The sequence below is a fragment of the Conger conger genome, chromosome 8 (genome assembly GCF_963514075.1).
Source record: "Conger conger chromosome 8, fConCon1.1, whole genome shotgun sequence".
NCBI classification, from domain to species: domain Eukaryota; kingdom Metazoa; phylum Chordata; class Actinopteri; order Anguilliformes; family Congridae; genus Conger; species Conger conger.
The window spans coordinates 4299474-4371562 of record NC_083767.1 but is presented as its reverse complement, the minus strand read 5'-3'; the positions used below and the strand labels follow the sequence as shown (position 1 = coordinate 4371562).

The window sequence follows — 72089 nt, the reverse complement described above, 5'->3', positions numbered from 1 at the left end:
CTTAGCCATGTCTCCATAGCTGATTCAATTACAGGCAGGGTCAAGTTTTGGGTTATTAGAGGTTGTAACAGGCTAACGTGATATCATTACAGGAGAGAGTATTATGCCCATGTCATTTCTTCTCCCATTGGAAAACAAAGCACTTTGTACAAAATTCCATTGTGTTGTGTGGTTAAATATGCATGAGGCTAAAGGAAAGCTAATACATTCTGAATATGTAAGTAATTAAATATTCATTCTCATCAAGTGTATTATATCAGTGGATTTCAAATTCAGTCTCGGGGACTCGCTGTGTATGCTGTGTTTTCTTACTACAGAAAAAAGTTGCATTCATTTTTTCCATTTATCTTAACATAATGTTTGGTTTGGTTTTCATTTTCCTTCAGACATTTTAAATTTTTTGTCATTTGGCAGACGTTTTTATTCCAAAGTGATCGGTGAAGTGCATCGTTTCTTCCACAAGTTAAAAGCATAAAATCTATCTAGCCAGGCACGCAGAAGAGCTGTTATAAACATTTCAGAGAACAGTGTACTCGATCACTATTGCTTTAAACTCGTAGAACTCTCAGTTAAATTGGTCATTATAAATGCTGCCCCTCTGCCTTTATATATTTATTTTAATATGTCAGTACACCAAAAGTAAAGGCATTTGACATTTTATATTTATATGTGAGGCTTTGTACTTGTTGTTAATCAAATAACTGATGCCCCTGTGTGTATGTGCATTTATCCAGAATTGCGAAAAATGTTTCCATAAATCTCATGGCTTGTATCTAAAGGAAATGTTACTTGCATTGACAGTGGAAACATTTTCAGCGAATTTAGGGCATTGGTCCGCTATGCTATGAGGCTCAAACCACATTCCTGGACGGCCGCACGGCCTCATTCCTTATCCACAAAAACTGAATATAACAGCAGACACTAAGGTCGTAGACCCCACTGAACAGATTTGTGGACAAATGGCTTCAGTGGCTACAAGTCCTAACTGTTAACTCCACATCTTCCTGTGCTGCTTTGTTTACCGAATTGTTTTTCACCCGTCCTGAAGCAACTATGCGTTACCAGGGCAACCGAATTTATCTGCACCCGGTCGTCGCGTTACAGCTATGACGCTGGCGTGCCAATTAAACCATTTCATGAAGAGAGAGAGAGCAAGATAAACACAAAATAGCCACTTGCAATGAACGAGGTTAATAGTTGCGTAGCTCAACTTTAGTTTAACGCGATCATATTCCACAGCTAATGGCTGGCATCTGCGGCTTTTTATTGCTCTCGTCAGTGCATAACGATGGGCGGAACCGCTTTCAGTTTCTCCCCACGGGGAGTAAACGTGCCGCCCGAGGGACCTTTACACTCCCTCAATAGCGGGATAGCTATATCCTATTTAACAGGCAACGAAAATTAGTGAAACTGGTTGTTGGAAACGTGTCCCTGGCCAAATTTAGCGGCGAGAAGCGATGGAAGAGCGCGTCTAACAACATATTTGGGAATTGGCATTGTGCTTGAATTTTTTATGCCGTAAAAGTTCTCGATAGTGCTGGACATCAAGTGTAAAAAAAATGTTGATCAAATCACAATTTTTAGACCTATAGGTTATCGATGAAAAGACAAGCATGTAGCAAGCTAAAGCATAGGCTACTTAGACCTACACATTGACTCCGGTCCGTTACTGTAGCCTACTGTAACTAAGGCTAAGTTCCCATCTGCGATGTATGGACACAGGTGGTAGTGGGAGATAATACCCCAGGTTTGTGGCATGCCCATTCCCATGTCCTCATATAGGGGTTACCGTACACTTCTAGCGCACTATAACACAGTGCATTTCCTCTGGAAGTGCTCCACATTCCCGAGTAGTTACCGGCTGTTAGCTGCTCAGGCGTTAACGCAGTCTTATCACAGTGCATGGGGGAGTTGTTCGATGCTCTTGTGTGACCGAGGGAGGCTTATTCCAGGTCTGAAACCCACGACCCGCGCCATCTGGAAGTGGTTCTGAGTGCGAGTGAGAGATTTGATTAGCTCACCAGGTCCCAGGCTTTTCGGTAAGATAACCAATCGGATTGATGTTCTGTAGAATCACTCGCTTGCTTCATCCAGCTCATAAGCGTTTGCTCCTTTCATGAGAGTTCAGTGTGTGCAGTTTTAATCTCTGCCGCTACTAACTGTACATACTAGAAATCAGCAAATGGACAACTCATCTTAATTCCCTAATGTTTTGACTTTTGAATCATTGACTCTTTATACACATATATTCAACTTTATACACATGGCAGCTGAATCAGCAGAAAGATTTTCCAAGCCACAAGTTACAGACTGGAGCAATGGGCTTGTCACTTATTTTTGAGGAGATGTTACGTAAGACCAGAGGAAGGTGTTGGATCCTAGATATAAGAAAACACAGTAGCCTCTGACGCTGCAACATGGGAACCCCTGTAGCAGATCCTCTGCTCAGCATAAGCCATGTAAGCAGACCTGGATGGGGAAAGAGGCAGGGTTTGCAGTATCATGTACAAAGAGCAGAGCTGAGCATTAGTAAAAGGGTGTAGTACCTCCGTCACACCCGACTTTTATGTTTATAATAATCATAATTACAAGGATGGAATGTGTTTATATAGCACCTTTTTATCCCCAGTTTGGATCAGTTTGTTTTGGATTCAAGTGCCTTTCTGTGCTCTATTCGGTCTTGATTGGGTGGGGCTTACACTTTTGGGATCGTATCATCTGTTCCAGTACTCCGGGCAAGCTCAGTCAAATATCAGAAAAGCATTGAATCCAACACGAACGCTGTTTGAACCCAGGTCACGTTTGGAATGGCACATAACGCTCTGTTGTTGATTTGCCAGAGTGCAGAGAAGCTTGTGTTTCACACCAGAGCATGTAGTGTTGGCCTCTGTTTCTGCGCAGGCCACAGAGGGCGAGGCAGGCTTGCACAGACATGAGTCAGAGGAGGACCCTGAGGAGACGTGCCCTGTGGGGCTACCAGCCCTGGCACCGGCACGATTCTGATTCAGTCCCACACCATGCCATCGCATTTATTAGGAGTGCTACAAAAAGGTGCATTTTATTCTTCAAGGATTACATTTCCCAAATGTACCATGAAAGTACAGTACTCTTTGGATGAAAATGAGTATGTTTTCCAAGCAAAAAAGGTAGAAATTAATAATATATTGCTGACTGGCGGTACAGTTTTATGTAACTAGAGGCTACTGCCCCAGCATTTGTACCTTTTTAGGCACTTTTTTTTTTTTACCTTTATTTGTGCAAGTGTGATCCGTTTATGTCAAAACATCTCTCAACCTAGATTTGCACCCCTCTTGACATCTTGAGTCCGGCGTTTGCTCACTGGGACTGAAGACACCAAAATGCTAGAGAGGAATCAAGAGCATCTTCTTTTAAGTGTAGCGGAGCGACAAACGGCCTCTGACAGTCCCCCGACGCCTGACGTCCCGACGGCTTCTCCGGCGAGTCCTCTGGCCTCCGACAGCCCTGGCAGACCCGCGGTGACTCATCCTTCCTCCCTCGTTCGCGCGGCCTCCCTCCCTCCTCTTTCTCTCTCCTCCCTTTCTCTTTTGTGCCCAGCGTGTGTGCAGCTGTGAATTATTGAAGGCGGTTGGCTCCCCTCAGGGTCCTCCCCGGCGTTATGAGAGGCTTTCAGATGCCGCGCTCCCTCGTTCCGACGCCGCGTATCTCCGCAGTGTCTGTGCGGAGAGTACAGCGAGTGCCCAGAGCGTTACCCCGACAACACAGGCATCGCATACCCTCTCAGAAACACAGGTACATAAGGTGCCAAGAGGTACAATGTACAATGGCTGTACGGCATTAGCGGTTCATTGTTGTTCCTATACAAGTGTATATCACTCTTTTTCATGTGTGGCGTATAAAAAATGTTTTTCATAGATATAATACATTGTCAGATTAATCTGCAAGGCCCAAGTCCGTATTCTTAGCACTTGAAACTGTACCTCCCTCCAGGGTCTTTCTGCGCACTTGTCCCTGGTTATGGGTACGCACTTTGCACTTCGTTGTACATTGCTCTGGACAAGAGTGTCTGCCAAATGCCTATAACGTATTGTAATGATTGTCACTGGGGTGCTTGAAATTGTGCCCCTCACCATTGGTTTTATCGTTAATTTGTAATTTTTGTGCTTGTAAAATGTAGTCAATAGCACCCAAAGAACATTATTGTACCACTCTGTGTTCGTTTGGGAAATGTGTTCCTTAAAGAACATCTCCACTGTACTTTTATTTCTGAGAGCGTAGCTCTGTTAACTCAAAGGAATGAACCACCAAGAACAAATGTGATGGCAGGTCCATATCGCTGGAGAGTATCTTTAATTACAGCGCACTTTCAAAGCGGCTCGATTTGCTCCTTTCCGGCACTTAATCAGACACGGGAAGCGATAATTTAGCCCCAGACTACTTCAAAGCATGGCTTCTCCCCTTAATTGCACAGCATGACCCTGTCTGTAATGTTGTTTTGTTTTTCTCTTCGATCTCCCCCTGTCGGTCTATAATCATAAGATCTATAGACCTTATCAGTTGTGAAACTTCTGTATCGACAGCTGACTCGAGAGGTTTTATTGTGTCTAATTCTCAGAAATATTGCAAGTGGTTAACACCTGCCCGAGAGATTAAATGCTCTTTGCAGGATACAACAAGCATACACAAGTTTTAGGATTGAATACATTTATAAACTCTTGAAACACATCACAATTAAATAAGCATATGATGTAACACATTTAAATTTATTTAAATTTATTTTAATTAACTTTTTTGACAAACACAGCCATTGAAAAGACTCAAACTCAGTCATTTTCTTCTATCCTATCCAGTACTCGGAAGAAACATTCTGAAGAGAATTTGACTTTAGTCAATTTAGTGCTTTTTCTGTGGCTGGATTAACTGGTTATACTGTGGGTGAATTTGGAAGAGAACAGAGTCTTGTTTCAAGACCGTGGCTGCAATGAAGTGCTTCAACTTTAAAAGGTCTGAGAAAGGATTTCCTGTCGGCCATTTTGAGTTCCTCTAAGGTGAAGCTCACATATTCTCCTGGCTAAGTCTTGCCATCGACGAGCAGAATGAAAACTATTTACGAAGTAGTGCCGAGGGCCAGCTGCAGTCTGCCCAAGTACCGTTACAGTATATTCTCAAAATGGAGGTGGAAAGGGAGCGTTGGCCCCAGTCTCCCCGCCACAGTAGTGCAGGCAGAGTTTAACATAACATGGCCGCCGGTTTGTTGAGTTTGGACTCCTCAGGGAGGGGTCACACCCATGCGTCTCTGATTTTTACGTTTAGCCTTTCTGATTTTAATTCAGATTTAGTGACCATGTGATTTTCTTGGATAAACACAGCTGCGTACCTGAAATAATTATTTGAACTGGGTACAAGCCCAAGAACGTCTTCTAGCCAGATTCGGTCACTATTTATATTTGCATTCATTTTACTGTATTTCTTTATCCTACAATAAACCACACACTGCCGGTGAGGGCGTGGAGAATTTGTGTCTGTGACCCTGGGTGTTGTGCCCGTGAGAGAAAAAGGTTGAAAATAAATGTATTATTGGTTAAAGCTATACTACAGCTGCTTCCCTCATCCATAAGTGATGATGTTGGCTACAGGTGCTGCACTGCAGGGCTGGGGAGTTTATGGAGCTCACGCCAGCGCGTTTAAACACAGCCCACGGGCAGGGGCAGGAACTGTCTCATTTCACCGCCAATTTTCAGAAACAAACCTCCCAGAATACCAGCTGCAGAAAGTAAACCCGAACACACACCTGAATGTACTGCCAGCACAGCGTACTGCAGGTACACAGCACACCTGAACATACTGCAGGTACACAGCACACCTGAACATGCTGCAGGTACACAGCACACCTATACGTGCTGCAGGTACACAGCACACCTGAGCATGCTGAAGGTACAGAGCACACCTGAACGTGCTGCAGGTACACAGCACACCTGAACGTGCTGCAGGTACACAGCACACCTGAACGTGCTGCAGGTACAGAGCACACCTGGACGTGCTGCAGGTACACAGCACACCTGAACATGCTGCAGGTACAGAGCACCTGAACGTGCTGCAGGTACACAGCACACCTGAACGTGCTGCAGGTACACAGCACACCTGAGCATGCTGAAGGTACAGAGCACACCTGAACGTGCTGCAGGTACAGAGCACACCTGAGTATGCTGCAGGTACACAGCACACCTGAACATGCTGCAGGTACACAGCACACCTTAGCATGCTGCAGGTACAGAGCACCTGAACATGCTGCAGGTACACAGCACACCTGAGCATGCTGCAGGTACAGAGCACACCTGAACGTGCTGAAGGTACACAGCACACCTGAGCATGCTGCAGGTACACAGCACACCTGAGCATGCTGCAGGTACACAGCACACCTATACGTGCTGCAGGTACACAGCACACCTGAGCATGCTGAAGGTACAGAGCACACCTGAACGTGCTGCAGGTACACAGCACACCTGAACGTGCTGCAGGTACAGAGCACACCTGGACGTGCTGCAGGTACACAGCACACCTGAACATGCTGCAGGTACACAGCACACCTTAGCATGCTGAAGGTACAGAGCACACCTGAACGTGCTGCAGGTACACAGCACACCTGAGCATGCTGAAGGTACAGAGCACACCTGAACGTGCTGCAGGTACACAGCACACCTGAACGTGCTGCAGGTACAGAGCACACCTGGACGTGCTGCAGGTACACAGCACACCTGAACATGCTGCAGGTACAGAGCACCTGAACGTGCTGCAGGTACACAGCACACCTGAACGTGCTGCAGGTACACAGCACACCTGAGCATGCTGAAGGTACAGAGCACACCTGAACGTGCTGCAGGTACACAGCACACCTGAGCATGCTGAAGGTACAGAGCACACCTGAACGTGCTGCAGGTACACAGCACACCTGAACATGCTGCAGGTACAGAGCACCTGAACGTGCTGCAGGTACACAGCACACCTGAACGTGCTGCAGGTACACAGCACACCTGAACGTGCTGCAGGTACAGAGCACACCTGAACGTGCTGCAGGTACAGAGCACACCTGAGTATGCTGCAGGTACACAGCACACCTGAACATGCTGCAGGTACAGAGCACCTGAACGTGCTGCAGGTACACAGCACACCTGAACGTGCTGCAGGTACACAGCACACCTGAGCATGCTGAAGGTACAGAGCACACCTGAACGTGCTGCAGGTACAGAGCACACCTGAGTATGCTGCAGGTACACAGCACACCTATATGTGCTGCAGGTACACAGCACACCTGGACGTGCTGCAGGTACACAGCACACCTGAACATGCTGCAGGTACAGAGCGTCCTGGCTCTCTGAGCTCTGCAGGTACAGAGCACACCTGCAATCCCTCACCGGTGCTGATCACAGGGGACCAGGCCCACCTGCCGCTAATGAGAAGACTGATGTCCTGGCTTCAGATGTACTCTTTCCTGGTTCCACGTCCTCTTACCCTGACTGGTCCTCTGGGTCTGTGACATCACCACGGATGCAGAATAAGTGCCTATGTACTGCAAAAGCTTGTCACTGGGGTGGTGCATGAAATTGTACCCCTCGCCGTTGGATTCGTAATGAATTAGTACCTTCTTTGTTTAAGGCACTTATTTCGACCCAAAAGAAGAGAATTGTACCTCCCAGGGCACATTTGGGCAACGTGTTCGTTAAAGAACAGAAACGTGCCTCCACTGTACCCTTATCTCTCAGAGTGTGTGAGCATAACACGTCCTGTTCCTTAACGACGTGGACGTGCAGCTACCTCCACAGCGCGCTGCGGTGTATTAATACCTCCATTCAGCGGGTGTGATCCAGTGTTCCACAGCCTGTTGTGCCCGGGATCAGGCGCTGTAGCTTAGCTCTGCGACGGGAGTTCGGCTGGAGGAGCGCTCTGCGATGAATCATTTAGAGACTCATACCTGTGTGATTTACGCATGCGGCTCAACGCAAATCCTATGCTTCAGGCAACCTCCGGCATACACATACCTTTATACAGTTCCTCTAATGTACCGTGTGTGCGTGAACAGGGATTTAAGGTGACAGTGTTCAATTAGTGCGCGCGTTTCTGAAGGTTAACATCTAATGTTTGTTAAGACAGTAGCTTTTTGCAGTGTGGTACTCTGGGTAATTTGGCACACTTTGAAAGAGAGACATTAGAGCTGAGAGCTCACGATGGGGGCGAGATGGTGGAAACATCTCTCACTTCCATCTGCACACACAGACAGCACACGCCGTCACACCGTCAGGGCTGTGCGACTCACACACACCTCCTTCAGCACTCATCTGCCCTGACACCGACCTTCCCCTGAGTGCCACGTGCCATCACTCTCTCTGTCTGTCTCTCTTTCTGTCTCCATCTGCTCTCGCAGGAACAACGGTCCGAAAAGTGCCTATGAAAGTAATGTAAAAAAGTACAAATGCTTGTCACTTGGGTGGTACCCTATAGGTACATAAAATTGTACCCATAGCCAGCAATATATGATTAATTTGTTTGGAAAAGGTAAAAGGTACTCATTAGGACCCAAAGAGCCATTTGGGAAATGTGTTTCATAAAGCACAAAAATTCACCTACACTGTACCTTTATTTAGACTGTCTGTCTCTCTCTCTCTAGACATTTTCTATGTCTCGCTGTCTCCTTTCTCTTTCTGTATCTCTCTGTCACTCTTCATTTCTTTCTCTCTCCCTATCTGTCACTATAGCCCAGCTCTCTGAACTCCCTCCCCCTTCCTCCCCCCTCACCTCTCCCTCCCTCTCTGTACATTCTCTCTCTTTGTTCTCGCTCTGTCTCTATACCTCTACCTCTTTCATCTCTCTCTCTCTCTCTCTCTCTCTCTCTCTCTCTCTGTACCTCTGTGGCACTCCCAGACCACAGGCGGAGAGAGAGACAGAATGGGGCCAGGCACTGATTCAGCAGTCATTTACCGGGGCGCCATGGGAATACTGTGCTTCATATATAATCCAGCACAACGTATATATCCACAGAGAAGGTGCCGGAATGTGGAGTAGTGACAGTGGTGGTGATAACGGTAAACTTAAGGGACTGGGGGGTGGAGGTGCGCCACGGTGAGGTGTGAAAAACGGAGACGGGTTTGAGACACACGTGAAGTAGCTCCTCAACTCTCCAGAGCTGTGGCCCTGGGGGGGGGTGGCCGCCAACAATCACAACTGCCAGACTGTCAGGAGATGGGGATACAGGTCATAACTGTGACTTCAGCCAAGACTCAAAACAGTAACCCTAACAATCATAACAGTCACAGGAAACTGTTGGGAAAATAACCGTGAATCAGATGTATACAAACAGAGAAGCACATTTTTGTTTCTCATTTTGCTCCAGATGTGATGCTTACAGTTATGTCCATACATGACCATATGCAATTTGGCATTGTCCTTGTCTCAGCCTGGTCTGATTTGAATTGTGCCAAGTAATAAAGACACGCAGGTATGAGATGTTTTCTTTTTCTCTAGCCCTTTGTTCATCCATGTCAGAGGTGACCTGAGATCCCGTGGTTTTGTTCATACCAGTAGGTCTATTCTGCCCGGCACTGTGCAGTTTGGCAGTAGTTTTTTTGTTGCTTTTTAGGCACTTTTCCTTCCATTATTTCTGAGAGTGTGCAGACCTCTCCTTTATGAGGCTGCTTGAAAGCTGCCAGGCTACACACCTGGCTGTGTGTGTGTGTGTGTGTGTGCGTGTGTGAGGGGCTGGGCTGTGTGTGTGTGTGAGGGGCTGGGCTGTGTGTGTGAGGGGTGGGCTGTGTGTGTGTGTGTGTGAGGGGTGGGTGCAATCAGAGGGCTGGGCTCTGTGTGTGGCGGGCTGGGCTGTGTGTGTGTGTGTGTGTGTGTGTGTGTGTGTGTGTGTGTGTGTGTGTGTGTGTGAGGGGTGGGCTGTGTGTGTGTGTGTGTGTGTGTGTGAGGGGTGGGCGCAATCAGAGGGCTGGGCTGTGTGTGTGAGACGCTGGGCTCTGTGTGTGGCGGGCTGGGCTGTGTGTGTGTGTGTGTGTGAGGGGTGGGCTGTGTGTGTGTGTGTGTGTGTGTGTGAGGGGTGGGCACAGTCAGAGTGGCGGGGTACACACCTGCACCTGCTCTTTCATCTCCGCCCGACTCGGTCTGTCCGCTGGAGCGGCCGGGGGAGCGGAGGGGACCTTCCACTGCGAGCCTGACCTTTCACCCCTGATTACCCAGGAGGCCGCAGAAACGCGTGTCAGCTGGGCTTTTAAATCACACCTGCACCATTAGTGCCCCGTGCCCACCTCTGGCACAAATGAAATAAAACAATCCTCGTGTCAGATCGACTCTAATGGTGTCTATATGGGGTTCAATAAGGGGCAGTACTGCATGCACTCCGTGAGAGCGAGGCTGAAGGTATTCCAGAGCACTGAACGTTTTACTGTGTCATTGTTTCATGCATATTCTGCAACAAGGTCCGTAAGTATTTGCACAGTGACACAATTTTGATGTAAACATGGTCATTCCTACAGGGTTCACTTCGTAGATATGCTGAAGTTAAAGCCGACAGTCTGCCCATGACATTTGGAGGGAATTATATCCATATGGATTTACAGCGTGTAGGAATTACAGCACTTTAAAATGGTGTCAATGTCAACCTTACAGACCTCACTGTATGTGAACTCATATAATCGACTATATTAGTGCTGTATGTTTAATTTGGCAGCTGAATGTTTGCTTTACCCCTTACATCCACAGGGGCCTGCTGGCTTGAATCCGTCAGCGCTTGCCAAACGGCAGACCCCATAAAGGTCAATCCGGAACAACAGAGATAAGAGCCAAACAATGAAATCACTGCAAGGACAGTACGGTGCGTAGTATGTATTCAGTCTGCGGGTCATTCCTCTCCGTCCAAAATAAAACATTGTGCTTTCATTTCAGAAGGTCAACAACCTCTTTCTGAGAAGACTGCAAGGCAAATAAAAACTGAACACAGACAGAACGACAATTTTTAAGAAATGTATGTTCTGAAAAAAAAAAAGAAGGTATTCTTGGATGTTTTTGAGCAGACGTCTTTTTTTGTACATAGAAAGTACTGGAAAAAACTGGATTTCTAAGGAGATGAAAGGGGTTTTGGCACCTGCGCATTTTGCTCGTGTTGGCTTTCATCTCAGCCCACAGACCGGCCTGTTCACCAGGCAGCTTTCTCTGTCTCCACAGTTAGTCTGTCTTCTCATTTTAAAATCATAAACTTTCTGAATTCAAGGGCTTACACTAAAAACAGGAGGTTAGCTGCTACCAATTGTTTTTAAACATTTTTATATTCAATACATTGTCATATTTGATAGATATTCTCATCCAGAGAAATGTACGCGACATACTTCTCTCTTTTTTTATACAGTACATGCACTAGACATTTTACAAGCCATGTCAGGTCAAACATCTTGCTCAAGGGAGCACTACTAGTGTCCAGACTCTAAATCAAACCTGCAACTGTTTAACTGTTAAAAACATATGTAATGGCCGACATGCTGGCTGGTGCCAAAATGTGCTCGCAATATAATACAACATGATACGTGGAAACACTTTGCAGTTCACAATTTATTTACAATTTATAAAACCGGAGTTTAAAATAATAAAATGTGAATATTGAGCAAGTTTAAATGAGCATAGCAGGGTGAGGGAAATAAGGCACAGTGTTAAGATTCAGGAGGTTGTTGACGGGGTGAATTTAACTAAACCACCAAGTGTAATTCGCTATTATGGGTAGTAAATCAAATATTAAAATAGATTAGGCGTTTTGTTTATTTTATTAATAATTTTGGCTCGCTCTTAACAAGCCAAGATTTTTTTCCATGGAGGGGTATTTTTAAGCTGCATTTACATTTAAATAGCATCTGTCTCCAGCAGGAGTGTGTTCAGGATGTGTTCAGCTCAGAATAGCTCTCGCCAAGAACGAATGAATCAACTCGGCACCTCGCAGTTAATTAAAGATTAAAGACGCGCCAGGCAGGGTGTCCAGGTCCGGGGAAGTGTGCGGGCCTGATTAGAGTTACGTAACCTCAGTTCATACTGAATGCCTACTGAAAAAGTCAGGAAATCTGAAGACAAGTCGACGGTGAAATCTCTTCTGTGCCACGGACAGTGTGCAGAATGAAGCGCGGGGCCCGAAGAGGGAGGAGATAGAGGTGCGTTGCGTTGGATAAGAGACGCGCTGGGCTGGAAGAGGGAGGAGATAGAGGTGCGTTGCGTTGGATAAGAGACGCGCTGGGCTGGAAGAGGGAGGAGATAGAGGTGCGTTGCGTTGGATAAGAGACGCGCTGGGCTGGAAGAGGCTCTGAAACAGGGCCGGGGAGGCTCCATGCAGGGTGGAGAACGAGCAGAAAAACCCTTACGGCAGGACGCGGCACAGGGGTCACCGGCTTCTGCTCTTCATGAAGCGGTCCGCCCGGGTAAACGAAGCGATGCTTTAAACCGCTGACTCATCAGAGGGGTTTTTGTTTGGTCTGGGAGGGTCTGAAGGTCATGGGGGAGGGCAAACACTGCCTGAACCTGTAAATGACTGTCCCCAAAGGTCACCCAAGCCAGGCTAGCAGGCGGCCTTCACAATGCCAAGCCCACATAATATAATCTGTCAGCCACAGAGGCTGCAGCCATGATGGTACACGGCCAACGTGAAAGCCAGGTCCACAGCCTTGTGTGTTTTGGACAACATCTCCAAAACAATAACAACGGCAAAGAAAAACTGCCAGTTGGCTTGTCACACAAAACCCCAGACACAAACTGCAACAGTATATCTTGGCGCCTAAACTAAAAAAAATACATGTTTTCTGTCTTCTTTTATTTATTCATAATTCTTTAAACATAATGCCAAGTGAGCTGTTCCTCGTGCTGCAGTAGATGACCTGACAGTTTATCCAATGTCATCAATCTGAAATATAGCCCTCTGTGTTCTTCACATTTAACTCCTGCCCTGAAAAAGTATTTGCCCCCTTCCTGATTTCCTCTATTATTGCATATTATAAACATATAATGACCCACTTAAATACCTACTGGGCTAACAGCAATCTGAAGGATGAATATCAAATTATAGGAAGTGTTTGATTGTAGTTATTGCTCCGAACAATGGTGCCAACAGTTTTTAAGATTAAGGGGGCAATTTGTTTTTCTCGGGTGATTTGGGCATTTGGTAACTATTCTTGTTAAAGACATTAAATTGTCATTTTAAAATGTGTTTTGTGTTTACTCAAGTTACCCTTTTCCAATAATACATTTTGTCTAAAGATCTGAAACCATTCTGTGTGGAAAAATACAAAATAATAGAGGAAATCCGGAATAGGGTGGGTACTTTTTCATGGCGCTGTGGAAGGTGCCATTATCACTCTACACCGCCCTGGCCGCTGTCCCTGCTCTTAAGTGCTGCTGCAGTCCACTGGGATCTTACATAATGCTCTCCTGGGTCTCCAGCCGTATGGGCTCCCTCTCCGTCGAGTTTCATGGCGTTGCAAAAGCAGAACGTACTGCCTGCTTCAGCCATGAAATGAGCACAGGCTGTTTACAGGCTATTCAGGGAATACAAGCTCTCTTTCTACCCGGCAACTCATTTAGCTGGGCTTCCCAATTCAAATTCAAGCACTGAGTGACAAATGTAGCTGAAGGATTCCTCCAGAATACAGAACAACTGAGAAGAAAAGCTTGGCTTTTAAAGTAAAATGTCAAATATTATTAGAAGGTTTGTATAAGTCGTTGATAATTCTAACGGGTCAAAATGATAAATTGTTTGGCTTTCTGCATTTCCCTTGGGAGCCAAGCTCCCGGGTGCATGATGATTATTAGACCGGACATTTCAAAGTGGATGACTGTCACCCCTGCGCAAAGTCACAGTGGAAGTTAAGTAGTGGAGAAAACGGCTGAAAACATCTGACACTTGTGGGAACCTGTGAAAATGCTGTCATCGAGAGCATGGTGTCGTAGGATTGGGAGTGTGCAGTATTGCTCCAGGGGGGATTGGCCCCTGCTTAGTCTAATCAACTGTACATTGCTTTGGATAATTGTGTCAGCTAAATAACTAATATAATAATATTATGAAGCTGTCCTTGCCATATTGCACAGCTCTTTTAATAACATGTTAACAGTCTGCTCAGCCCAGAAGCTGACCACGTTTGGAAACGTCAACCAAAACTCAACCGCTTATGTGAATTAGCAAGTTGAATGCACACAATTCATATAAAATGTGCGGTCAGTTAAAAAGAAAGTAAAAAAGTGTTCTGTTCCAGAGAAGTAGAGAAAGTGCTGAGAATAGCAGCTTCTTCCTCCGACTCTTCTTTGTTTCTCGTGTCTTGTTCTTGCTAATAACGGTGTCTGAATAACAGCATATGCTGCATCGTGTGGCATAAGAAAGTTCTTGGCAGAGCTTTCTGTGGTTAAATGAAGGTTCCTCCTATTGTGCAAAGAGCTTCAAGGGAGGTGAGCTGCACTGAACACTGCAGTCTGATAAATGAGTCTTCTGCACTGCAGCATTGGGTGTGTTTTTGTTCAAAAACCTGCCAGGAGAAGAGAAGGACTTTATTTTTATACCAAACACACCGCAAAGACCCATGACTCTGAGCAAGATGCGCACAGCAAGCTCATACATCCCAGTAAACACGTATGACATCACTCCTCTGTCGTTGAACAGTGGTGAATGATTGAGTGCACGTCTCAGATTTGTTCATGTAGAATTCGTGTCTCCGTCCTTCTATAGCCCAGATATGCCCTGATGCCAGCAGGTCTTCAGTAGGCCGTTTAAAGGGTCAAAAGAGTCACAGAAGATCTCCTCACACGTTTTCTGTGTGTGATGTTGGAAAATGGAAAGGCTAATTCAGATTTGCACTGGTAAATTAAGCCAAGCCAAGGCACAGATATATTAAAGTATGTGGGATGCCAGACCATATTATATTATCAGGATATAGGGTAGGGTTAGAAGGTTGGCGATTCAATAGTCCTGAAAATATTTATATACAGTATAGCATGAACATGCACATATCCACAGATGTACAGAACATACTGTAAACACATGCATAGGCGTATATACTGTATATTACATAATGTATTGGGAGTACAATTGAGACCTGTGATCCCACCCCCAATGCAAAATATAATTTGTACATGTAAAAATAACTTGGTTGACTTATTTAATTGGTCCCTCTGGCTCAATATTTTCCTGTTAGTTTTAATGATCTAGTGCAGTGTTAAACCTGCTTCCCACGGCCAAAGACTTGTCTTTGAAGACAACCCCATAGCCACTGAATAATTCAAGAGCGCTGTTAAGTTGCGATACCTGTTAACATAATAGTATGAGATTGGCTCACCAGTTGTCTTGCATTGTGCTGGTAATTAGTCTGGGGAAATGCAGGACATCATTCTACCAATAACAGCCTGCAGTTGGCCGATTACAAGACTGTGTGTGAATATTGTGTTGCGGTTGTGCTGTTGTGGTTGTGCTGTTGCAATTGTGCTGTTGTGGTTGTGCTGTTGCGGTTGTGCTGTTGCAGTTGTGCTGGCAGTGGTTGTGCTGTTGTGGCTGTGCTGTTGTGGCTGTGCTGGTAGTGTGACGTGGGCTGCTGCACACAGCCGTTCATTTGCAGAACACGACCACCTCTGGGGTCCCACCCTCCTGCTATTTCAGTCGCTGTGAAAACTGGGTGTCATAACACGCATTTTATTCTTGTAATGAGACTGAAAAGCTCTTTAAAGTGGAAAATATTTGCTTGTTTTAAGTTACTACATGCTTGACAAGGGAAATATTCTCACTCCATTGGTAAATCTTTAAAGAAGTCAAAATATCTCACAAAAAATTAATTTACAAGACAACATTTTTACAACAAGAAAAAGTACTGATCAACTGTAATTCCCATAGCAGAAAATCTCCAATTGTATTATAATGGAGTCAGGGTTTTTCATTTATTTATTTATTTTTGTAAAGGCCTTTCTAACGATATGAAATATGAACAGTTTGGTGCTGGAAGTACACCTGCTCTTACGACCCCAGAAGCCAGATACTAAAACAAATGAAAACAATCTCTCTTGTTTTGTGTCCACTGTTGATTTTGTGCGACCAACTGATGAACTTTCCCTGCAATACTGCACGCAGTGAAAAACGAACGTCCCACTGTGAAGAGCTAGCATAGCCACTCTCTGTGCATCTCATGGATTCATCTCGTAACGGTAAATACTCGCTTCATTCTCCACAGGTTCATCATGTCATCTTTTTTCCCCTGGTGTTGTGTTGATTGTCAATTTCTTTTTCAACGAATGAGGCATTCTTTAATGTAATGAACATGTTGGTTTCCAGGTGTGCAATAGATTAAAATTTGAAACACAATACTCAAACATTAAGCAAATATAGCCTACTTTAGTCACAGCGTATACAGATACAGACAAATATAGATCATAGAAATTTTTTTTTTAATTAATATTATTTTATTCTCTGGAACAGGCTCCTTTCTCCTTTATCCTTTCTAATAAGCAAAAATATATATTTATATTTCCACACTTTTACCCAAGCTAAATACCTTTAACTGTAAATGTTTTCATTTCTTCATTTGCAGTTCTCTATTCTTTGACTTTAATAGACTTTACTTATATTTCATTGCATTTAGATCAGGGGTGTCGCAAACTCCAGTCCTGGAGGGCCGCAGTGTCTGCTGGTTATTTGTGGTTTCCTTTCAATCAGCAGCCAATTAAGGCCTTGAGAACAAGGTGTGTGGACTCTTTAGCCAGTGAAAGAAATTAATCTCTCACGCTGAAACACACCAAAAACCAGCAGACACTGCGGCCCTCCACGACTGGAGTTTGACTCCCCTGATCTAGATGATGACAGAAGCAGCTAGCTGTGAGGCTCCTGTCTGGTCCGTGTGATTCCACTGCTACACTGTCGAGTCCGTCTGCCATCGCCATGACAGCGGCTCCCCGAGCGGTTTGATCCGGAGACGCGTCACTCGAATCTGATTGGCTGCGGCGGCACTGCAGAGTCACATGATCACAGTCAGACTAACGACGCGTTCGAAGAGGAGAAGGTCAAACGTAAACGTACCGAAGCGTCCCTTTTAAACAGTGATATATACATTTTAACCGATGAACGCGCAAGTTATTGCTTAGAGATTCGTGCAGAAATGAACACGAATCAATCGTCTTGATAGATTAAAAATCAAGTAATGGTGACGGAAAATGGGCAGCGCTGAGAGTGCATATATGAGTATTGATCTTTCAGTAGAAAACAGGCACCATTAGGTAACATGGTCATTGAAACTCTTTATTAGACTCATTACACTGAAACAGATTATCCGGCCCAGACCCATCTCCCCTAGCAGAGGGGACGTGTAGACCTTCTGATGGGGGATTAAATATAGGAAATCTAATATACGCCGATTGTTAGGCCGCAGCACAGACGCTCAAATGTCAAGAGCTGCGACTGGCTCCTGTCCGCGCGGCTCTCTTCAAAGACGTGCGCCGGTTTGATGTGCGTCGAGGACACGGAGCGCTAATGGGAAGAGCGCGTTCCGCTTTTGTGAAAAGGAAAAAAAGGTGGGCCTCTCCACACAGCCTCTACAGCTTGACTTTTTGATGCTTAGAAGCGGCAGCTCTGCTCAGAAAAGACGCCTCCAGGCTCATCAGGAATCAAGCTCAATCCCGATGCTCAAAACCTACTGCTGAATTCAGAATATACGTAACAGGCCTTTTATTCTATTACACACACACACACACACACTTACATGCACACACACACCCGTGAACACAGACACACACATACACACATGAAGACACACACATACATACATGAAGACACACACATACATACATGTACACAGGTAGGCACACAGACACACACACATACACACGTGAACACACACAGCCACGCAGGCAGGCAGGCACACACACACACACACACACACACACACATCCAGCAGAAACACTCCCTGTGGAGCTCAGCACTGTGTAGGCTTCAAAGGGCTGCTACCTGCAGCGTACGGTACACGCCCTTATTAGGTCAAACAGGAACCAGAGTCATTTCGCCCCGACTCATGTGTTCTGATCCGGGGACCGGGGGGAAAAGGATTAAAAATATGTAAACAGAGAGACAGAACGGCATGCCAGGGAACAGGTCCCACCCTTCCCCAACCAGAGCACAGTCACACTCAAGAAGTAAATAAAGCAGCGCCGCATGAATAAAAGAACAAGAGGACTGCTGAGATGACAGCTTTGTCACCAGATCAAACCCATTTTCCTCCTCCCGTGAGAAAGCACGGGGAATGGCACCTCTCGCCCCTGGCCCACGGACACCGTGTCCTGTTCTTATCGTCTCTGTGTCCTGTCCTTATCCCAGAAAACATAGCATTATGTTTATTGCACGTTTAGTATTTAATCCCACCAAAATATGGTTTTATAGAGATGTCAAACACACATTGACCCCAAGCATAATAGGCTAAAGGATTTAAAAAAAACCGAGAAGTGTCCAGAACTATGACAAACTATGATAGTTTGGGACAGGGGTGACAGAGTCAGGCCCTGGAGGGCCCCTGCTGTGCCTGCTAGTTTTGGTGCTTTTCAGTGCTTTAAATTAAACTAGGCAAGTTTCACCTCTGGTTGAAAGGAACCATAAAGTCCCACGGACACCACAGCGCTCTGAGGAATCGGGTTCGACTCCCCCGCTTTAGAACTACATCTGGACAGACGTGGTTTATGAGTCTGTCTGCGGGGGTGTCTTGAGAGGACAACAGAAAACAGAAAACTCTGAATTTAACTGTGGCAGGAGGTCCAAGGCCACTGTCTGTTTCCCACTTCTCTGACATGTCTCAATCCCAAAGCTGGAATGCTATTCTCTTACCGTCTCCACAATAGGTGTTGAGGCTACACATCAATAATCTAAATTATTAAACATTTGTTGTTTTTTTTTTTTATTTACTTGGAAAAGCAATTCTTCTTGCAACAACACTCTTGTCTATTGTTCCTCAGACTGGCCTTGGACGTGCTTGCTTTGGCTGCAGGCTTTCTGATGAATCGAAGCATGTTTAAGTGCAGTCAGTTGAGGCATTTCAACATTCCCAGTATTTATTCCAATAACAGCGACAAGCCTGTCAGGAACTGAACTGGGCTGCTTTCCTTGGCTTCATCCGATACGTATCCGTGGAAAAACTGAGGAAAAGGAATGCTGAAGTCTGACGACACTTGCATCAGCTTGCATATCTTGGCAACAAGTTGTGAGACTTCAACAGAATTTTGGGAACACTAATTTATTTATCATGTCCCCTGAAAAACTTTCAATTCCCTGCACTCATTGTTGCCAACAGTAGCAAGGCTTTCAAATGAAAATGGATTTTGTTCAGTGTCATCTCTTACCAAATGTATTGCTCTTTCTTAAATTGATTTTGTGCCTGGACCGTATCTTAAATGCACTTTAAAAGGGTATCAGGTTTAGACTGTTACATTTGAGCGAAAGAATGAAACGTATCCAGCGAACACAGTTATTGTGAAAACACGCACGCACGTGTGAACAGTGCAGATCAGGTCAGCGCAGGAGAGCGCTCCGTCTTGGCAGCCATTTCAGGTGAGATTTCGGGCGTCGCTTCAATCTGCTTCAGCTTGACAGGCAGGCTGTGGAGGTGTGACTAGGAAAGCCTTTTTGGAGAATGGCCCGTCAATCAAAGCTTTCTCTGCAAACACCTCCTGAAAAAAAAAAAAAACACTCTCCGTGAATTTACCCCAGTTTTGCTGCCTTCCTTGGCAGGTGGGGACTTGGATACAACTGGTTTTTCTCTGGTTCTGGTTTTAATGCAGGCCACAATGAGGGGGTCCTTTATGATGATATTTGCAACCGATCAATCTTTATCGCAGGAGATTGCAAATGAGACCCTACTCTTGAACGCAACGTTAATTTCCCCTAATGATATACACAGTTGAAGGGGCGGGGTCCAGTCGCTTGTCAATTTCACCCAATCATAGGCTTTTACCTCCAGAGCTTTTTCCACGTTTCTTGTCAAGTCCCCTTCTTCAACTTAAAAGGTATGAAAAAAAGACTCAGACAGCTTATGTCTCAGAGCCAGAGCACATCAGTCGGCAGGTTGCCTTGGTGACGCATATAAACCGGCTGACTTGGCAGCACGTTATAGGTGTGAGAGCATCTCGCTCTACGCAGTACCATAGGTGTGATCGTGTACGTGGCGCGCAGCCAGTCATGCAGGCGGTGACGAGGACGGCCTCTGAAGTTTTGCTTTGTTTATTTCTGGGACCCGAAACCCCCAAGGATTTTGTTTCGCTAAATCTTGTTCTGCCACGCGGTCTCAGAACAATTAATCTCAAGCGCGCGTATGTCAACGCGAGGCGAACTTGCGATTTCGGTGCCAGATAACTTGGTGAGTTCCCACCCTCGGCAGTATCCTTAACGCGGACCCGTTCCGTGTTTAAAGTTCGGTAAAAAGTTGCCTGTTTCCAAATCCGCCCTGTGCCCCGTCATGTTTGACGGGCGGCATTATATTGGCCTTCCTGGGGGAGCGAGGCTTAGCGGCGCATACTTCAGGTGAAATTGCTCTAAACTCATGGGTCCAAAGCACTTTAACGGCTGACGGCGTGCAGATGTGCGTTCACAAACTCATTTTACAGGCTTCCGTTTAGGTATTATCTAAATCAAAACGTTCAAAACACTTCGGTTGTACAATAGCTATAGGTACATAAAATTGTACCCCAGACCAGCAATACATAATTCATTTGTACCTTTTTTGCTTGTAAAATCACCTACACCTATTGGATCCGAAAAATAACATTCGGGGAACATTTTCTGAGAGTGTAATGTCCAAGCATACAATGCAGTTTGCTAAACTCTCAAAACAGTAATCAATCTGAAAGGCCTGAAACATGTAATATCCACAGTACAGTAAGCAGCCACATAAGCTTTAAGCTACACTCTTGATTAATCATGACATAAGCTTTTAGCTTGGATGTGAAGGCAAAGCTATAAAAGTTCTATGATACCATACCCATCAAAATTAAATGCTGAGCACTGATCAAGATGATTGCATTTTGTTGTACAACAATGTTTGGTACATTCCCAAACTAAATTATGCATATCGTCTGTGCATTTGCAGCTCCATATGTAGCCTTTATCTGAACCAATGGATTTTCAGCAGTGACTGTGGTCTTCACATAACGATTGTGTTATAGCCTTTTCAAGGCTTTGCCAAGGAACTTCTACCTCACTGAGAAAAGAACATTAGACCAACAACATGTTTGCACTGGCCAGTAACACCCGTTTACACAACTTGTTTGACGTGAGACGTGACTGGCATTGTAAGAATACGATGCAAAGCATAACTGTAAAAAATGACTCGGGGTAGCCATGTTGTGTCTCACCCTCACTTTCACATGTTTGTCATTATAGTGGTTTCTCAGCCTGCAGCTGCTTCCTTCTACAGTGTTATTCCAAAAACCTTCTTTGGCCCTCGACCAATGCGCTTCGGTATTCATCCTGAATGAGCACTTGAGGTATTTCCCAACGCTTTATATCAGGGTTTGGTCATGACACTGCAGGGAGTCACAGGGTCTGAAGGGGTTTGGATGTTACTCAACTCTTAGTCTGTCATTACGAAAGGCCTGAAGACACATCAGGCTTATTGACTCAGAAGTAACGGCCGAAATACAGAAATCAGAAGAACTCCCATGTAAAATGTGCTATCATAAGTTATAGCACACGGATTATACAGTCAGGTCCATAAATATTGGGACATCGACACAATTCTCATCTTATTGGCTCTATACACCACCACAATGGATTTGAAATGAAACGAACAAGATGTGCTTTAACTGCAGACTTTCAGCTTTAATTTGAGGGTATTTACATCCAAATCAGGTGAACGGTGTAGGAATTACAACAGTTTCTATATGTGCCTCCCACTTTTTAAGGGACCAAAGGTAATGGGACAATTGGCTGCTCAGCTGTTCCATGGCCAGGTGTGTGTTATTCCCTCATTATCTCATTTACAAGGACCAGATAAAAGGTCTAGAGTTCATTTCAAGTGTGCTATTTGCATTTGGAATCTGTTGCTGTCAACTCTCAATATGAGATCCAAAGAGCTGTCACTATCAGTGAAGCAAGCCATCATTAGGCTGAAAAATCAAAACAAACGCATCAGAGAGATAGCAAAACACTAGGTGTGGCCAAATCAACTGTTTGGAACATTCTTAAAAAGAAAGAACGCACCGGTGAGCTCAGTAACACCAAAAGACCTGGAAGACCATGGAAAACAACTGTGGTGGATGACAGAAGAATTCTTTCCCTGGTGAAGAATAACCCCTTCACAACAATTGGCCAGATCAAGAACACTCTCCAGGAGGTAGGTGTATGAGTGTCAAAGTCAACAATCAAGAGAAGACTTCACCAGAGTGAATACAGAGGGTTCATCACAAGATGTAAACCATTGGTGAACCTCAAAAACAGGAAGACCAGATTAGACTTTGCCAAACAACATCTAAAAAAGCCTTTACAGTTCTGGAACAACATCCGATGGACAGATGAGACAAAGATCAACTTGTACCAGAATGATGGGAAGAGAAGAGTATGGAGAAGGAAAGGAACTGCTCATGATCCAAAACATACCACCTCATCAGTGAAGCATGGTGGTGGTAGTGTCATGGCGTGGGCATGTATGGCTGCCAATGGAACTGGTTCCCTTGTATTTATTGATGATGTGACTGCTGATGAGGATGAATTCTGAAGTGTTTCGGGCAAAATTATCTGCTCATATTCAGCCAAATGCTTCAGAACTCATTGGATGGCGCTTCACAGTGCAGATGGACAATGACCCGAAGCATACTGCGAAAGCAACCAAAGAGTTTTTTAAGGCAAAGAAGTGGAATGGTATGCCATGGCCAAGTCAATCCCCTGACCTGAATCCGATTGAACATGCATTTCACTTGCTGAAGACAAAACTGAAGGGAAAATGCCCCAAGAACAAGCAGGAACTGAAGACAGTTGCAGTAGAGGCCTGGCAGAGCATCACCAGGGATGAAACCCAGCGTCTGGTGATGTCTATACATTCCAGACTTCAGGCTGTAATTGACTGCAAAGGATTTGCAACCAAGTATTAAAAAGTGAAAGTTTGATTTATGATTGTTAGTTTGTCCCATTACTTTTGGTCCCTTAAAAAGTGGGAGCCACATATACAAACTGTTGTAATTTCTACACCGTTCACCTGATTTGGATGTAAATACCGTCAAATTAAAGCTGAAAGTCTGCAGTTAAAGCACATCTTGTTCGTTTCATTTCAAATCCATTGTGGTGGTGTATAGAGCCAAAAAGATGAGAATTGTGTCGATGTCCCAATATTTATGGACCTGACTGTAGATAAATGACATTAAAATGCTTTTGGTGCTTAACACCTGAACACGGTATGAGCGTTTCTGCTTAAGCTGTAACATATTGAATGAGTCCAATATGTTACAGATTGAAACTAATTAAAACATTATCTAAGAAATATATTTTAAAGGAACATAAAATGTAATTTACAATTTTAATACAGTGTAAGGTAGTGATTTGTGTTCACAGAAATACAATTTGAAGAAACTCTAAAAGCTTAATCCACACACTATGGTAATCTGGTAAAAAATTAATAAGAATATTAATGATGATAAATGATGTCACAATTACCTTTCCAACATGAATTCCCTTAGCCTGGTTATTGATGCAATTAAATGCAACCCATAACCATCCTGAGGGAATCCATATATGAAAAGTCAATGTGACTTCCTTCAGTGCAGACTAAATTACAGAATGTATCCCACCCTAATGGATGCAGTAAAAAACAGAAGCGGGGGGTAGACACCTGAACACGGTTATAAATAGCCACACGTCCTCTCTCTGGGACCACACACAGCTGCAGCGTGCTTTGAAACGGTCGTTATTTCTATCCCCGAGAAGCCATATGTGGAAGGCCGGCTCCCTGTATTACCTGGCTGTCCCCGGCGGTGACTCACCCAGGGTCCCCTGGGAATCCCAGACACGGGGAGAGGAGGCCGGGGCTTGCCGGAGCCGGCTCGTTAGCGGAGTTAGCGCTGGCTAGCGGAGGAGGGGAAGGCACACCTGGCGCGGCTGAGGAGGGCAGGCCCTGATCCCGCCCTGTTGTTGTTTTCATGGAGGAAACGCGAACGCCGTTCAGCCAGCGCTGGCCGTCTCCGGTCACAGTGTCTGCCCTGTAACCATGTGTTATTCATATTACATTATATTATGATATTATATTTATTACATAAACAGTATTATGAGCTGGGTGGTCTCCACTGGCAGTCCCTGTTGCTTAAACCTTTAAGGATTGAGATCACAAATATGCGATTACAATACAATTAAATACAAATTACCGAGTGGGAATTTAAGGTGTGAGGTCAGAAATATGTGATTAAGAGTGTTCTTACCTGAACATTCTAATGCTGATGTCACAATCACTACTGATGACTGAACGCTCAATCGAGTTCTAGAACACTGACCCAGAATTTTTTTTTTTAAGCTAGAAAAACATTCCAAATAAGCCTACTTTTTGAAGGGTTACTGATGTCATTACGTAATACAGCTTTCTACATAAGCTAGGAAGGAAACCTCACACGGTGTAAACAATGCTAAACCTGTCTGCCACACTGGTCTGATGATCAAGCAGTGATAAATGTTCCTCAAGGAAAACATACTTTAATCCAATCAGCTGTGGACCAATATATATATACGGTATACGGTGCAGCTAATGGTACGAATTATAACTCACAAACTCAGTTTGTGCAATGCTTGTGTTCACTATATGTCTATATGTATCTGTTATTCATGAGCAAAATAAAGAATATCTCTAAAGAATGTAATCAAGAAAAGTCGTGCTCAGCAGAATCACGTTTCAGCATTAACCACCTGAGGTTCACAATGCCACCATGCTATTGCAGTAATGGCTCTCTGTGTGTATAGAATATGTATTAGCTCGCTGCCAACGCTAAATACCACATGCCTAACTTTAAAAATAGCTCATTATCTCAGTGCTAGGGGGATCCATCTATCAAGATACAAATTAGCAGTCTCTTTTAAGATCTAAATATAGTAAGTTATTCTTACAAAATCTGTCAGCCAGTGATTTAACCTCCCGCCTACGTGATAAAAAATGAAAAATCCCAGACAGTAGATATTACAGCCTGCACGCGTTGCGTAGCGGAGAAGGGCATTATTAATAATCTTCCCCGGCACGGTGACCCTGTGGGGAACAGAAGTACTGAAGACCACACTCGGCCTGCCAAATTAAATCAGACAGGAAATGAAACCCGAAATAAAGGACTGCCTTGGTACAAAAGGCAAAGTGAAAATGAAAAAAAGATATAATCCCATTTTTTAAGGAGTCATTTCATTGAATAGGTCTGTGGGTAGGACTGATATTGGTCCATATGCACTATACAAGAATGGGGATTTCCTATGCAAGCATGTGGGCCCATGGGTAATTCTCATTATCATACTAAGCCCTATGCACCGAGATCCAAATGCATCCATTTAAATGCCGTATCTGCTAGTCTTTAAATTTAATTCCTTTGTGATTTTTTTAAACAACCTTTTGCTGGAAACCTATGGATTGCCAATTTGGAAAAGCACACAGAACAGCATGTCCAGTACACTGAGTACCAGTGTTTGGAGTGGCCCAGAATGGACCAGTACACTGAGTACCAGTGTTTGGAGTGGCCCAGAATGGACCAGTACACTGAGTACCAGTGTTTGGAGTGGCCCAGAATGGACCAGTACACTGAGTACCAGTGTTTGGAGTGGCCCAGAACAGACCCCACTGCACCGGGACTTATTTTACAGTGTACAGTGGAGAAGAGGCCTGGCTGATGAGAGGAGTTGCTCTTGTGCAGTTAGCAGTAAGCTGGGTCAAATATGTAATTGTTTTGGATTCAAATACTTCTGTGCTTGATTGATCTTGCCTGGCGCAAACATGCATAATATTAATTACAAATAATTGTCAGATAATTATTAACTATACACTAAACCTTTAGCTCGTGCTGCATACGTTGCAGTACTACACATTTCTATAATAGTTAACACGTTGAGGGATGTTTCACCGACAATCGTGCAAATGTCTAGCAACAACAACAATGACAAAGACAACAACAAACATTACATCACAGTGTCATGCTGAATCATGTAGCTGTCGTTTCATTGGATTAGCCCTCCACTGTGCTGAGCTCCCCAGGTCCCTCAGTGCTGGCAGGGTGCTTGATTGAGAGCGATTTCTAATTATCAGGGATATCCCTCATGCCCGAGCACCATGCACAACACACTGAAAGTGATTTGGAGAAATTGCACTTTGTCAGGAAAACAGGGAGCTAACGATGGAGCGAGACTCCCATTGAGATTCAAGTGTGTCCTGAAAAATAGCGCTATCAGAGTACTTTACACAGCCAAAACTGACCTTACCATCTTCAAAGGAGGAACACCACATCACACGGGTAAAAGAAAAATGGACCGTGTTCCTTTAGACTTTGATGGATGTTGTGTGTCACTGATGTTATCACTTTCTAAAGAGTACTCTTCTATAATTACTCAACACAGTGTCTCCAACAGACTCTATAGTTACTCAACACAGTGTCTCCAACGGACTCTATAGTTACTCAACACAGTGTCTCCAAAGAAATGCAGTGACTGCTCTCATTGTGTTACTGAATGCCCTGTGTTAAAGGGGCTCTACGTAACTGAATGAGCTTCAGGTGTGTGATGGGTACAGAAGATGGCTGTAGCTAGAATAGGCTAGCTGGCCATCTGTTTCATTGTGTATGCTACTCAACTGATGCACAATTAAAACACTTTCTCACACTGTGGCTATATTTTTAGTTATATACCTGCATAACGGTCTTTGTGTGAGGTTATCTCAGAGATCTTTGCTTTCAATTTGTGACAGCACGTGAAGACAGCCGTCGATATTGCCTCGCGCGCGCAAGTTGTTTTCTTGTGCGCATGATCCGTGCGAAAGGCGAGGGAAAGCCTTGCCCAGGGTTTTCATGTGAGGTAGTCATAGCAGCGCTGGGACACGAACGAGTGCGCTCTCTTCCATGTGAGGAAACAAAACATTAAATATGAATAACAATTACGTCCAATGCACCTGAGGGTTTGGTGGCTTAAATTAAAGAGCAACTGAACGCGAATGGGTGAAGTTTGGACATAGCAATTCGGGATGCGTTGGTACCGGTTGGAACTGTGGAATTCAGCACGCTGGACAGCACCGTCAGGAGACTGGAAGTCTTGCAGGAGTTAATTTTCACGACGAGGAATGAATGGTTGAGGATGTGTGACCGTGGATCATGCAGGGGATACTGTACAGTTATCGACAAACGCTAATAATCAGCTAGTGACATTTCGGATTGAGAAATGGACTTGGCGGAAGTTCTCTTGGCGTTGTTTATCGGTGTGACCGCGATTGTCTCTTTATTATCGAATTTACTGGTGCTGTTATGCTTCGTATACAGCACCGAGATCCGCAGGCAAGTTCCGGGAATATTTACCATGAACTTGTCTCTCTGCAATATACTTATCACCATTTTAAATATGCCGTCGACATTGCTGGGGATTATTAAAAACCAACAGCCTTTTGGAGATTGTGTATGTCACACTATTAGCTTTCTGGAGACTTTTTTGACGGCAAACACAATGCTGAGCATGGCAGCCCTGAGCATAGACAGGTGGATCGCTGTAGTTTTTCCGCTGAGTTACTCCAACAAAATGAGGTACAAGGACGCCATAATCATGGTGTGTTATTCCTGGCTTCACTCCCTGACTTTTTCGCTAACCTCTCTGTTTTTTTCTTGGGTTGACTACAACCACGCATACGCGTCCTGCACCTTGCATTTGAACGCGGAGAGCGAACGGACAAAGTTTACAGTGTTCACCGTCGTGTTCCACGCAACGAGTTTCATGCTTTCCCTCCTGATCTTGTGCTTTACTTACTTAAAGGTTTTAAAAGTTGCGCGGTTTCACTGCAAGAGGATTGACGTAATAACCATGCAGACCCTTTTCTTGCTTGTAGATATTCACCCAAGGTATTTACGCAAATTTCATGTTTACGCACAAAACAACCACTATCATGAACTATATAATTATTTATACACATAGCCGCAATTTACATGTAAAAATAAGACACTTTCAGATAAACCAATGTCACAGGCAACGTGCGGTAGGCTACACTGCTTTTGTAATTTATTGTATGCACACGTTAAGCTACATGTAAGTGATCTGAAGCGGTTTCATGAAAAATAACGCGTGACACGATAACGCGTAACAAAATTAATTATTTTGTGCCATTTTGAAACATCTTACTATGACTTTTATCTATCAGAACGGTGCGTGTCCTGTTTTTACGCAAAAGTAATGTAATTATTGGCGCATCTTATGATGATATTTTCATGATCGAATTTCCTCTTATTCGCAGTGTTAAGCAGCGCTGTCTCGCGGAACAAAAACGGAGGAAGCAACGGGCCACCAAGAAAATCAGCATTTTTATCGGATCGTTTATTATCTGTTTTGCCCCTTATGTTATCACGAGGTAAGAATATGCCATACACGTCCATATGAAAGACTATTTAAAAGTAGTTCAACATGAAAATGCGTAGCATGTTCACAGGTAGATAAATAAAATAATAAATCATAGTATTTAGTGCATGTATCCAAACGTGTTTTTTTATTTTTATATAACATAACATACCTATTTATATCCATGTAATAAAGGTGTATGTACATATTATATTATTGTGAATAATGGTTTATTCTACTGTATACTTTGATCCTTTTTATGGGTTGACACATAAGTGATAGACTTCCTGCTTCTTAGAGTCATGGTTCGAAGATTGTGAAGATTGTTTTTCACTTTTTCTGCCATAAAAACAGAGTTGAAGTTGAAAAAACGTTGACTCCATTGCCCTTAAGTTTTTTAATTAATGCCCCACCCTTTGGTTTACAACATTCATTGTTTAATGCCATTTTTACACTATTAAATCCATCCACCATGTTGCTGACTTTTGCTTTTTTCTGAAGTCTACTTTCATTGTGTTAGTTCATTACACTTTATTATGCTACATTGTGTGGCCACAAGAATACGTACATCCAGAAAAAGAGTAGCTGGTTTTGTTAATGTCCTCCATGTGTGGCCTAGTCCTCAGGATGAGTCGGTGTCCATGGTAGGCGACTGCCCCACTGCATCTGTGGATCAGCACCGACTGCAGTGATACTGAGGGTTTCTTTCAACCAAAGTGGCTCATGAAAAAAGGCCCTTTCTGTTTAAACAAAATGCATGCCATTAGTGTCAACATAATGTGTGAAAAACAAACATATCTTTCCATGAAACTGCCCATACAGTACTAGATTTTTCCTTTGGAATTCTGGGAAATAGGCAGGTCTACACTCTTAGAAAGGATTTTGAAAGGGTTCCTTGGCTTGATTCGATAGGGGAACCCTTTTTAGTTCTTTATGGAACCCCCTATCATAGGTGTGAAGTGTGAAAACCCCCATACAAAGTACCATTTCGGCTCACCAAGGACCCTTGAACTGGATAGGTTCCTTCCATGGAATCACAAGGTTTCTATTGGAACCAGTCTACCTGAGGCCCTGTCAGCATTGATAACTCCCTCCCTCCCCTCCTCTCCTCCTCCTCTCTTCTCCCCTCCCTCTCCCCTCCTCTCCTCCTCCTCTCTTCTCCCCTCCCTCTCCCCTCCTCCTCTCCTCTCTCCTCTCCCCTCCTCTCCTCGCCCCTCCCTTCCTCTCCTCGTCTCCTCTCCTCTGGTCTCCTCCCCTCCTCCTCTCCTCTCTTCTCCCCTCCTCTCCTCTCTTCTTCCCTCCCTCTCCCCTCCTCCTCTCCTCTCCCCTCTCCTCCTCTCCTCCTCTCCTCTCCTCTCTCCTCCCCTCCCCTCCTCTCCTCCTCTCTCTCCGCAGGCTGACGGAGCTCCTCCCGCGGGTGGGGATTAACCGCCGCTGGGGCATCGTGAGTAAGTGTCTTACGTACAGCAAGGCCGCGTCCGACCCCTTCGCCTACTCCCTGCTGAGGCAGCAGTACAGGAAGGCCCTGCTCGGCCTGGCCAACAGGCTGCTGCGGAGGGACCTGTTCCCCTCCTCGGGCCCCAACAGCTCCTTAGACACGGAGAACGACTACTGCCTGCAGCGAGCGAGCTAGCGGCGAGCTAACGGCGAGCTAACGGCGAGCGCGGACCGCTCCCTGGAGCTACAGCCACCGTGTGATGAGTCCCTCAGAGATGTTCATTAATCAGCCATGGAGCCTCAGGCCGTGTGTGACTCAGACCACAGGGAAGGATCCTGGGACTGAGGAATCTGCTGACGAGTTAAAGAAAATAAATCGTAACCAGGAGCACATCTACTCATCTGCTCATCTCTTCACAGGCTCGATTTTTCCTTTTAAATCAAAAGGCATTCCATCAGGCATTATATGAGATGCAGTAGCAGCTGAATATCTGCGGTATGTTGCTTAGTAAAGCTGCTTTTGTATGGCTAGACACCTTCAGAAGCCTTTTCACCACGGACGTCACGTGTTGGTCCTCCAGAACCGAGGGCTGATTTTACCATAGAGATGATAAAACTAGAGCTTGTCCCCTGGTCTGGAACCGTGTCTTTCGCACAGAAGGGAGGCACTATAAGGCCATCACGCCCAATTCCTTAAGTGGCACTGTTCTCGGCTCTACGTGGGCCTACACATGACTGAGCATCACACCTGGAACAGTTCATTTTGGCTTAGTATGCTCCATAGGAACATTGCAGAGCTACTTTGCTCACAGATATATTTTAGTCACAGGATCTTAATGCACTTTGCTGTTGTTTCAGAGCTATCAGTTACAATAAAATGCCAAAGGCAAGCATCGCTTTAAAAAAATATATATGACCTTAAAGCTTATGTTGTACCTGAATGTACTGCCAGATTATTCTAACTGAAATGTTTGTACTATTTAATTTTGCCTAAAAAGTGAAATATTTATTTAAAAAGTTTATATTTATATATAACTTTTAGGCTCCCTATTTTGCACTGTCCAATAAACATGGTGTGTATTTGTTAGATTGTACTTTTATTCAGTAGAAAGGAGGAGAAATAATGTTTTTTGGAGCAAATATTTTAATGTCAAGTATTTTAAACAACAGTATATTGTGTTTGTGCCAGGTTTTATTGCTATAGTATTTGACATATGGGCTTATTATGCCCTACAGAGTTACTTTATTCAAATGTTTTAATAAGTTAAGTCGCAGAAATTGTTTGGAAGTGTACCTGGACCATGGATTACTCTTAAAAAAATAATGTCTGTGCTTTTGTGCGTGAGTGAAACAATTTGTGAAATTCATGCAATAAATTCAAGGAAATTAGCATTGTAAATTGTCTTTTTAATTTGATAAATAAAGTAGACAGTGGGTGTGTGGGGGTTGGAAAATGAACTATCAGCGTACGCGTGTTTAGTGTTTAAATGTACAATGCGTCAAGGATTGTAGAAGAAATTTCAGTAAGAAAGAAGACAACTTCTGGTCATGTATTCAGGCCAGGTCAGCTGACCATGTTTGAGCAGATGTCAAATCCATCAGATCACAAGATTCAGCGGCTGGTTTTGTGAAAATGGCCTCGGAGTTTTCTTCTTCTGCTCCGGTCTTTCCACAAAACTGAGCGAAACCGATGGCACGCTCCCAATAGCCTCCCCAGCTCTATGGGGGCAAAGAGAGTATCCCGAGGAAACTGCAGTCAGCGGTCAACTAAGGCGTCCGCTCGTGAATCGTCCTCTAATAATGCACAGCACATCGATGCTCACGATATTGACTTGCCTGCCACAGGCCTGAATCTTGGTGATAAATCACAAGAAAATATAATTAGGCTACTCGTACAGTCGTTTATATGCACGTAACATCGCGAAAGACGTATATTTGTGACTAGCTGATGTTTAGATACATGCGCCTCAATTCCCCATAATACTTGCCGCAGATAAAACTGGCTATTCTAATACAGGCTCTCCCCCTCTCTTGTTTTATCCGTCCAACACCCGCAAGTCTTCTGTAATTTGATAGTCGACCGTAATGCGTGTAATAAACTCACTTTTTTCAAGGGAAGCGCCTTGAACTGAAAGTTTCCATACTAATTAAAGCGGATAGGGACCAGAAGTGCCACATCACAATGTATACGGAGTACAAACGGATCAAAATGAACTTTGTTGTTTTTGCATTAAATGTAGCGGCTTCAGTTGTCTGGGCTGCCCCACCACGACGTTGCGAACCCGGGGACGAGATTTTAGGTGAGGTATTAAAGTTTCAAACCCTCCTGGCGCAATAGATTGTTTACTGCGCATTGTCTTGCTATTATGACAGAGCAACGTTGAATTAGTGTATCAATTGTAGTGACATGTAACAATTCCTTGAATTTATATTAATCAACATGCAATTCAAACGAAATTTTGACTGCCTATCATGCGGAGAATGAATTGTGATTTATATTAACTCCTTTGCACCTACGACAAAATAGTTGCGCTAACGATTTTCATTTGTCATTGTTGAATATACACACCGTATTGATGTGACACCTGACATTTATCATTAAAACGTGTTTGTTTCATCATTAGGTAGCCTAATTGATGACACATTGAGGTGGGCAAACATTTTGTTATTGAGTTATAGTTAGTCGATTTTACCATGTGCCACCCCGACGGATAAAATCTTAAGACAGCAATGTTAGTTGCCTACTTTGTTAACAAATGGTCCCTCAGTCAAGTCTAGTCTAATGAACTAAACTATTTCACAAAAACCTAATCTGTTGCAGATAATGTGCTGACTTACATCACTGACAGGTAATACAGCCATATAATACATTCCCGAGGATAGAATAACACGGAAAACATAAAATCGGTGCAGAAGGCAACAGTTATTATTGTATGTCTTTTTAATGGTGTTGTTATCCTCCGTCATTATTTTTGCGCGCTTGCCTCGCGGTAGAATGTGAGGTCTTATGATCAAGCTCTCTACCGCCATCTAGTGTTGGATTTATGTATTATCGCTGATGTCTCATGTCGGCGACTGTCCCGGTTTGTTTTTCAGGAAGATGCAAAGCAGAAGACAAAGGTAGGTCTCCTTTGATGCACTACGAGCACAGTTATCCGATTTATTGTTAAATCTCTTCACTTCGTTTTAGTTAGGCTACTTAGGATGGACATGATCAATTAGACCTTTAAGCATGTAGTAAATAATGCGCTGACATTTTCTTAAAATATGAAATAAATAAATAAAATAAAAATTTAATGATAAAATATAAAAAAACATCGCAGCTTGAATATCATGTATTTGAGCTGTCCAATGGCATTCACTCAGGAGAGCGTGTCTTACTGTCTAAATACTGTCCTTATTTCACAGTTGTGTCCTGGGTCGCTGACTCAGTAATAAAAACAGCACATTCCTCCTGATTGCATAAGCGGAGAGCTTTGGCAGTTTATGTGGACCATCAGCTAGCGCATTTTCCCATAGCGTCCCAAAATCCCTGATTGACCAGCCGTGTGTTCAAGATGGCGAACGTTAGACGCGCAGCGCCTTTTCAAACCGATAGCTAACTTTCTTGGCGAAGAGAAAAAACTTTGAATATATTGACGGACGTAAGCTAATGGTAGCTGACTTGAACGCGCGTCAGGCCTGTTAGCTGATACCAGAGAGCATAGCAACAGAGAGATAGAGTGTTGGCCTATGCATTCATCGTTCGAATAATTGGCTTCACCATTGTGAGCCAGGTTTTCATAGTTTGGCTCATACTTGAAAACCATGATAAGGGGAAATGTTTTACATTCCTCCATTGGTCATTTTATCCATTCCTCTTCACAACCTTAACATATTTGCTTATGCCAAGGCAGGGCATTGACATTTTAGATGAAGCTAAATCAACTCGTACGGAGTATATACGGTCTCTACTGGACTTTTACTATTTGTACTCTCTTATAGTTTAATTCAAACTGCCCATTTTACTGTGTGTAAATAAGAAATGTAAATGTATTTGGTAAAGTTGCTCCTAGCAATATTTACTAAATCTTTAATAAATATACCAAAACATTACGCTTGATGCACAAATCACGGTTTGCTCTGATGCAGACGCCCAGTAAAATATTCATTGTGTTATATTTTGATGCACATCCTTCATCCTTACTGGATGAATATCAACTCTAGTTAGAGTGAAATTAACACTGTGAAAAACTCTGGTTTAACAACGCCCCTCCTTAACAACTTTCTCATCTAGTGTACTAGTGTACAAGTGTACAAGTATACTCAACAGTAGACAAGTGCCTTAGCTCCTCCCCTCTCCTCTGAGCGCGCTCTGTGCCTGTCCGCTCCACCAATCAGCGCGATGCACGGACGTGATGCTGAGCTACTGCGAGGACATGCCGTACTCCCACACCATCTTCCCCAACATCCTGGACCACCGGAGCCGGCAGGAGGCGGAGCAGGGCACGGAGTACCTGCTGCTGAGCGTGGTGCACTCGCTGCTGAACGGGGAGTGCTCTCCGGACGTGCGCATGCTGGGCTGCTCCGTGCTGACGCCGCGCTGCGAGAAGGACCGCGCCGTCAAGCCCTGTCGCAGCTCGTGCGAGGCTCTGCGCAACAGCTGTGAACGCGCCTTCGAGGGCATCGAGATGGCCTGGCCCTACTTCCTGGACTGCGACCGCTTCTTCGTCAGCGACGAGGAGGGCTGCTACGACCCGCTGGAGGGCCTGAGAGGTATGGCACGCACACGCCCAACTTTGCCCCCTCACCCCTCACCCCCACCCCAACACTCTGCCACTCATCGTGGTACACCGGGGCTTGAACCAACAACCTCTCACATAGCGTACGTTATAGCATCCTTCTCACCAGTAATGGTGAAATAATGATTAAAATCCAATATATTTCTGCAAATGCTTATACACGAAAACTCAATGGGATTAAAAAACAACCTTTTCAAAGTTGATTTTAACCACTCCCTCGCCCCCCTCCCAAAAAAGGAAAGGGTAGCAGATGTTTGGCATTGCTTCCTGGTTCTGTAATTGCTCCAAGAAGGTAAATATCAGCGTGTTCCCATGTTTAAAGTGTTAAAGACCTTTAGCGGTCTCAGTGGCCGACATATTAGTGTAATGACACTGCTCTCACCAGGACCTTTCACTGGCTCCTTTCTCACGTATTTATCTTTAAGTCTCACTTCCTTAGTTTAACAAGCAAGGTCACAATCCAGCTTTGCAAAGTTCAAAGTGTCAAAAGTGTCAGTGGGTACACGCAGTCCCATTTTCACATTGCGTACCTAGTTCCTTCAGAGAAATTGAAAAATGAAAGAAGAAAAATGATCAGATCTAATTAGAATCTGTGGTTCAGCCCCGATGTATTAATAGAGACCATCCTCTTGGCGTTTGAGGATCTTGCACATATGAAATGCATTTCTTTCCAAGGTTGAGCTATAATTCAAACAAGCTGTAATGAATAATTAAAGCGCATTAGAGTCAGAAGTGTCCGTACTGAAGCTCTCCCTCTGATCCACTTCCACGGGGCCCTAGAGAAACAAGATGCCACCCTAGCCAGCGTGGCCCCAGAGGAGCCAGCCACCATCATCCAGTTCATCTACCACACCAACGCGCAGATGATCAACATCCTGCAGAAGACGGCGGCCATGTGCCCCGACATCACCAGCACCTACAGCATAGGCCGCAGCGTGGAGGGCAAGGACCTGCTGGTGATTGAGTTCTCCAACAACCCCGGAAAACACGAGCTGCGTAAGGGCCTGCCCCTCGATCTCCCAAGCTGCTGTCTGTGTGGATGTAACGCTGCTGTCTGCGTGGATGTAACGCTGCTGTCTGTGTGGATGTAACGCTGCTGTCTGTGTGGATGTAACAGATGTAACACTGCTGTCTGTGTGGATGTAACACTGCTGTCTGTGTGGATGTAACACTGCTGTCTGTGTGGATGTAACACTGCTGTCTGTGTGGATGTAACGCTGCAGTCTGTGTGGATGCTTTGGAATGAGAAGCTCATGTATCACTAGTGTGCTGACAGGGCAGGTGGGCCCAATGCCAATCAGCCTTTCAGTTTGCTGGTGGAATGTCAACCCCCATGTCTTCTAAAAAGAGTTTCCAGTTGCAGAAATCTAGTTTATCCCTTTTTATTGTTTTCTAATCCAATTTATTATCATGAATACTAGTTTGTGCTTCAATTGTTTTGTTTCAAGAACATACAGGACATGAAACCTTTTCAAACAGATTGCATGGTGTACAGCAAGACATGCTAAAAAGTTTGCTTATAAGGTTTATCTTATAAATATCCTCTCTTTCAGTGGAATTGCAAAAAATGGTTCAAAAAGGAACCCTGTGACTCCATTGAAGGACGATCTCTAGTTTAAGGATTCGTTAACATGGAAAGTGTTAAATGAATTTTCTTAACTATTGTAGTTCATTCCAACCGTAACAAAGCACACCTCATTCAACAGTGAGAGATCTGCTGAATGAGGTGTGCTTTGTCAGGGTTGGAGTGAAAACCTGCAGGATTGTAGATCTCCAGGAACAGGGTTGGGCAGCCCTGCTCTTGCTGGTGAACATGGTGTGCTGTGTTAGGGTTGGAGTGGGCAGCCCTGCTCTTGCTGGTGAACATGGTGTGCTGTGTTAGGGTTGGAGTGGGCAGCCCTGCTCTTGCTGGTGAACACGGTGCGCTGTGTTAGGGCTGGAGTGGGCAGCCCTGCTCTGTGGAGAGTGTGTCCACAGCGGGGGCTGTATGTGTCCCTCTCCTCTCCCTCCCTCTGCAGTGGAGCCGGAGGTGAAGCTGATCGGGAACATGCACGGGAACGAGGTCCTGGGCCGGCAGCTCCTGATCTACCTGACGCAGTACCTGTGCTCCGAGTACCTGCTGGGGAACCATCGCATCCAGACCCTGATCAACACCACGCGCATCCACATCCTCACCTCCATGAACCCCGACGGCTACCAGCTGGCCTCCTCCGAGGTGGAGGGCAGCAACGACCCTGACAGCGACGAGGTGCTCACCCCCCATGAGCGTCCGCCTGCCGGGTACAGGGCTGTCTCTCCCGGGCAGGACCGGGTACAGGGCTGTCTCTCCTGGGCAGGACCGGGTACAGGGCTGTCTCTCCTGGGCAGGACCGGGTACAGGGCTGTCTCTCCTGGGCAGGACCGGGTACAGGGCTGTCTCTCCCGGGCAGGACCGGGTACAGGGCTGTCTCTCCTGGGCAGGACCGGGTACAGGGCTGTCTCTCCTGGGCAGGACCGGGTACAGGGCTGTCTCTCCTGGGCAGGACCGGGTACAGGGCTGTCTCTCCTGGGCAGGACCGGTGATCATCACTGTCTCTCCTGGGCATGACTGGTGATTGCTGTTTCCCAAAAGTTACAAATATTTCATCCACAAGCTGGCAAAAACCTAGGAATTTTTCATGTTGTGGTTTACAAAGAAAAATATTTATATACATTGACAGCAAATGTGCACAGTAAAATCAGATTGGATTATTCCTGAATGAATGATTAAAGTTACTGAATATAGGGAGGTAAAGCGGATGGATCGGGAATGATACTACTCCCTATTAAATAGAGCGAGGAAGGCTAAATACAAGCAAGCTATGTCGCGTGAAGTCTCAATTCAAAAAAACAAACCTGCTCCTCAGGTTTATGACGGTGCATGATGCCACCGTGTCCCTCCCCAGTCTCCTGTCACCCGTGTCATCCATTCACATTCACATTCACATTCACATTCACATTCACACACTCACTCACTCCCCAGCTGACCTGCAGTGACCTCTTCACCACCGTAGGGCCCCAGGTATAACGGCTGGATCACCGGTCGAGCTAACGCCCAGAACATCGACCTGAACAGAAACTTCCCCGACCTGACGTCCATCGTGTACACACGGCGGAGAAGCAGGCGTTTCCGCACCAACCGCATCCCCATCCCAGACTCTTACTGGTCTGGTAAGGTATGAGTCATATTCCTCCTATCTATGACACCAGCCATTCCTACTGTCTGTCTCTAGAATTGGTATACAATGACTTCAACTGTTAGCTCTCAGGGCACTTACAGTAATTACAATATCACTTATGATAGCATAACATGTGGGTCACGGGGTCTGTGGTATTACCTATTTAACTCCAAAGCAACTTGCAGTCGATTAGACTAATGTGGGGTTAAGGGCCTTGCTCAAGGTCCCAACAACTGTGCAGCTGTGTCTACACTGGGGCTACACCAGCCATCCGGGTCCCAGTCATGTACCTTAGCCACTAGGCTACAGGCACCTTAGCCGCTAGGCTACAGTCACCTTAGCAGCTAGGCTACATGCACCTTAGCCGCGAGGCTACAGGCTCCTTAGCCACTAGGCTACAGTCTCCTTAGCCACTAGGCTACAGGCTCCTTAGCCACTAGGCTACAGTCTCCTTAGCCACTAGGCTACAGGCTCCTTAGCCACTAGGCTACAGGCACCTTAGCCACTAGGCTACAGGCTCCTTAGCCACTAGGCTACAGGCTCCTTAGCCACTAGGCTACAGGCTCCTTAGCCACTAGGCTACAGGCTCCTTAGCCGCTAGGCTACAGGCTGCCCCAGTTTGGTAGCAGCTGAAGACCTCAGCAGGCCATGTCTCCCCTGTGTGCTGCAGGTGGCTCCAGAGACGTACGCGGTGATGAAGTGGATCCGGTCCATCCCGTTCGTGATCTCCGCCAGTCTCCACGGGGGGGCGCTGGTGGTGACCTACCCCTTCGACTTCTCCAGACACCCCCAGGAGCTGAAGTACCTGTCCCCCTCCCCAGATGATCAGGTGAAACACCACGCACAGACACGCTTTAGAATCAGCGCTGAACAATATACCCTTCCTCGGTGTACATAAATACATCAAAACGAGTTCATTAAATAAACCCAACAATTAAAATTTTTAGAGGCTGTAAAGGCTGTAAAATACAGCGTGGTTCATAAAAGTCCCTGAGGCGAAAATATTAGGTTGTAAAGTCTTTCACTGGGTGATCTGCCAAGAAAATGTGGGTTGAGAAAAACAGACTTTGCAAGACTTGTAAAAGTAGAAAAATACATTATGACATCTGGGTCTCAGCTACTGTCATGAAACTGTTTTTGGTGGTATTGTCTGGAGGAGATAGATAGTGTAAAATAGAGGTCAACACTTCTCAACGTGCAATAAGTGTGTTGATGATAGTTACAATGATTGTAAGTGTGTGTGTGTGTGTGTGTGTGTGTCTCTGTGTCTGTATGTGTGTTAATGACACAGCACAGCATAGGTTCTGTGTAGGTATGTTAACCATAGTTATAATATCGTACATTAATGGAGTTTTATTAATAGTGCCTGTGTACTTGTGGTAATGCACTCAATGATGTGCTGTAGGTGTTCAAGCAGCTGGCCAGGACCTACGCAGACGCCCACGTCTCCATGGCCTCGAACAACACCGAGAGGTGTGGCGCCTCGTTCGCGAGCAGAGGTGGAATCATCAATGGAGCAGAGTGGTACCACATTGCAGGAGGTAGGCCCCTCCACCCCTCTGTCAGACTGTCCCTGCAGGAGGTAGGCCCCTCCACCCCTCTGTCAGACTGTCCCTGCAGGAGGTAGGCCCCTCCACCCCTCTGTCAGACTGTCCCTGCAGGAGGTAGGCCCCTCCACCCCTCTGTCAGACTGTCCCTGCAGGAGGTAGGCCCCTCCACCCCTCTGTCAGACTGTCCCTGCAGGAGGTAGGCCCCACCACCCCTCTGTCAGACTGTACCTGCAGGAGGTAGGCCCCACCACCCCTCTGTCAGACTGTCCCTGCAGGAGGTAGGCCCCTCCACCCCTCTGTCAGACTGTCCCTGCAGGAGGTAGGCCCCACCACCCCTCTGTCAGACTGTCCCTGCAGGAGGTAGGCCCCTCCACCCCTCTGTCAGACTGTCCCTGCAGGAGGTAGGCCCCACCACCCCACAGTGAGAATTTACCTGCAGGAGGTAGGCCCCTCCACCCCTTTGTCAGGCTGTCCCTGCAGGAGGTAGGCCCCACCACCCCACAGTGAGAATTTACCTGCAGGAGGTAGGCCCCTCCACCCCTCTGTCAGGCTGTCCCTGCAGGAGGTAGGCCCCACCACCCCACAGTGAGAATTTACCTGCAGGAGGTAGGCCCCACTGTGAGAATTTACCTGCAGCTCCCACAAATAAATAAATCAATGAACTGGACTTTGAATGCTGTCTGTGAATAAAAACAAAAGAGTAAATAATGTATAAATAATAATAATAATAATAATAATAATAATAATAATAATAATAATAATGATAAATAATGCAGTGAATCTGTGTGTTTACTAGGGATGGCTGACTTTAACTATCTCCACACAAACTGCTTTGAGATCACAGTGGAGCTGGGCTGTGACAAGTTCCCCATGGAAGAGGACCTGTACGCTGGCTGGCAGGACAATAAAGAGGCCCTGCTGACCTTTGTTGAGTCGGTGGGTCCCCTGGTTCCCATTTGGAAATGTGTTGAAATTATCTCATATTTAATAGTGTGATATTGGAGATTCAAAATGATTGAATCAAATGTATTTGAATTGCAACTTTCAGAAAAACATTGGAATATCTTCCCAGCCTAAAATCTCTATAAAAGCAAGTCATGGGTTCATAGTGACCAAAACGTCAGTTAGGTCTTCTAGTATTTTTTTTAAGTCTAAATCGGTGCAAGTCTGGTAGAGTGAATCTCTGCCAGACTTCTGCTGGGTGAATCAAAGCAGGGTTGTTTAAGTGAATTGGTGCAGGACTATTTGGGAATCAGTTCAGGGCTGTTTAAGTGAATTGGTGCAGGACTATTTGGGAATCAGTTCAGGACTGTTTAAGTGAAGCTGTGCAGTACTGTTTGAATTAATCGGTTCAGGACTATTCAAGTGAATCAGTGTTGGCCAGGTTGAATGGACACTCTAGTTTGTCGTCCTGTTTTGTTTTCCAGGTCCATCGTGGTATAAAGGGAATTGTGAAAGATGAACAGGGAAATGGAATCAAAGGAGCGAGTATTTCAGTTAGAGGAATCAGACATGACATCACTACAGGTAAATTGTGATTTCAATTGAGAACTTCAGCCAATTTCCACTGGTCTGTTTCCAACAGAGTGTGTTGTTTGTGAACGAGTGAACACACTCTGTAGATATAATTCATGCTTGAGATTCATGATTGATTCATTTAGATTCATGATAGCTCAGGGCTCGAGTCTGTGTCAAATTGGCAAATGTGCAGAATGATCTTTAAGAAACAAATGTAAACTCCTACACTAAAAGTGTTTGCAATAACCAAATATGTAAAACAAAAAAATATATATATATATGTATTATAAAGCAGTCCAAAGACAACAAAAGCATAAGAAAGTACCAGCATATCCACGATAACATTGTGAATGTGAGGACATATTCACCGGTAATAAACTGGCCTGAGGTGCTAACAATTAGAAATTTTTTTCCTGCATAAAAAAAAAAGATAGCTGCACACTCTCTCACGCTCGCGTGTCTTCTTCAGGGTGTGTACGTGTCGTGTTTCTCCTGCTGATAATTGTGTGTTTTTTTCCCCTGGTTCCCCAGCCGAAGGCGGGGACTACTGGAGGCTGCTGACGTCTGGGGTTCACGTCCTGACGGTCTCCGCCCCGGGCTACCGCAGGACCATGAAGAAGGTCTACCTGCCCTCGCGCATGCAGAAGGCCGGCCGCGTGGACTTCGTGCTGAAGTACGCCGTCATGGAGCCCCACCTGGACTACTTCGACCTGCCCGACATGGCCAACTACGACCGCTTCGACCCCTACAACCAGTTCGAGCGCTACTCCCTGAGCGAGCTGGGCACCAACGGGGAGGAGCGGCAGGAAAAGCCCTGGTGGTGGGCCTACTTCGCCCAGTCGGGCAGCTCTGCGCCCACCTGGCTCCTGCGGAACTATTAGGGCTTCGACAGACTCTCCGCACCCACCTGCAGCCCCACCTGTGTGTGCTTTGTGTCCGTAATCTGAACGTGCCGAGGCCTGCAGTCTGTCCGCCCGTATAGAGCACGGCTGAGAGCCTCACAACCAGACCCGGGTTCAAACAGTACTTGTTTTGGATTCAAATACTTTTCTGCATTTGATTACCCCGCTGAAAAAAAGAATTAACAGCTCAAGCTAGGTGCTGAAACAGTTGGTAGCTGGTTGGCCAGTTCAGCCCAGCTCCATACTCAACATGGCTTGACCAGTTTAAGAAATTAAACAGCTGGTTGCTGGTCATTTCAGGCTGGTCATAGCAGGATTTTACAGCAGGGTAAACTTGCCTGGTTTATCGGAACAAATGAAATGAATCCTGAAAGTGTAAGTCCAGCCCATCTGCTCTTCCTTGCACGCTCAAATGCACCAGGCAAGATCAATAGAGCACAGAAAAGTATTTAAATCCAAAATAAATATTACATGAATCCAGGTGTAAGGTACATTTTTTATCAAAAAAGAGGCTTGTTTTCCTCTGTCAGTCCTCGAACCTGTGCACATTTTCATTTTGTTTTATTGAGCAAATCTTTCCTTTAATTACGACGCCATTTAGTATAATGTGCTGCTGAAGGTTCCTTGTCCATATTGTTTTGGTTTGTTTTGTTTGTTGTCTCTTTTGTATTTATCTATTCTCTTTTTTTGTACTGCCAAATCAACACCCCAGACATTTGCTTTAATTGTATTATTTATTATTTTTTAAACAAACAGACTTAAATGAAGATGCCCAAAAAAATCCCCTCGAAGCACAAAAGCTTTTTAAATGTTTTACAGACTGCATTGAAAGCACATTGACAGTTTGAGACAGAATATTTAGATGGCCCTCCTGAGCTAAAATGTCCTATTCCCTTTAGTGTACTGTATATTCGTGTCATATCATGAGTGAAGCGTTTCTTTTCCCCTAGCTGTTCTTAATATGGCCACTGCAGGCCACTTCATCTAAAGACGGAAAAAAGAGGGTGTTTTACGCGGTCGTGATAATATAAATGAGAATTTCTCAAACACACTGGGATTTCTTTTGTCATCTTTTTCCACAGCCAACGTGATAATCACACATTTTAACCGCGTTGAAAAGACAACGCTTCAGGCTGAGAAATATATTACAAACTGTCGATATTCGTTTGAAAGCAGATCAAAGGATAAAGACGGACAAATGCAAATGTACACGGTAAAGAATACTGTATGTCGTTGAGAAATGATCAAAGGAGCTAAGAAATCGAAATTCAGAGCTACGAAACTGAATCTCGTCCCTTTGGGGTTTAAACGAGATGAACAGCAGATCCAGAATGAAAAAGAAGCATTGTACATTTTCCCATAATGAACTTCTCCTATATACAAAGTAAAAGTAAAAAAAGAAAAGAAAAAAGAAGTACGTCCAAAATTACATATTTGACATTTCTACCATTGTTGTCACTTTTACAGCACAGGCTTTTAAATAATCAATTTCAAACAACACTGACACTAATCAGTACTGAGATAACTATTGCAATGCATTATACTGGAAATATTAAAATGCATATAAGTAATATATAATATTTTGCTGAAATAGTCACATCCCTGATTTGAACCCATGCATGAACTTTGTTGAAAGAAATCCCCAAGCATATATCACGCCCCTGAATTCAATAAATAAGGGGCAGCCATCTTAAGCGGAAACCTAATTTTCTCATATTACATGAAAATATATGATAATATATTTATATTTTATCAATAGACTGCCCTTGATATGTCGCATAGTGTCCAGAGGGTGGCGCTGCAGTCTCATTAACAGAGCAGGAAGTTGCCTGCCTGAATTGTTCATTCATTGTTGTCGTGAGTAAAAGAAAGAGCCTATAATTGTTCTTAAATGGTAACACCATTACGGACACTATTATTATACATCAGTAAATGTCTCATGCAGACAGACATTTACATTTCACTTCTACATGCTTGGTGAGAATGACTGTGATATTTGAATATAAAGCACGTTTTCCTGAACGGGGAACAGTGCAGTCAGTATACAGTATAGTTAAGGCAGGCTTGCGATGTGGTGCCTTCCTGTGCGGTGCCTATGAGACACGTATTATCACAGGCTAAAGCTTGATTTATGGAGCGCAGATGCTAATGGAGCACTGATGCTAATGGGGCGCTGATGCTAACGGGGCATTCATTTAATTTGAAAACAGGTATTTATGACAGCAGATCCTCTCCTGCACAAGTAACACATGCATGGACTATCGTCACTAGGTCATAGGTGACAAGATGTAGGCCTCTTAAACATGTGAATGCATCTCTTTGCATTTGCTGCAAATGGAAGTACACTTAAATTTCAATCACATACAGTAGAAAGTAGACACATTTGTATTGCATTACACGTACCTTGTGGGGCGTCAGATTACAACACAGCGGAAGGTGGATATAAACATGTGTATTTATATTGTCGCAAAACAAAAAGAAGTCAGCTTTGTTTTCTGAGTATTGCGTCATTGTAAGGCCTACCTAAGACGTCGTCCTATCGGGCAGGAATATCCATTCCCGTCCGACCTTTTTCTTGTCCATTACAGCATCGGCTAATGCGTACCTTCAGGCTCTCTTGAAGGCTCTCGTTCTTTCTCCAGACCAGTTGGCTGTGCTTTATGAACCGTAAGTGTGTCATTTAACAGCAAAGATTCCCGGCTTCGCCTCTGCTATCTCTGGAAACGCGGGATGGCTTGTTAGCATGATTCGATTCTCCTCATCCTTTAGGTTCTCTTATCTCCTGTCTCCTGTTAATAGTCCTCTTAATAAATAAATAAAAATTTGAATCTTCAATTTTCCATTTGATTATGCCAAGATGTAAGCATGTCAGTAAATAATTTGTTGGTTGGGCTATTTTTGTATTGTACTGCTGCACAGTATTGTATGTAATTTGTTAGCCGATCTGCTAAATGTCAGTAAAGTAATATAAAAGTAAAGTACTGACAGTGCTCACAGAGCAGCGATGGTAGGAGACGTGGGGCTTATGGGAAGATGGTTCTTCCCGGGATATTATACTGAATAACATGACCTCCACAGAGTCAAGAGAACACAAAACCTGCTGCCATTTTGAGCTCGGTGGTGGTTCCGATTGATGCGTGTAGGCCCCATCAGAGGAGTGGTCTTTGCAGTGTGTAAATAAGCTGTGTCAAGGACAAGATGGCCACCAAGCTTCTACAGTAAACAACCTCACGTCAACATGGACAAAGACCAGGCCTGGTTGGCAAGTTAATACAGTGAATAAATGAATATAAGTATAAAAATGGAAGTAACATCTTGGTTAGGAAACAAATAAGACTGCAAGTCAACGTGTAGGGCTCGGTCATTAGGTTCTTCTTCTTTGGTCTGCACTTCCCCATTGGCTCATCTCTGATTTAAAATGTGGAGCATACACTTGAGAATTGCCATGGTACTAACACAAATGATCTTTATAGATGCTGGATGATGTACAAATATGACGGTACATATTACAGTAGCAGCATGTACAGTATGCCTACAGCGGTTTTACAGTAACTGACATATTTGCACATCGTCATACTTTATATGAAATTCATGCACCAAGCATTTGGTTCTTGAATGCAGGCAGTTGGTTCTTGGAAACATTTGGTGCTATTGACAAAATGTCTATCATTGAATCATTTTCTGCTGCTTGCGATCTTTAAGTCTGGAGATTTTTCAGTTTGGAGGTATTCGATTACATTGGGGCATGAGGGACATTTTGATTTGATATTGCTCTCATTTCAGGAGCAAGTAGTGTCACAAAAATCAAGGAGAAGTAAATTGAGTTTGAAAGCCTGCTGAGTGGTTATGTAAAATTGATATTCCTTTGATTTGATTTCACATGTACAATCACAGAATTACCTGCCAGATGGTAAACTAAAGCACATTTGCCCCCTATTACAACTCAATTACAACTCCATACGCATTCCAGTTACACAATATAGTGTAAAGGCACTTGTGTTGTAACATGGTCCATTCCTTGTTACACATCTAGAGCTTGTTACTAGCATACAATATACAGTATCACTTTAATAGTTGACTTCATCATCCTTCCCGCTCAAATCCACCTTAATTCCTGCAAACAATTCCCTGTTGCTTGTACCAGGAAGTCTAATGGCTAATCCAGACATGCAGATCCCTCATTTCCTGAAATTTTTTGCAGAATAGTGTTGGAACTCCGATCCTAAACCCCATGCTACCCTCATCCAGCGGATCAGGAAGCATAAACAAATGTCAGTTAATTTCATCTTTCAGCATTAACTCAGGATTGAGGTGTTAAATGCCTGTGTTGTGTAAACAGAAAGCACGTTTCATTTTGTTTTGTTTGTGTATTGACAGATGTTGGCTCTCAGGCACTAATCCCCTGCAGGACACTGCACTGTCCACTGCGCTGGAGGTCATGTTGACCACGCCCTGAACCAGCACTTCACCAATCACTATGCAGGAGGTCATGTTGACCACGCCCTGAACCAGCACTTCACCAATCACTATGCAGGAGGTCATGTTGACCACACCCTGAACCAGCACTCCACCAATCACCATGCATGGTGTCGTCTCCGCGGTAACAAAAACAGGCCTTCAGTCTGCTTCATTATCTCTCAATAGAAAAAAAAATGCACTTAAATTAGGGGTGGGGGATATGGGGATAAAGATTTCACCCTCTCTACAGTATCAGAGCTATCAATCCCGCTTACAGACAAGCGTTTGATGAATGAAAAAAGCATATTTGGCAAAGATTCAGACAGTTATAGTTATAATATTGCTTAAACTGTACATTCATGCAGTACAATAAGCAAGGCCTTATTCATTATTAATCACTTGTTGTTTACAAAGTCTGGGCTCCGTGTTTATTTTCACTTCATCAGTGCTGCATGCCTTTCACTGTTATCTGCTGTTCATGTGCTTAATTGTTTTGAGACTCTCTTAAAGACCATTTTATTATGTCCCTCATTAGTCTGGCAATGATTGAGAAATCAATATGTATTTTACAATAATAGGACCTCCCTTAAACAATTCTTACACATGTGCTGTTGAGGCATGTGGAGATGTCACTACTTACCAGGCTGACCGTAGGGCACACCTGAACAGTTTACCTGATTTTCATAAGTTAGACACAATAGAGATATTTGGTGACATAAGCGTATTGCAGTATACTGACATACTATATTTATAATATATAATATACCAAATTATATTATACTTTAAGTATTACTACATTCAGTTGGGCAAATGCAATAGCGTATGTTATTCTTTCAAATCACAAACTAAATTCTGCCTATGGTCTAGTGGAATGACTCCCCATCTATCATATAATTCCGGCAGAAGGGATAAAAGATTAATGGCCTTGAATAGATCTGTAAATCATAAATGGTATTATCTAGCATGCTAACCAAACCTAGGTTGGGAGGGATTCCGCTTGGCTAGTTCGTAGCATGAAAACTCCTCTACAGGACATAAAAAATTCAAGCTATTAAACCAGTAAGAAGAGTTGCCGGGAATAGGCCTATTTTAGAATTATTTCATTATTTCTGGGAAACCATGGACTGAAAATGAAAGGTTTTCCCTCTGATCACGCACAGCCGGGGATAAATGCACACGAAAGGCTTGTGACTTGAAGAATGACTTATATGTGATGTACACAAGCAGGTGATTAGAAGTCCATCTGTCACTGTCCACGGACATAACGGTGTGATTTCTCGTATGCTGGATTTGACTGTCATGTACAGGCAGAAGCAACATGCTGAAATGCTTCTCTCTCTCTGATGACTGGTGCTCTGGCTTCCTTCACATGTTGTCCCATCAGACCTGAATTCAAATACTATTTGTTTTGGATTCACAGACACTTCTGTGCTCCATTGATCTTGCCTGGTGCGTTTGAGCCTGCAAGGAGGTGCAGATGGGCGGGGTTTATATTTTTGGGATCGTTTGATTGGTTCCAATAAGCCTGGCAAACTTAATCAAATTCTTTCTCTCTCTCTCTCTCTATCCATCTCTGGAGTCTCTTATCCTTTCCCGCCTAGCCCAAAGCTATTGTATTCTTCAGAAATGTCAATGTAATCTATCAAATTTAAAATCTGCAATCATCATGTCCACTGTACATCACTAATTGCCTTTCCTCTAAATGGCATCGCTGGCTGTGTGTATTAGGTTGGTCTATAATGCCTGTGTGAGACCTGCAGGTGAAGCTGTTTTGATGGATGTAGTGTTGGGTGCTATCTTGCTTATGGCAAGTCTGGGTTTTCCTTAATAAGTGCCTTTACTTTGAAACTCAAGAATGCTTTAAAATATTTCAGTGGACTGAAAATACACATTTATAAATGGCTACAATTTTGCCCAAACCAAGGCAGATATCTATGTATCTACCCATTTAGAAAGGGCATTGGTAAAAAAAAAAAAAAAAAAAAAAGTGAAAATCCATTTCTTTGTTATTCTTCAGTTTCCATTTTGGTTATGTTTTAATAAGTGCCGTGTCTCCAGAGAAAACATGCCGTCACCGTCGGTTTCACGGTTAAGTGCCCTAAGTGAGATTTGAGAAGTGAATTATCTGCTGCGTTTTGTCCTCTGTGTGCTAGGCCGTCACACACTATAAGAGCTCACTCACCTCCCTAACACTCCCTAGCACTTCTCAGGACTCTTTCGTATGTATAATGCAGCAGAATGCCCTTTAAAAGCTGTTCTCCCTCCATTCTCCGTTTCCAGCGTGGGTGTAGTGTGTTTCTGAGGGCGGCGGTGACGTGGGCATCAGAGCCCCGGCTTGCTGCAGTCTCCGCAGACCGTGCGAGGGGTGAACTCAATCTCCCGGAGATAATTTGTTTGCTTTGCAATTATTTTCCATCACTGGAGACAAATTGATTCATTGGGCGAACCTGCCTATCACGGGCTGGCAGGGCAGGAAGCGGGCGGGCTCACGCTGTTTCTCTCACACACGCGCTCACGCTGTTCCTCTCACACACGGGCTGCTGTGCCAGAACTTCTCCGGTGCGTGCGCTCTTCACCACCAGCAGAACAAATATATACAAATATATACAAATATATTTGACATAAAATGGCAACTATGAGACTGTAGTGTTATGTGTTGGTATTTGGTGTTTTTGTGCCTGCCTGGGTTGTCATTTCTATCATGCCTTCAGCGAATACATTTTTTTCAGTATTAACAAGATTAATTAATGTATTATTGATTGCTTGATTGATCAATTGATTGATCAATCAAGTGGCATAAACGCAGTATGTCTAAAAACCTGCCCATCGTCACTGGAAACTTTAATCATAGTTCATAATAAAAAATAAAAAATAAAACGTTTCCCAACACATTTCTTCTCATAAAGTTGTCAAAAAAAATTGGTTTAAATGATCTAGATTGTCTTTTCCCCCATTCAATTTCCAGTTCAATTACAGCTGAGTGGACTAATGCCAAAGGTAAACCTAACGCAGCACACGGTGGTCAGAGTTCAACCCTCAGGGCAGGGGCTCTGCTCTCTAGGTGTGAGAGTGAACGTTATGTGCACAGGTCACGTTTGAAAGTCTAGAAGGTTCTGGCGACGGGCCGCGCGGCTAAGTCTCCCCCGCTGCCCATGTGAGGGGGGGTCGAAGGTCACCAATTACCCGGGAAGGCTGAGAGAGCTGTGTGAAGTCGCTCTTAGCTGCCACGTAGCGTTAGCGTCAGGCTGCTAGCGGGTAGGCCGCGGCTCGAGAGGCTTCATCTCGGCTCGCCGACTCGGCTCCGTTTACACGCTCAGCGGCGAGAGAACGCCGCTTCCAGTCCGCCCGCATCTACTCCGCGTCCAGTTGTGAACTCTTCAACGTTCTTGATATCTGCAGCAACGCTAATGCAAGTTATAGTGCGACGCTCAACTTGTGTGTTTTTGTTTTTTGTAAAAACTTGGTGGAACTTTCCAGAATTCAGCAAAGCTGGTGCATTGTTATGGCGTAGTAGCAACCAGGTAAGCATCTGTTCAGTGGTTCACTTTATTGCGCAGTAAATAGTGTGTGTCCTTATTTTTACTTAAGTGAACAGTCTGTGTTGAGTTTACTTGATTTGGGATTGCTAAATGTAAACTCCATTCACACAAACATGCTTTCAAATAAATTATGCTCTGTCCTCATCTCAAACAGGATAAGATGGAAAAGGAATTTAAGCTCTTAAGAGTGGATGAGTTCACCTTTTAGTATTTATATTCATCATATTTTGTAATTCAATTTTTTTTAAATCCTGAAGGAAGATAAGTTCAAGTTGTGTGTTTGTTTAACGCTGCTTCAATGTATTGCCTCAAAGCTCAAGAGGCGAAATATAAATACGAATTTATTAATTTCCTCCCACTTCACCAAAACCCAGGTGAAAGAGGAGCAGTGGAGAGTTTAATTTCGCTCAGCAGAAATTACCCCTCACAAAAGGCCGTCCTCTCTGGGTCGGCTGGAGTTCTGCAGAACTTGCGTGGCCGCGGGCAGATTAACTTCTCCGTGAGGCTCACAAGGCCGATTCACCGTGCTCAGCCAAACTCACATAATTGCAAAAACAGCATTGATTTTCTAATAATGGTTCAGTGTCATCTCCGATTCAGTCTGCTTGTTAAGCGCCAGCAATTACTGGACTGTACATGAGCAGACAACCGCCCCGGCAGCCCATAATAAGCCACGCTCATTGTTGCGGACCTTGAGCAAAGTTGGGCAAGTCCTTCAGGCAAAATTAATGAGGCAGCTCGTGCTCGAATCCATACAAGACCCGAAGATCATTGTTGTCAAAAAACTCCTCAGCTGTAACAAAGCCGGTCCAGCTAGGTTAAGGTAATGCCTGTCTGTTTGAATATTGGCATCCGCAACACAAAGGGAACAGATATGGCAAAAATACAGCTGCTAGTTTGTGGAAGTCATTTCCTTCAAAACCACACCGGATGTTTTACGCGCTTCAAGAACACAATGGCCGTCAGGGAGGCTTTCTGAATTTCTCTGATTTCCTCTTGGCGCACGTATTGTTTTATTCGATTTACAGTCCAGGAGCGTGACGATCCCGGGTCACGGAGGAGAATGGGATTATCCTTTAGGCCTGACCCCGAAACTAATTTAGCAGCTAAATCCTTCGTAGGGATGGTTTCAACAGCCAAGGTTTGTTGACACTTCTGTTTCTCTGTTTCCACTTGTTTTGATTTCTTTTTAAACGCTTTCTTTCCCCCGTAGTCTTTGGATGAAAATAACCTCCTGGCATGTCTTCTGCGTCAGAGATGAAATTGACAAGACGGCCATCCAGTCCCAGTTATTCAGTCAGATTCCTGCACACTGAGACGCTGTGAGATGAGAAGTGTGTTCCATGCACCACTGATTCATTTTAATGACAGGCCCATGTAACTTTGCACTTTCCTATTTCCCAGATGTTTTTTTTTTTTGCTTGACAAATGTTTGCATTAAATCATCCAGGTAGGATCTCATTAGAATTGTTTGGTTGAAGATCTTCCAAATAATCAAATTTTACCACCCATCTCGCATGCTCATGAAAGTAAAAAGAAAAAACAACAAAAAAAAAACAAAACAAGAAGAATTGATCAAAAGTTAAGTTATTTTTCTTTAGTGAAATGTTGAATCTAGAGGCACTTTGTTTAAATAATTGATACATTATTGATATTCATAAAACACACACCTCTTTATAGTCAGTGTTATGAGTAATTATTATTAGTATAATCTGTCAAGCCAGAAAAGAGTGCCTTCTCTTTCAGAAGTAAAGTGACAGTGGAGGTACGTTTTTGTTCTACAAGGATGACATTTCCCAAATATACCCTGAAAGTACAGTAATGTTCTCTCTGGGTACAAATGAGTACATTTTTCAAGCAAATCTTTTTAAAAATTAATGATATATTGCTGGCTGATAGGGTACTGCCCCAGTGACAAGCATTTTCGTACCTTTATTTCTGAGAGTGTCTGCATCACCAGACTACTTCTGCCACAGGGCGAACGACCATAACTGAAAGTGGAACTCACTTTCTCTCTTTCCCCTCACAGACAGGCTGGTGAGTCCAGTGCTGGTATCTGCAAAAGCCACTCTCCCTCCACTAGGGTTACTCTGTCATCTTCCTCTCTCACTCTCTTCCTCTCTCTCTTTCTCACTCTCTTCCTCTCTCTCACTCTCTTCCTCTCAGTCTCTCTCACTCTCTCTTCCTCTCTCACTCCTGCATTGTGTCCGTTATTTCTCTGTGTGCATGTTTTTGTTTTTGTCATCAGTCAGCCGAAGGTTGCATACTCTTCCCCTCTGATAGAGACCTCACTTTGTTCACCTGGTCACCCGCACACTTACTTTCAGGCCTCAGTAATCACATTTTTCTCTTCGCTTTTCGTTTGTGAAAAGCACTGGTGAATATTGAGGAAGAAGGCAAATTAAGTACTAAATGAATGCTATAATTGATTAATCCAATTGCGTGAAACTGTTCATTTCCATTCTTTCCTGATCTTTTATTATTGACTCGATCTATACAAAATGGCTGCCTTTTAAACACTTCCATGAGGTGAAGACTGTCAAGGAAGTTACCATTAAACTACTGTATTTAAGCTCAACTTCAGCTCTGAATAGGCATTATCTTCATAGGGGTGAATGCATTATTTAATTTTCATGGCAACAAATGTATGAAGAATTTTTAGACATGTAGAAATGTTTTTTACAACATCATACAAGTTTTTAATTAGCGAATAATAGGGGCTATTTTATTAAACAAATTCACTGCACACATTGGGCTGCGGTACACATGCTGAAGGAGTAATATATCGCATTACAACCTCTTTAGAACGCCATAAAGGTGTAATGGTGTTGTTTACATGATCATTGTGGGCTTAGTGAGGGTTTCACATTGTGGAAATACCCGACGTGTAACACTGTGTACATACTAACCACAGCAGCCCAGTTTAATTTGAAAACATGTTTGTATAAAGAATGAACAGTAATGTGATATTGTTGGAATTTGTAGCACTTTGAAGAGCAGTAATGATTTGGCTGATGATACACGTCTGGTGAATAGATCGGGGGGAAGAATGCAGACAAACGAAGAGCATCCAGTGAACTGCTGTTTGGATACAGAGAGGGTTTTGTCTGCCCAAAGACCCTATGGCAAGGATTACTTTTTTTTTTAAGAACTATTTCTCCAAGTAGATACCTGCGTTCCAAGAGTTTGGTTTCAGCAAAGCGGCTGACATCATTTGTAGAGAAAGCCATGTTGAAAAATAGGGCATTATGTTCCCCTCTTTCAGAAGGCATAAAGGCGAAACTGTGGAACAGAAGGTTCTGGAGGCCTGGGGCGAGACTCCTGATCGGGTTTCAGTCGGCGAGGCAGCAACGATTCGCAGAGCCGGGTCTGAACCAACCTGTTTGAGCGTCTGCTTCGCCGAGGCCAGTCTCGTGAAATCAAAGGATTTCGCGATGGCCCTTTTTGATTTATTGCGGTCATTGATGATAACCTCAGATAGCAGACGCGGGGACCTTGCTGCGGTGCTTAAAAGGTGAAACTTCTGTCTCTGAATGCGGGCGCTGAGGTCGGGATCACATCTCCTGCGGCTTGTTACCAACTATCTCTCAAGCAGGGATCCCAAACTCCTCCATATCGCAGATAGTATTCTCACCTTCGGCTGCAATGTCATTTTCATTTGTTGTGATATTATTATATTTATCAAGCGACTACAATATGTTGCAATACTGTGTATTCCATATTTTAGGACTGTCCTGTCGAACTACAGTATTTGCAGTGATTGTGGTTTCCTTTTAATCACTGTCCAATTAAGGATTCTTTAGCCAATTCATTGCTTACATTAATTACTTGCAGTGTAAATTCTGCCTCAGTTGTAATTGTACACCAAGTACAAAGTGTGCCATGAAAATGTTAAAACTGATTCAGATATGTCTTTATAAAATCTGTGCTACCACTCGTATTCACAGGACTAGCCTTAGATTAGCATCTGTGTCCTTCAGCGAGACCCCACGGCCTCTCTGCTTCAACATGGACACGCTAACCCATCGGAGTGGGTTGAATATATTTTGCTTGATTTGGTTACACTGGTTGACAGGCACAGATGAGGGAATAGATTGAAAGGGTAACATACAGGATGGGACAAGGTTAAAACACTTGGAGCTTTTGGGTCTTCATCTGCATAGGTCACCCATAATCTTCTAATTGTTGAATTGTTAATTAGTGCATGCCCAAATGCAATTATACTGCAATGGACATAAACAAAAATAAACATGCAGAGTCTGCAGCAGCCTCATATTTAAATATAATACTTGTAAATCAGTGGGTTACTGAATAAACTACACTAATGAATACAGATACAGACATAATTAGATGATTTACTTGAGTGAAACAAATCCATGTGTTTCATTAAAGAAATTGGGAATTGTAGGGTAACAAAAACCTGATATATTAGTATTTCAGAAACATGCATACCGTACATTTTAACCCTTCACCTGATGCAATGTGCATAATGACACTATTGTCCGAGCACCAATACGCATTGTTACCACACACAGTCTTATAACCTACTGCTGAACAACAGCTGGATTAACCCTTTGAAGAGTAGGATTTTTGGATTTTAAGCCCATGTTCTAGAAATCTGTTGTCTTTAATTACCCGTAGTGATATTATCCATTGTAGATATTGCAATGCAAAGGCCAAGTAAACACTTGTGTTCCACAATTGGCAACAACCACAAAACACTGCTCAGACAGTGTTCTAAGTCAGTGTGAAATCCGTTTGGATTTTCTAATATTTAGTGAAGTAAATCCAAACTCAGTTAGATACATGCTCAAGGCTAAAGCTGTCCCAGCCTCGTGCTGATTCATGCATCTCCCGTTCTTACGTAATGCCCCAAAGTCATCTGTCCATAATTTTTTATACTTATACTTAAATACTAATATGTATTATACTGTAAAACCTGATCCCCAGAACACTTTCCAGATAAATGAAAGCAGTGAAGCAAAATTAATAATCAGGCATTTTAAGTACAATGGCTAAAATGTAATTTTGGCATTATATAATAATTGTGAGAATAGTTATGTATTAATTTGCTACTGGGAACCTGGGCAAATACTCATCCATCTCCCCTTCCTTATGGCCCCGTGTGTTCTGGCAGAATGTGATTGGCTGGGTCTGACTTTGGCTGGGTCTGACTTGGACTGGCATCTGGGCTGAAAGGGGGGGGGCGGGGGGACTGTGTTGCAGGTGTTTCCATGGAGTTAGCTTTAAGTGGGCCTGGTGCTTCTGTGTACTAACACAGGTGGGTATTGGGCAGGGTGCTGTTTCAGTGAGAGAACAGCACTAGCTGCCAGGATGTTGTTGTAATGGAGGCGGTGTTGCTGCTTTGCCGCTGCCTGACTCCCCGTCACAGTGCAAGGTCAGGGCAGCTCGCTGAAGCAGAGCGGGGCAGGCGAGCTGTGACTAAGCTTACATGCAGGAGGAGGCCATTTCTGTCACTCTGCTCTACAGCTCTTCAACTGCTTCTTCCTACTAGGGCCCAGATTCTTCTGCTGAAACATATTGTCCACATACTATTTATACAGTGATGTGTGAAGACATTGTTTGTGGGTGTGTGTGGGTGTGTATGTGCGCGCAAGCATGCATGTGTGTCTGTGCATGTGTGTGTGCGTGTGTAAACCCAGAAGATGCCTGCATCTATTATTTTTAATTCTGAGTAGCTGGGGGTATATTAAGATATTGTGTTTTTCTTCATCTGTAGTTTTTAAGCTCTGATGAGTTAGTATGGGCGCCATTTGGCCGCTGGTTTACCAGCTGAACAGTGCTGGACTGCTTCCTCATAGGCAAGGGCTGTGGAAGCAGACTGCACACTGCCCCCTGTTGGCCACTGTGGGAAAAGACACAGGCCCGACAGAAGCAACTCCACTTACAGTCATCAGTTAGTGATATAGCATTTATATTCAGATAATAGCAGTAGCAGTAGCAGTAGTAGTAGTAGTAGCAGTAGCAGTAGTAGTAGTAGCAGCAGCAGTAGCAGTAGTAGTAGTAGTAGTAGTAGTAGCAGCAGTAGCAGTAGTAGTAGTAGTATAGACAGTGCTGTGAGTCCTTCAGCAGGTTCTGTGTTTTGTGAATTGAGAACCCGGCCTTGTTGCGCAAATCATAAATGTCAAGTCTGATGGCAAGATTAAAAAGTGACTTGGTCTTTCAGTGCTGAGTGCACAGGAATGTCTGCGTGGCGCTCAAACTGTACACATCTGTTTATTTGTGTGCGTACGAGGAGAATAACACACTCCCACTGTACAATGGCACCTTTCTCATCACCGGCAGACAGAAGACTTCCAGACGTGTATTGAGAGTGGATTCGGTTACAGTAGATTATGTTCTCTATTAAGCTAAAGGGGCTGGTCTGCCATTCCTGGGAATGTGTACACTTTAACTGAACTCATCTTTACTGTCTGTTTGCCTTTGTGTTAGGGGAGTTTACACCCCACAGAACCTCCAGACGTCTGGGCGTATCGTGTTCGGGTGTTCTTTCAGATTAATCCAGCATCATTTTAGACCCGTGTGTGTGTGTGTGTGTGTGTGTGTGTATGTGTGCATGTGTGTGTATGTGTGTGTCTACAGATAACTGGTATTTGTTGGCTTTGTTTTGTCATGTGTAGGTACAATAAGGAGCCATGTATTCTGATTCAGATAGATGTCTGTGCCAAAGCTCTCAGATAACTTATTTACTTTGAACATTCATACTTGTTAAAGTACACATGGATGAACTGATAAGGCATTTATGTCTACATTGTTCTTTCGTCTACTCGCGGTTATGAGGAAAGTATGTGTGGGCGCGCGCATGCTTGTGTGTGTTTGTGCGTGTGTGTGTGTGTGTGTGTGTGCAGGTGCATGCATGTGTTTTAATTGTGTGTCTGCGTTTGTGTGTGTGTGTGTGTGTGCGTGTGTGTGTGCAGCGCACGTGCATGTGTTTTAATTGTGTGTGTCTGCGTTTGTGTGTGTGTGTGTGTGTGTGTGTGTGTGCAGGCGCATGCATGTGTTTTAATTGTGTGTGTATGATTTTTATCTGGTTAAATTCAGTGTGAAAGTGAGCACTGTTACCTTTGGGTGTGTGCGTGCGTGTGTGTGTGCGTGTGTGTGTGCGTGTGTGTGTGTGTGCATGTGTTTTAATTGTGTGTGTATGATTTTTATCTGGTTAAATTCAGTGTGAAAGTGAGCACTGTTACCTTTGGGTGTGTGCGTGCGTGTGTGTGTGTGTGTGTGTGTGTGTGTGTGTGTGTGCATGTGTTTTAATTGTGTGTGTATGATTTTTATCTGGTTAAATTCAGTGTGAAAGTGAGCACTGTTACCTTTGGGTGTGTGTGACTGATGGGCCGGATCCGTGACCCTGTGTGAACGGGCTCTGTCTGCCTGGATCTCCTCCAGGGTGAAGCACAGCCATCTGTGCCCACAAACGCAGCGCTTAAACTGCCACAGAACTCACAGCGGAAGCTCTGCATCTCTAATGAAAAATAGAAAGAGCAATAATTATGAATCTGCATACGCAAAGCCGTGTACAATAGGCTATCCATACTGTTACAAACAGGATTGAAAATGACGGACGCTGTGAGAACTATTTCACAACATAACTATTTATTTTTTTGTATTGTATTTTTCAGGATAAATGAATGCTTCATTCTGTTCTGTGAACATGCTCCTGTGCTGGCCATATCATTTCCATCTGTACAGGGGGATAAATTCCACTTTCACAACATCATCCTCTTTCAGATGACTCGTTTTCTACACAAATGGGTGAAATGAAGAGCACAATTAGACATTCACTGCAATCAAATGAAGTGCCTTTGCTCTAAATGTTAGCTGCTTTGTGGACATCCCAAATGAGCCCTTTAAATATCAGTAAACAGGGAACAAGCCCGGGGGCTTATATTAATATTTCTGCTTCGCAAACACAGCTACTTTATCTGCCATCTGAACGAAACGCTGAACGCACTGATGCCTAGCCTAAGATATTTACCCGCGTTACGTTAACTTAATCTGACAAAAACTACTGATTCTAGCTTCATTTTATAATAACACCCCTGGCGGGAGGGAGGCCGCCCTTGTGTTTTCATCTCCAGCGCGGCTGGGTAATTCAATTTGCCGCTTAATAGATTGAAATAAAGATGCCCTTTGATTGTATAATTATCGCCCAGAGGGAGGAGAAACAAAACAAAAAAACAAAAAGGAAAAATGCTAATTCTGTCGATGGCCTGTGAAACGGGAGGGATAGTGGTGATAGTGCGCGATCGCTAACAGGGAACAGCGCGGTGACTCGTAGCCGACTGTTTTCACCACGGTAATCGAGGTGACACCCCGGACTGAGGCAAAAGGCTCTCCGGGGGGAGGAGTTGAACAAAATGTTGCCTGTTCTCTAACACACTCAGCTGAGAATTGTCTGTGGATAATTTCGTTCTTGCATGAATTCACAGATGCAGCTGGAGCACTAGGTCTGCGATTAAGCGATGGTATTGTGACCAAGATGAGTGAGAGAGAGAGAGAGAGAGAGAGAGAGAGAGAGAATAAATCTCTTGAGGGCGCATACTTTGTCTCGACGAATTATGCAGCTAGAATGCCTTCAACCAAATGCGACATCGCATTGCTACGTAGTGGCTAAGTAGCGTGGTGATAACTGATGTAGAAGAACTGAACACTTCAAGAAGTAGAAGAATTGTGTGAGCAGCTGAGAGCGTGGTGTTTGATCGCATCAGTTTCCAGGCGATGGAGTTTCTCCTGGTTCAGACGGTGGGTGTTCAGACCGTCAGTGAGGCTGTCAGGGGTTTTCGCCGAGTCACAAGAACAGGCCTAAGTACTCTTCTCATTGCTCATTCAACCGCACGTCTCCTGCGTGGTGTGAGCTGAATTTAATGGTTGAAATTAATGTGTCATATGATCAGCTGTCCAGCAAATTGAGCCATTTTGAATTGTTTGATTGTTTTCAATGTACTCAGTGGGACATTTGTAAACCTGTTACCCATTTATGTACAGGCATTATGAATGGAAATATGACACAGCTAAGTCATGACTGCAAAAAAGCTAATATTTTTGAATTTTTGGTTAACGGTTTGGCTGTTGCCTTTGCCAGTGTAAAACTACACATGCAAACTAAAGTGGAATAACATACACTACATATAGTACATGTGACCCCCCCCCCTACACACAGCCAGCACACAGACATAGTTATTGTAAATTCATAATGACAATGAGAATTGTTGATTGTACAGTTCATAGTTGATATATTTAAACTATGGCTGTTGGGGGGGGGGGGGGGGGTGCATTCATTTAAAACAGTTGAGTAGAGCCTCACCCACAGTCTTATCTTGGCTCCTCCAGTGGCAACTGTGCCAGGAAGTTCCAGAGCGTGTTTCATTGGGTGGACCTACTGTTGACCTGGGAGAGCTTCAGTCTGCAGGGCACTCGCCGTCTTAGTGTGCAACAGCGACACCTCTGGCCGGCCAGGATGTTGCAGTTTGGCTCTATTGAGCACGTAGACCGAACAGAAGCAGCAACTCCGCTGCATGCATTTGGGAGGCCGCGTGTGCTAGATTGCACTCTTTCAAAGAAGTTGTAGTAATCAAAGAGCTGTGTGTGGCCCTGATCACTGGCACTGTTTGTCTTATTTAGCAAAAAAAAAGTATGAAAAATACAATTTAAGTCTAAATATAGGGTAAGACTAAAATTAGACTTATTTTTTGGTTTTTGCAGTGCAATTAATATGAAGATTTTCATGCAAATAGCAAGGCTGTGACTCTGTACATATCGTAAACACACAGGCTACTTTCAGAGGCTCATACGACACAGTACTGTGATGAATCGCATCTGTAGACGCGGTGAGACTGCTCCGTCTGGCGGGTGAGAGCTCTGCAGCGTTTAAACGGCATGGCGTGCGGTACGTGCTCGCTCAGTCCCCGGCAGGCTACCGAGCGCACTAACCCGAAATCCTCTGCATATGATCTCTAAGCCCGCATTAGCAGGCTAAAGTGATCCCGCGCTAGGCTGCTTTGAGCTAATTATGTGACAATAAACCTTATACAGTGCGAAGCCGTTTTGATGCCCTTCGGAGATAGCGGGAGACAGGCGAGATAGCGGCTTTTGGAGCCTGTGAACGGGAGCCACGGCCGGGCTTAGCGTGTCCCCAGCTGTCGGACCCGATCAATGCATGCATCCCAGAGTTCCTTTGGCACCGTAATCCCGGGCTGGGTAAGCGGTGACCTCATGGGCCAGCCCCAGCGATTGTTTCTCCTGTTCGTTTTCATAAAAAAAGAATAACCGCACTTATGGAAATGACAGGACCAAGCAGAAGCTAATTACCGTTAGAAAAGCAGGAGGATTTGAGTTAGTGTCGCCGCTTCTCTACACAAACGCTGCAGCTGGAGCAGAAGTGGGATCTCTGAAATGTTTTCCACTGGTTGTTTTTTTTTTTTTACCCTCCTGCTTTTAAATATTTACATATCTGCTTATATAAATCCATTCCCTAAGATTAAATCACCATGGCAACGTAACAAAAGAAAGAAAATAACTTCTCCTGAAATACCCCAATGTGCTTCAACACAAGTTCTGGGAGATACTGTTCCAAATGTCCCAACACCTGTGTCCAAAATCTAGAATCACCTTTTCTTTTCTGGGTATATATATTCGGGGTATTGAGGACCAGAATACGGTCCAGGCATTTCCCGAGCCCAGTATCTGGTTGTCTGAATGAATAATAATGAAATATATAAAAATATAAAGAACTTATTTATTTAAATATTCCCTTAGTCCTGACTTGGATGGGGCCAGCTCTGGCACACTCCCCTCATGAATCTGCTGATGAAGCTGAGATTGAGTGTAATGTGGCTGGCAGTAAATGACATAACACCAGCAGTAACGCCCCACCGGCACAACTGGGGTGGTAGGGAAGCAAAGGATGCTGGACATTTCTGAAAGTGTTTTAGTTATTTCATATACTTGATCTTCAAAATCAACAATATGAATATGACAAATTCAATTCGCCCTCCTCGTGAGTTATTGTGTTATTAGAACAACACAGTAATACTTTGTAGGACGAATCGGGGACAGATGGCATCACTGCGGAGTCACTCTCTCACGTACTTAGTGGAAGAAACACATTCAGTGACTCTATTGCACAGGGTCTGGCTCAACACAGCGGTGCCCCTAATCTTAACTCTTGCTGTTTCAAAAGGCTTTTCACGAGTGCGCGGATAGTCAGTGGGTGACGTAACGGGCACTTGGTCCATACTGTTCTCCGCTCCACGGGTTAATCTCAGAGCGGCACCGTTGATGATGAGGCTCCAGGAGCTGCACGGATGTGACCGTGGGCAGGACATTGGCAGGGCCGTGCCAGGCCTCAGCTGCAGGCCCTGCAGGCCGCAGAGTGCCCTACAGGAGCGCGGTGCGTTACAGCGCTCTGATTCGCCCTGTCGGCACCAGTGGCCACGGCGTGAGCTAATGAGAGCCTCAGCTCGCTGCACTTTCATGTCTGTGGGCTGGACTGCAGTCCTGGACACATACTATGTCTTATATGGAGACTTAAAATCTTATTTATTTTGCTGATTTGCTAAGTAGTATGAAAATATTCCTTATGATGTACAATAAGACAGTTTGTACATTGATGGATTTGTCTGAAGTCCTAACATTGCGGAAATCACATCACAAACGGATCGGCGGTCTTTAAAGGTAACTTTTTTGGCTGGTCCCTTTGTCTTCAACGTGAACATGTTGGAGCAATTAGGGACGCTATCTAATATAGCGTACTACGTAATACACGCTCTAGTTTGCACATGATCCATACCAGAGATGTCTAAACATTTAGTAGGGCCAACAAAAAGGGTGGTAATTAAAGAAAAGTGGGATGGGAAAATGTTAAATCAAATGAAAACTGCAAATACTAATGAAAGTCCAAATGCTGAGTAAGCCTATTACTCTTTTATAAGTGATGTACGTAAATTAGGTCATGTCACAGCTATGTAATGCATGTGCAACTTATTAACTTTAAGTGCATGGGGACTTATCGGCCACTTAAGCACTGTAACAAACATAATGATACACTTACCTTTCCATCTGGGTTTTTTCTTTTCGCCCGTAAGTCTCCAAAACGTTAGTTTGTTTTTTTCACTTTGAGCTCAGTTTGGGCACCCCTGCTCTGCACTAACGGACGGTCAGGAGGGAAATGTGCGACTACAGTGTGGGAATGTTCGTTCTGCGTTTCCCTGCGCGACACGTTCTCCTGGCACCTTGCGCCCGGAACCTTCCGGGCCGCGTGAGAGCGCTCTCTCGGTGACGCCTCGGCCGGGGCGAGCGCGGGAAGCCCGCCCCGTCTGAGCGGGAGTGGGGGCCGGGAGAGGTGGGTTAAGACAACTCCACCTTTCTATCCCCCTCACAAAGGGCCCTTCAGCCACTGCCCCTGAAGTGGGGTGTCGCTGATGGGTGCAGTCTGTCACGGCGGGGGGAGCCGGGCTGGTGGCACAACCGCCCCGGAGTTCCACCCTGACCAGGGACCGGGGGGGGCTCTTGCGCAACATCGAGGGGATCTGCAGTCGTCTTCCCATCACATTAAGGCTCGGTGATACAGGTACATCTAAAAGTCCCACTTTGTCATTATGTCCTATTTGTATTTTTTCCATTGTTTAGAAGCAGATAGACTTTATTGAACCCCGTCGGGTAATGTGTCCTCTGCATGTGACCCATCCTAGTTACTCAGGAGCAGTGGGCAGCCACAGTGCAGCACCCAGGGAAGCAAGGGCCTTGCGTAAGAGCCCAACAGATGTTATTCTGGCTACACGGGGGCCTGAACCACTAACTTCTGGGTCTCAGTCAGTGTACCTTAACCACAAGGCTGCAGGCAGCAAATGGGTCAAAGAAAAGCCAAATGGCAACGGAGAGTGCAGTTTTGGCTGGACCCGATGATTTCCTAAAATCTGCACTATATTAAGTGTTTGGCTGTGGGACTATTTGGCACCAGAGCCTGCACACTGGGTGCCTAAACAGGAAGGAATGAATAGGAATGAAAAAAATGATATCTGTGCAGCTCAGAAGAAAAAAATCAGTCCCTGGACAGTATTTAGTTCAGTGTGAAGAGATTTTATAATTTAAAAGTACTGTCCAAAATAGTATAAATTTACCAGGGTAAAGTCGTAGTTGGAATGGACTTCAATGGGGAAATGTGCTTTCTGGCACCAGATACCTGCAATACCGCCGGTCACCACTGGGGTTTGTGTGTGTGTGTGAGTGTGTGAGTGTGTGTGTGTGGGGGGGGGGGGGGGGTGAATTAACACAACACATCGCCTCAGCTTCACAATCCCACATATTTCTCTCTGAGAAAGAGACCATGAGTCTTCCAGCTGATTTCACAGATCCAATTTGGAGCTAATCTTGCATTATCCTACCTAGAATAACATGAGGTAATCCTGGAATTGTCCTAATCAACCGTGAAATTGATTAATCTCCTCAAGTATTGGGAGGTCACTGCCAGAAAATGGCTCCGCCTTCAGTTTGGTTCACAAGTCAAATCCTCTTGAATTCTTTCACACAAACTGCAATGAAATGCCTTTGGAGAAAAGCACTAACGATATCAATATAAATTCCTATAAAGCTTACTTCACGATCCTTATGTCAGATGTCAAGTTTTTATGACAGAGTGTAGATATTAAGGCCAGTCGATCTCCTACAGTGTCACTGGGAGGGTAAAGACACAGCTGGGCAGAAATCAGCCTTGCACACATACAGTATCATAAACCTGCATACAGGGCTTAACTTCAGCAGATATTCGCTGTTGCATAAGCACTGGGCTTCACAGGAGAGAGCTGCAGTATGAATAAATGACACAGTAAAGTGGGACCGCAGAACGGTTTTAGCAAAGTGTGACTGAGCATCCTGTAAGTGCTCCGTGCTCACTTACTCCTCAGTCTATGCTAAAAAGCTTCGCATTAAAAATGTAAAATTAGCATTTTAAGTAGAACACATTTCTGCTTAATGCTCGGAGGCACTGAAGCTCACGCATGCATATAATATGCATTTGGTCATCCCCATGGCAACATAGCTTGCAAGGGGGAAATATATTTATTTTTAATTCAGTGAGCTTTCTTTAAGGAGTAAGTCACACCAAAGCCCTGGTCATCTCTCTTTCCTGAAAATAATTGGGAACAAGGTTTGCTTCGGTCTTTGCCTGTGTATTTGTCTGAAGGATAGGCAACCAGCAGGCTTTTAGCAACTTTATAAGCAGGCGAGATATCAGATGCTGTGTGCCTCAGTGCTCAAAGGGCGAAGAGCCTTGGTCAGCAATTTAATCAATATTCAGCACAAAAATCTGAAAAGGAAGTGGGGAAGGGAAGAATAACTGAATAAGCCCAATGCCAGAGGGACTAGCACAGGACGTTTAGGGGTGGCAAAGTACTTAACACAATATTATTATTAATGTACATATGATTTCTGTATTCATTTACAGCCAGATTATGTTGTGGTTTAACAGCAGTCCCTTACAGAGAATGCTTACAGTAGCGCCTATCTAAGTTATATTACTATACGTATCGCCGAAGGGACTTCTGAAAATGACCTTTGACCATTTAACATATTTTTCCAAATACAGTAATTTCATGCGGGGCAATGACATGATGATAAATGGAATCATCTGCGTTTCGTAATCTGATCAGCAGGGAGTATAATCCCAGGTGTACCGCATTGAGATTTCTGGGTTTTACTGGCAGGTAATTGAATTGTTCCTGTAATTGAAGTGTTTCAGTTCCGACTCAGTGCTCCTCCTCGTCATACTGTTGGTATAAATAGAAAAGAAACATGCATTATGAATTATATTTTCCAGACTGTATATCAATTTTTTCAATATTGTTTTCAGAAGACATGAAGTCACAACAGATGGTCCGATCCAAGGCAATAAGCAGACGCAGTTTTGTAATTCTCGACATGGTTAAAATAGAACCATTCCATATCTAAGCACATTAAAATAATTGGATTAAGATCTCCCTAAGGCAGTCTTGTAAAAACAGGCTGTGTTTATGACAGCTAAAGTTTGTTTAGCTTTTTGTTGTCCATTTTTCTTTCATTAGAAATATGAATCGGGACAAGGAAAAATTATTATGTCAGCGACAAAGAGACTATTTGGAACTGGTGTCACCAAGGGACAATGCATTCCACTTCCATTGCTCGGAGGAGAAAGAGATATTTTGACTCTTCTATCAGTCCCGATAGATTGTTGCTATACTTGCTGGTGGCTTAAACTGAGTTGCTGGTTTCTTTTAAACTGAACTGTTAGATATGCCATGCATGATGTAAATCAAAGAATTAATTTAACAGGATTGTCCTGAGAAAAGACTTCAGCTTTGTCACATACGCTAATCATGGTCCTGTGAGCAGCATCTGTCTAATTAGTAAATTAATGAATGACATGAGCATATTCAGCGAGGACGTGTTTATGAGGAAGAACAGGCTCAGTGCTGTGTAGGGGGAGTGATGTCATACATAACCTTTGACCCCAAGCTGAAAAAAGGAGAGAGAAAAAAAAAACACTGTACATTACTGTACAGTATACTGTACATTTTTGGAAAAGTTGGTTGTCATCAAATATACAAATACAAAAAGTATACAAGATCATCTTGTTTGTAAAGTTATCATAAATAAAAAAACATTGCCATTGCCGTTATGCAAAGTGCTAAACCTGAATTGAGTAACTATCCAGGTGTAGAAATGACTCGCATGTCAACATGTTATCTGTGTCCCTCTGAGTGGCAGCCCATGCTGAAAGATAATGCTTCTGTTTTTATTTTGCCATTTTGGCACCATTGTATGGCTCCATTGTAAGCGGTGGAGGGGAATTCACCATTATGAATTCCAATCTTTAATGGCAACTCTGATGAATTTCCCATTCGCTCTGACACGTGATGTTGTGCGTGAGTGAACTGGTGCGGGTGGGCGATACTACTCCACGCTCAGACTGGTCCTGTTGTGTTACTGAGGAGGTCTGAAGACATATTTTTCCAGCACTGCGACAGGCTCACCAGGGGCTGGAGAGCAGGGCCTCTTACAACACGCCCTGCATTTCTGTCAGGGAGACGAAACCGATACGAATCACTGCAACAATGAGCGTCAGTGTCCCCGCTGAGTGTGGTCGGGAGTGATGAAAACCTCTTATCTACATACATTAAACATGCATTTCTACATCCATCTTCTTCCGCTCCTTTGCGGGATTGCAGCCGGAGGCTTCGGCCGGAGCGGAGACGACGACACTCCATATTCATCTGACGGTCCTTGCCAAGAGGAAATCGCCGACTCGAATGACCTCCTAAATGCCACATTTCGAAATGCAGGGTTTGCACTGTTAGACTGGTGGTGCACGTTGGGGAAAAGAATATTGGTTTTGAGCAGGGTACAGTTACACTGAGGCTCAAACACTGAAGAGCTTTATTCTTGGTGTGTACAGGCTGCATGTAGTTTATGCCATGTCTAGGTAATTGGCGACATTATCAGGTTTAAAATCACACCTTTAGACTCTCTATCCATCGGAGCTGAAAGCAGATGCACCCTTCATCTGCAGCTCCAGAGGGAATTCAGTAACTTACTTCTCTTTTATTTAACACCGTATCCATTTCTCTCTAATGCCAAGCTGCGCTCAACTACCATGCATCCTTAAAACTTTAACAAATAGATGTAATGTTCATTTTAATGATTGCTGCATTCCCAAACACGTTAAAACAAGTTAACAAGTAAAAAATGCATTAATATATTTATTTTTTTCATAAACATCAATCAATAAAGGTTACCTTAATATCATTTTACTAGACTAGTAAGGTAAATACATTCTATTTTGTAAGACGAATAAATAACTATTCTAATAACAAGAATATTCAAATAAAAGTATATTGCTATTATATTGTATTGTATGCTGCAACCATATTTTTCGGAGTTGGCTACGGCCACAGTCATAGGCAGCCTACAGCTAGTCAACAACACATCCAGTGTTCTGTGGCTTATGGACTTTCTTTTATGACTATAAAACAGTCCCTTGCAGTCATGTAATCAACAACAGAAAAACATTTTAGAACAATCATGTGTGAGTTGAGGAAATACCTGCTTGGGAAGATACAAGACAGCCATAAAACTGACAATGATACAAACAAAGAATAATTTGAAGATATTCATATTTTCCAGACAGAAATATGAATCATAAGTATGAAACATACACCTTTGTGTGTGTGTGTGTGTGTGTGTGTGTGTGTGTGCGCGCGCGCGCGCGTATGTAAACAAATAAGATACCTTTAGCTATTACTTTTTATTCTGAGATTTGTGGAAGCTATATTGACACTGCTCTTCTTCTTCGTGAATGAGAAGGTTTGTTTTGTGTTTTTTTGTGCGTGTTAGAGAAAGAGTGTGTGTCAGGCGTATGGAATTTGAAGCCCTATAGCTACAGTATGCATTTGCACTGTAACAAGATATACTCCATGTTGTACAAAGGCATGCTAATGATTTAGTGCAAAACATGTGCATTTAAAACTAAGAGTGTTATATTCCAGACGTTATACTCATATGCGTATATTATACAGCACCACATGGTTCTGGTTTGCTGTGCAGACCGTCCGACTAACGCTGGGAAACCTCTCCCTTGGTCATTATTCACCTCTTCATTATCGTAATAGTTTAACATGTGATCTGCCCTTTGTCCGGCTATAGGGCTCAAGTAGCCATAAGCTATATCGTAACACTTCCCCCGCTTTGAACCGTTAGCGAGGAGGCATCTGTTTCGATATAAGTTAAACATAGCAGTTGACTTTATTTTCTCTGCTCGGGGTCTTAAGAGGTACAGGTATTGTAATGGCTCAGATTAAACACGTTTTTGCCCAGGGAGGGTAAACTTGACACAAGCCTTTCCCTTCCTCTCCCCAGTCACATCCATCTTGACTGATTACGAATTCATCACCTTGGATCAATTTGTGCCGTTCAGATCAAACGGGAGGGCTGGCGGGAGCACAGGTCCCACCATGCTAATTCATTTCATATGGGATGACTTTACCCTCTGCTAGAACAACATTTTGATTTATAATGCAGGCTATAACAATTTGTTCAGCTGACCCCATTCTTTTCACGTATTTTTATCCTTTTTGCAGCGTTAGGCTTGTGAAAATGAAATGCGCTTCATTCAGTGCCGTGGGTCGATAAAATTATTATTTATTGTGTGTATTCATATAAATGCCCAATGCAGACGGTGATGCAGTAGTTGTATAGCTGAAAACTCATTAACGATGTCTATCATTAATGAGCTTAATATCGGACATCGTTTGTATTCTTTCAATAAAAAACCCCCCAGTTATAATAACATTTAAACACTGTAGTCCTACCTTCCGGGGGAGAAATCTGCTTTTTAAATATTAATATAAGCGTGATTGCGAATGACAGGTCAAAGAAGACCTTGCATTCATCAGTCCCACAGCCTAGGGTGAAACTGGGGGTCTTCAAAGAAGTCACCGTTTCAGCAATTAGGGCTAATTTTCACTGCAGGCAACAGCAGTCTGCGGAGAAGCCCCTGGAACAGTTCTCCCGTGGACCTGGCAGCAGCGACGGTGGTCGCTCCCCTAGCCAGCCTCGGAGGGAACCGTTCAGGAAGTGAGACTTTGAAGACAATAATTTTCTGAATGAGGAGAACTTATACTGGGCAGCTGGTAGTGGTTCATTAGGGAACACATATTCGTTAGCAAGTTATCAGGACCTGAGTTATCAAATAGCGGAAGAGAAAGCTTTTATCTGTAAAAATATGATTTTGATCGCATTGAATTCTCCAGCACATTAGTCATGAGGTTGTGAATGATAAGATTGCTCTCACAAAACGCACCCTCTGTGCAAAGCACTGCAGCGCACTGCTGAGAAATTACTGCGCACACAACTCAAAGGTGTCATTTTCTCTCCAGCATTTATATTTCATTGATAGAGTTCTAGGGAAATTACAAATGCTAAATTAATATTATTAATTATTCATTATCACTTGAAAACTTAAAAAAACAAAACCAAACCAATATATATATATAACGAGGTTAATCAAAAGGCTACCCCTAAATATATAGAAATTCCCTTTTTTATTAAATTCATCAATTGAACTTATTGGACAGATTTATTTAATAACTGTCGAAAAAGCGTGATAGTGCCAGGCTATGTGAAACCATCATTTTTAAAGATTAAAAAAGGTATTGTAGCGTACAAATCATGTCAATCTGAATGCTTCAGTGACGGGAAGGCGTAGAGGTGTTATTTTATTCCCTAGGCGTTTAATGAATATGTCAGATGAAACTAACGCGAGCTGCGTTGGGCCTCTGCGATCGCAGCATCTTAGAAGCCGTATCCTATGACTACAATCGCCCGGGCATCGCCGCTAAAATCGCCTGGGCATCGCGGCTAAAATCAATCACAGATTGGGGCGAAGAAGGGTCGGTGGAGACCAATGGCAACAGCGGAAGGGGGTGCATTCCGTTTGAAAGTGAACACCGAGGACGTCTCGCCTTCGCCCCGGCTGCTTTCATCACGCGCTCGGGGTGTAAACGTTGGCAGTAATGCCGCCGTCTTTCTACCCTGGCTCCTTACGGAGGCTGGCCCCTGGCCATTAATGCTGCTTCAAAGTGTGGACACTCATCTGATATCTTCTGCAATCTATAAAGAGGGGAGTTAAGATTCATAGTTAAGCAAGCTGTTTAGCTATTAATGTGTTTCGCTGTAAGAGGTAAATAATAGCCTTATTAATTTCTTACAAGGTTTTTTTCTCTGTGCTACATCTCTACAACTCTCTGCGTGAATATTGTATGCATGTGTGCGTGCATCTGTGTTTGTGTGTGTGAGTGTGTGTGTGTGTGTGCAATATGTGCCACAATTTGATGCTATAGAGTTGCCTTTTCAGCTTTTGTGCTCTCTAACATTTGAAATAAAATATTTAAAATTCATAAATAGCCAATTCATAAAAGACAATGTCTGGAAATTAACCAGGATTAGTTCTCCAAGTTGCTGTTCAGGCTTAACAGGCATTTCTTCAAATGCAAAAACATATTTTATTTCCTCATGCAAATAAAAAAATATGAATAAGATGATAGACAACAGTTTTGAGAATGAATAATTTCACATTATAATGTATATGGCCACAGCCTTTACAGTTTGCAGAGAATGGTGCGAAAAACAAAAAACGTGCAGTGAGCAGCAGTTGTGCAGAAATGCGTTGTTAATGAGAGAGGTCAGAGGAGAAGGGCCTGGTCAAAGCTGACAGGAAGGCAACAGTAACACAAAAAGCCACACATTACAACATTACATTACATTATTGGCATTTAGCAGACGCTCTTATCCAGAGCAACATACAGTTGATTAGACTAAGCAGGAGACAATCCTCCCCTGGAGCAATGCAGGGTTAAGGGCCTTGCTCTAAGGGCTCAACAGCTGTGCGGATCTTAGTGTGCCTACACCGGGATTCGAACCACAGACCTTGCGTATCCCAGTCATTTACCTTAACCACTACGCTACACACCACCCGCCACAACAGTGGTGTGCAGAAGAGCATCTCTGAACACACAACGCATCAAACCTCCAAGTGGATAGGCTACAGCAGCAGGAGACCATTAAGCCTAAAAAAATAAGTCTAATAAATACCTAATAAAGTGCTCACTGCGTATATGATCATATAGTAATAATGATTTCAGGCCAGTGTGCTCGAGTGAGGGTTTGAGTTGCGGGCCTACAGGTACGTCTAAGTGTGGAAACCACTTAAACACGCCACTTAAGTTCACCATCTTGACAAGCCCTCCGATGGCCATGGGGCTCTCTTTGTAATAGGATATTATCCAAGAAGAGGATCTCACACACCAAGAGGAAACTTACCCAGCGACGGCTGCAATGCTTCCTGCTCAGAAAGGTCAACTCAAATTCAGTCGCTTTTTAATTCCCCAGCTTTTAATTTACAGTAGTGGCCGTGAGTGACATAACCTGTTCTGACTGCAGGTGTGCCACCTGCGCCTGTCTACGGTCTGTCTAGACTGGAAATATGATCAGCGCTATGGATATGACACATGTCATTTTATTGTTAAATCTGAGGGATTACTGCATGAGATGGCTGTGTTAAGTAATGCAGAAAAACCTTTTTTTTTTTTTTTGCGTTTAGTTTTAAAAACTTGGTCGTTATCCCTGACCGACTACCTGGTCAGCCTGGTCTAAAGGGATAACCATCTTCTCATCACAAATTGTGTATTTTACGATGAAAACGTAAGCAGCGTTTGTCAATAGGAGGCAGCGCAAAAGCACGACTGAAACAGAATATGTTTTTGGGGGGGGGGGGGGGGGTTGAGCATTAATGTTTGAAGAATTTCAGCAGTTAAGCTCGCCTGCTCTTATTATTGCTTGTTTATGATTGGTGTCTGTCTCTTGTGTGTTTTCCCCCTTTGGAGAGAGAGCCGGCATCGAATATCCCAGATCGGGAAGAGCTGATAACGGGAATTTTCGCTTTCATCCTTCATCACTTCCAATGAAAAATTCCAACATAATTATTTGAATGCCCTGCAGAGATTACCGTTTCTTGCCGTGCCCGGGCCGTGGGGTTGGATTACCCGCCACTTCTGTCCAGTCCTGGGCACTTTCATTCATTAAGAAAACTATCAGGAATATTAAGATGACTATGTTTCGGGATTACTAAATAGTTCCGATCGCTAATAAGGCAGGCTTCTTCCTGACTTGAAATTGGACCAGTCAATTTTCTTGAAGAAACTAACCATTCAAGTTATTTTCAGGTGTGAGGACCACCTGAAAATATACTCAAAAATATTAAAACTTGGCTCATTCCGATTTCATTCTTTTCCATTGATGACACAGTACTATGGTAGACACAATGTGACTTACAAACATTTTGGAAAACTGTACTCATAATGGGTGATTATTTTATTTTGATAGTAACGTGTCCATAGAGAGGGCAGAATCAAACACGCATATAAATGTCATACTGTTGGCAAAATCCAATCATGGGGAGTTTCGTAAGAATGTAAATATGTCTGACTTATACTGTGGTTGTATTGTGAGGTAAAAAGGAGCCTCCCTGTGTTTGCTGAAAGAGGACTAAAGGCGCATTGTGCGGCCTTATCTAAGTCTGCACCATCTGTCATATTATCCTGTTCAAAAGGAGGAGGGCAATTT

General features: G+C 43.9%; 2 protein-coding genes across 2 annotated transcripts; both read left to right on the top strand.

Moving 5' to 3' along the window:
• Positions 1–27105: 27105 nt before the first annotated feature.
• Positions 27106–31373, top strand: LOC133135625 (G-protein coupled receptor 26-like). Its single transcript, XM_061252781.1, has 3 exons — positions 27106–28047; positions 28437–28550; positions 29933–31373. Exons 1-3 carry the CDS (start codon positions 27380–27382, stop codon positions 30168–30170), a joined length of 1020 nt encoding a protein of 339 aa, XP_061108765.1. The 5' UTR covers positions 27106–27379; the 3' UTR covers positions 30171–31373.
• A 730-nt stretch (positions 31374–32103) lies between these two features.
• LOC133135624 (carboxypeptidase Z-like) lies at positions 32104–42973 on the top strand. The gene is made up of 11 exons (XM_061252779.1): positions 32104–32274; positions 33071–33094; positions 34355–34729; positions 35536–35751; positions 36774–37003; positions 37788–37949; positions 38623–38781; positions 39358–39493; positions 40299–40438; positions 40930–41029; positions 41552–42973. The coding sequence occupies exons 1-11, from the start codon at positions 32157–32159 to the stop codon at positions 41899–41901; spliced, it is 2010 nt and encodes a 669-aa protein (XP_061108763.1). The 5' UTR covers positions 32104–32156; the 3' UTR covers positions 41902–42973.
• The last annotated feature ends 29116 nt before the right edge of the window (positions 42974–72089 follow it).

What these genes read in the sequence shown, in the direction of transcription:
- LOC133135625 (XM_061252781.1), top strand. Translation starts at nt 27,380, where the DNA reads ATGGACTTGGCGGAAGTTCTCTTGGCGTTGTTTATCGGTGTGACCGCG. An exon ending in CTTGTAGATATTCACCCAAG is followed by an intron (nt 28,048 to 28,436) that starts GTATTTACGCAA and finishes TCTTATTCGCAG; the next exon opens with TGTTAAGCAGCGCTGTCTCG. An exon ending in GCCCCTTATGTTATCACGAG is followed by an intron (nt 28,551 to 29,932) that starts GTAAGAATATGC and finishes CTCTCTCCGCAG; the next exon opens with GCTGACGGAGCTCCTCCCGC.
- LOC133135624 (XM_061252779.1), top strand. Translation starts at nt 32,157, where the DNA reads ATGTATACGGAGTACAAACGGATCAAAATGAACTTTGTTGTTTTTGCA. An exon ending in CCCCCTCCCCAGATGATCAG is followed by an intron (nt 38,782 to 39,357) that starts GTGAAACACCAC and finishes GATGTGCTGTAG; the next exon opens with GTGTTCAAGCAGCTGGCCAG. An exon ending in TGCTGACCTTTGTTGAGTCG is followed by an intron (nt 40,439 to 40,929) that starts GTGGGTCCCCTG and finishes TTTGTTTTCCAG; the next exon opens with GTCCATCGTGGTATAAAGGG.